This window comes from Primulina tabacum, chromosome 7, assembly GCF_025594145.1.
Source record: "Primulina tabacum isolate GXHZ01 chromosome 7, ASM2559414v2, whole genome shotgun sequence".
Taxonomy (NCBI): Eukaryota; Viridiplantae; Streptophyta; class Magnoliopsida; order Lamiales; family Gesneriaceae; genus Primulina; species Primulina tabacum.
This window is the reverse complement of record NC_134556.1, coordinates 32,345,537-32,417,625: the sequence shown is the minus strand read 5'-3', so window position 1 is coordinate 32,417,625 and position 72,089 is coordinate 32,345,537. Positions and strand designations below refer to the sequence as shown.

The 72,089-nt window shown below is 34.7% G+C and overlaps 6 protein-coding genes across 6 annotated transcripts in view; 4 read left to right on the top strand and 2 right to left on the bottom strand.

The window, feature by feature from the left end:
• LOC142550689 (putative late blight resistance protein homolog R1A-3) overlaps positions 1 to 536 on the bottom strand; it is a 4,066-nt gene extending 3,530 nt beyond the window's left edge. Inside the window, 1 exon segment of the mRNA XM_075659763.1 lies at positions 527 to 536. Coding sequence (XP_075515878.1) covers positions 527 to 536 — 10 coding nt within the window.
• Positions 537 to 19,719: 19,183 nt separating this feature from the next.
• On the top strand, positions 19,720 to 28,854 carry LOC142551296 (FCS-Like Zinc finger 15-like). The gene is made up of 4 exons (XM_075660450.1): positions 19,720 to 20,081; positions 21,447 to 21,553; positions 28,453 to 28,561; positions 28,702 to 28,854. The coding sequence occupies exons 1-4, from the start codon at positions 19,897 to 19,899 to the stop codon at positions 28,721 to 28,723; spliced, it is 423 nt and encodes a 140-aa protein (XP_075516565.1). The 5' UTR covers positions 19,720 to 19,896; the 3' UTR covers positions 28,724 to 28,854.
• Positions 28,855 to 29,008: 154 nt separating this feature from the next.
• Positions 29,009 to 32,570, top strand: LOC142551295 (protein FAR1-RELATED SEQUENCE 5-like). Its single transcript, XM_075660449.1, has 2 exons — positions 29,009 to 31,478; positions 31,571 to 32,570. The coding sequence occupies exon 1, from the start codon at positions 29,204 to 29,206 to the stop codon at positions 30,266 to 30,268; it is 1,065 nt and encodes a 354-aa protein (XP_075516564.1). The 5' UTR covers positions 29,009 to 29,203; the 3' UTR covers positions 30,269 to 31,478; positions 31,571 to 32,570.
• A 1,065-nt stretch (positions 32,571 to 33,635) lies between these two features.
• LOC142551294 (uncharacterized) lies at positions 33,636 to 36,736 on the bottom strand. Its single transcript, XM_075660448.1, has 3 exons — positions 36,458 to 36,736; positions 36,212 to 36,317; positions 33,636 to 33,924 (listed from the first exon to the last, which is right to left on the bottom strand). The coding sequence occupies exons 1-3, from the start codon at positions 36,638 to 36,640 to the stop codon at positions 33,842 to 33,844; spliced, it is 372 nt and encodes a 123-aa protein (XP_075516563.1). The 5' UTR covers positions 36,641 to 36,736; the 3' UTR covers positions 33,636 to 33,841.
• A 9,574-nt stretch (positions 36,737 to 46,310) lies between these two features.
• On the top strand, positions 46,311 to 47,513 carry LOC142550687 (uncharacterized). The gene has a single exon (XM_075659762.1). It carries the CDS (start codon positions 46,311 to 46,313, stop codon positions 47,511 to 47,513), a length of 1,203 nt encoding a protein of 400 aa, XP_075515877.1.
• A 10,532-nt stretch (positions 47,514 to 58,045) lies between these two features.
• On the top strand, positions 58,046 to 59,820 carry LOC142550686 (uncharacterized). Its single transcript, XM_075659761.1, has 4 exons — positions 58,046 to 58,194; positions 58,654 to 58,732; positions 58,834 to 59,011; positions 59,231 to 59,820. Exons 1-4 carry the CDS (start codon positions 58,046 to 58,048, stop codon positions 59,818 to 59,820), a joined length of 996 nt encoding a protein of 331 aa, XP_075515876.1.
• Positions 59,821 to 72,089: the final 12,269 nt, after the last annotated feature.

Genomic DNA, 72,089 nt, shown 5'->3' with positions numbered 1-72,089 from the left:
TGAATTCTGAAAATTTGAAACATGTCTCAAAAACTGTGCTCCGCTGAAATTATTTTATTAATTTAAAATTAATGACACATATATATAGATGTAAGGTTATTATAATTAAAAAAAATTCATCTATATTTTAGATGAAATAATATTTAATTTGATTTTATTTTTGAGATTTAATATATTTATTTCAATGATAGTATAAAATCGTTTTTCTCTTCAATATATTAACTTTAATCTTAGACAAAAAATTTTTGAATTATTATAGATGATTAAAAAATAATTGTATGTCAATTTAATATAAACTACCATTTTTATTATTTTTTTATTAATGCAAAATAATATAAACAAAGAAAAATTATTAATTAACATATTTAGAATTAAAATATATGTATGGAATTTGACATACTCAACATGCAAATTTTATTAGTTAAATTACTTCAAGGCCAAAATTAATTATGGAGTTTTTAGTAGGCTATTTGTAATAATCACTGTTAAATATTTATATCAAATACCAATTACTATTTTTTTATACTTGAATACATTTATCTTGTATGTTTCTTTTAGAATTAGTTCCATTTATTTTAATTATTTTTTGTTGTAAATATTTAAACAAAAAATATGGATTTGAGAGCCAGAGTAACTCAACAATTTAGTTCTCATGGTTCAGTCAAGATGTTGATTTTAACATCAGTATGTACGTTAAATGATATTACAAATGGTATGATTTCTTTTAATTAAATAAATTACTTTAGCTCCAATATAGATCATTCTCTTAGATTATGTAATGACACTAGATTGATCGTGACAAGGCTCGGAAACCATGTTTTGGAAGGAAAACTTCTTACTGGAAATAATGAAGGTCATAAAGTGTTTATTCCAATAATGTCATTGACGTCTTCTAATCTAAGGCTTCCTTTTAAATTTCAACAAAGACAGTTCAGTATTCTTTGATTGTATCATATGCAATGATAATCAACAAAAGTCAGGGGCAATCATTGTCTCATGTAGGACTTTGTTGGGGATCGATATGGAGTTTAGAGGGGGGGTGAATAAACTCTATTCCTTTGACGATAGTTTTTGCAAAGGGTGTTAGAATCCTGTTAGAGATTGTAGTTGTTCTTGTTCTAGTGTAAGTCCACCAGATCACAATAATGTGTGCGGAAATGATCTGATGGAGTAAGGTGAAAATGGTAATAACAGTAGGCAATAAAACAGTAGTTGTTTCTCGAAGTTCGAAAATAAAATCTTCTACGTCTCCCTTTCTTCTGTTTCCAGAAGATATCACTAAAAGACTTTGGATTTTACAATACACCCTTGTACACACCCACTTCAGCAGTGCTTATCTTTTGCCTACTGAAACTCTTAGTAACTCAACAAAAAAGATAAATACAATAAGGTTCTGGAAAAGACTATTTTTCAGTTTACAAACTCTTCTTTGAAATATAGTAATGTGTTTTGCTTGAAGAGATGAAGAAATAGCAGTACAAAATGATCTCCAAAGATCAGATATATAATATGAAGCGTGTACTGCTTTTCTGCAATTTTGAGCTTAGAAGATGATGATTGGTTCGCGGTTGCTCAATGTAGCGTTGGATAGATAAAATGATCAACGTTGTTCTCCAAGTGGTTTTGATCCATATATATAGATAACTCGAATCCAACGTCTATAATAAAAAAACGGCTCTTTTGATTTATGATAGAAACAGCTTTATTTCCTATAGAGGATCCTGCAAAAAGCTTTCAACATAGTCAGTCTGGTTTATACAACGAATTAAATGACTTCGTACAGCATTAATGGTGCAATTAATGCTTAGTATTAGGTAAAGCAACGTTAACATTTAAGACTTAAACAATCGAGTGGAATGCTGTCAAGTACTGATCTAGTAGGACTAAGTGCTGCTTCTGTTACACTAAGCCATTGAGTACTAACTAAAGTACTGCTTCTGGTAAAGCGAGTCAAAAGCTACTGCTTTGCATTATCTTCTGGTTGGTGTTATTCTTACTGGTTTTGATTCACATCACCACAATAAAATAAATCTAACAATTTCCCCCTTTGCTGTGATGCCAAAACCTGGAAGTTAGTAACAATGAATAATAAAGCAAGTAGCAACTAAAACCAGATGATTAATAAATAAATAAACAGTTTGAACAGAGTTTGTAAAACAGTAAGGAAATCCTAGTCATCTGTTCCAATATCTCGGAACAGAGTTTCTTCATCCTGAGGATCTTGATTTATGTTGGATGGTTCTGCTTGATTTTCTCCAATCCTTCCTTCTTCTGATCCTCTTCCTTGTGCTTCCATCATGCCTTCTGTTTCCCCTTTTTTGGCATCAGCGACGTGAAATCGAGTAAGTAAGAGATCAACTCGTCCAGTAAGTGTAATAATGCCGTTATGCAAAATCTCCAGAGTTGGTGTGTGACTCGAAACTTGATCATTCAGAGCCTGAATAGACTGAGATTGGGACGCAATCTGAGCATTGATAGTTTCGAGTCTGGAGTCCATAGTGTCAACTTTGGTAGAAACAGAATTATGAGCCGCATCATGAGTACAAAGGATACGACGAGCATCAGATTGTCCGAGTATAAAGTCAGCATGGCTTTTGAGTACATTTTTCCTGAAGAGTTTAGTGTCAACCTCTATTTTTCCAACGATTCTGCGGTATTGCTGACATACTTCATGACTCGTTCTCTGAAATTGGTGGTGGTGTAGACCTCACCAGCATGGGCATGAGATAAATACTTGACAGACTCTGAGAGGCTGTCAACAATCCTTTTAAGATGATCAATCTCAGATTCAAGATTGAATTGATCTTCCTCTGGGGATTGGCTTCTTTCACGCATTCGTTCTCTAATTTCAGCAATATGCGCAATGTGAGCAATGTGAGAGGGTGAGTCATCAGGAATGACAAATAGTGCAGTAAAAGGAACAAGAGCAGCAGTAACGATAGCAGTAGATGGTGCAGTAGAAAGTCCTTCATTAACAGTAGATTGCTCAGCAGCAACGGTTTCAACAGCAGCTGCTTCAATAACTTTAGAAGGTTCAAGAAGTGCGCTTTCTTCTGTTTGCACGACTTCGATGGCCTCCAACTGTTCGGCGGGCTGAATCGGATCATTCAAGATCGCGACCATCTCCTCTTGATGTTCAGTGGAGAAGATCTCCAAATTTGGCAATGAGGGAGATTGGGCGGCATGCGATTCTTCTTGGGGTTGATCTGCTGAAAGGACTGTTGGTTGGACTTATTCGTCAGTTTGAATTGTGTCCGGTGTCGCAGAAACATCTCGAGTGATAGACTGAATGACTGCATCTACTGAAGCCAGCTCGCGAACAGATATGAGAGAAGAAGACTGAGTAGGCAACTTGGGAGATGCAGGAGTACTGGAAACCTTAGCTTCTGCAGGAGCTATAGTTCGTTCCTCAGCTGGCTTAATTTGATCAAGATCTGGATTAAGGCCTACTGAATATGGTTCAGAATCTCTAAAAGTCTGTTCTTGAGCAAGAAGTTGCTCATCCATTATTCTCAAATGGTCAGTCAGTATAAGGATCACATTTTAATCTTGAGCAGCATTGGGAATCAATGCATCAAAATTAGACTGAAGAGTCTTTAATACTGATTCCAGCTTCTGACGTTTAAGCTGCTCAAAAATGAAGTTGCGGCGTTTAATCGCTTCAATCACATTTTCAGTCTTTGCAAAAGTCCTTTTTCTCATACTTCACCATTCTTCCAAAGACATCTTTGGTTTTGAAAAACGTGAGGGGATGGAAGACCCGAACCTTGTGCTATTAATCAAAGAAGGTCATTTCTTCATTGGCTGAATTTTCAATTTCTTCTAAATGAAGAGCAGTGCCAGTACAGACAGATGATTTGGCAGCTAGAAATTGCGGTTCGTCAAAAAGTTTTCTTTTGCCTTTTCCTGTCGATGAGGCAATCATCACGGGTCGAAAAGCAGAAGACCCGACAGATGATTCACGAATAATGACCCCAGACACGGGTCTGAAAGTTAAAACAGTAGATGTTGTGGAAGCAAAAACAGCAATTGGTTTTGAAACAGAGGTGGTTGGTGGTGCAATAAGAACGGCTTCTGGAAACACTTGTCTCAACGGAACATCGTCCAACTCAGAGATGGCTGCTGTCTTCTTGATTCGAAGAACAGTGCGAGCTTTCTTCTTGCTGGGAGTAGGTGGCAGAGATGGTTGAATAGGAGCAGCAGACTCCTCGAAAACTGTCTTATCAGAATCAGCTCATTTTCTTTTAATTTTCTTCTGAGGTCCTAGAGCCTCAGCTTGAGCATCTCCCACTTCCTTTTTCAAAGCAATAAACTCAGCCACGGTGGGCTTTGGCCTTAACGCAAGCACATTATCAGCATCTGCCATTGTGACGTACGAGGCGTCCAAATCAAAAGTAAGAGCAAAACCAGCATTCTTAAGCATTTGGCTGATCTGCACAGCGAAACCAGAACTCTTCCTTACCACCATTTCCTTCATTATTTTGAACAAAAAACGACTCCAATCCACTTTATATCCAGAAGTGATCGCAGCCATCACTTGAACTTTTTCTTTTGTTAGCCGATCGAACATTCCGGCTTTGACTAACAGCTCTTTGGCAACAATGTCAGCAAGTACTTGAAATTCCATCTTCAACAGCTTCTTAAAATAGGACGGAGACAGTTCTTCTCCAGAAGCTGAGAAATTCAGTAAAGCAGTAGACATTTCCTCCTTGGAAATTCCAGAAATTTCATTTATCCCTGAAAAAGAGAGAAAGAAAGTCGATCCAAGCAAAGCAGCATCGATAGAAATAGATGCATCACCCTGAGAATACATGATTTTCCCTTCTTCCACAATCGCCTTAGCATAAAATTCCAGAAGGGCAGATTTGTATATGACAGCAGGTGCTTCTAAGAATTTTCTGAGTCCTGATTTCCCAATAGCTTTGAACATCTTGAGAAGATTCTCATCCTTGATATTGAGGACAGATGCAAAGTTAATTTGGTAAGCATTCAAGGTGTAAGCTCTGGCTATTTCTGTAAGTAAAGACGATTCGAAGAAAATATGAGTGCAAGAGAAAGCAGTAGTCGATAATCAGAATACTGGAAGCGTAAAAAAGAAAAGATATGAGAGAGGCGGTCAAAATTCAAAAATGTACAGCCGTCAGTGAAACATAAGGACACGTGTCAATATGTTTACGGTTGAGTATTTGAAAAGTTAAACAGAGGATATGTCAGTAAAGTTAATGATTTTAAAAAGTTTTGAAAAGAGCGGGCTGTCCAATTGGTTACTGAAAATAATTAGAAGAAAATTTGTCTTTTTGTGATAACGTCTGCTGGAAGTTACAGGGTACTAAAATATTTTCAGCACTTTGATGAAACAAGCTGACACGTTGTTTTATCGAAAAGACAAAAATTCTATCTATTATTGATAAAGCACGAAAATCTTAGTCTGACTAAGATACTGTTCCCCCTAAATCAATGCAACTAATAAATGCGATGATACGATTTCTGAGGAAAAGATAGCCGAATCTTCGTATTTGTGTAGTCAGATAGCCGTCTCTTCAGCTTCTCGAGACTCTATAAAAATGCCTTCAAGTTCACAAACTAAGTCATTTAAACTTTTCATCAAATCAAAACAAATGAGTAGTTCAAGCGATCTCTCGGAGTCTTCTCCAGAGTCAGAATCAGCAGAGGAACTCCAAAGACAACGTCCAGCCTCTCGTAAGCAGATGTTTGAAGACATCTTTTTTCAAGATATGAAGGCTTGGAAGAAATTCCTTGGTTTATAATATGAACAATCAGTTAGATTGTTCATTTTTATTAGGACTAAGCTGCGGGATAATCCCTTTCACAAACCACGATCATGCAAAGAGAGGGATTCCAGCAGTTCTTAGATAGGTTCCTGCTTAAGTACTTTGCAACATATAAGTACTTCAAGCTGCTGATATCAACAAATGTAGTAGATAAACTCAATGTAATGCTTCTGGTTTTATGAATGAAAAATCTCATTTTGACATGTTTTGTTTATCTACTGCTTTCATTGAATGAATGATATATATGAAAAAAAATGAGTAAGAGAAACTCAGTCTGTGTAAATCAGTAGAACGGTTCGGTTGACTTGAGACTCTTCAACTTCTTCACCATTAAATGCAACATGTCTATAAATAAGATAATAACAATTGTTAAGGAAACAATAAGTCGATATGTCGGATTCAAGCAATTCGGATGCCTGTAGCAGCACTCATGTCCTGGTAACACCAGAGACACTTCCACATCTGGAAACTTTGAAGAGGACCATTGAGGAATATGTCTGGATAAAGGTGATGTCTGTATGATTCAAAGTGCAGGAGCTGCAGAATGTGTATCAGAATGGTTTGGCTTCTACTACTGCTCAAAGAGCAAGAGTAAGGAAGTACAAACAGGAGTTTGAAGTTGATCAGGTTTTTGAGCTTGCTACTGATAGAGTTCTGCTTCAGATGATGCTTTGGAAGGAATGGCATCTGCTTGAAAAGATTTCCAGTGCAGAATCTTTTAAAAGGATTAGGAGTCATGAGTTGAGTAACTGGATTTCCGAGTGGCAAGACTCCGTAGGAAATGAATTAGACAATGTAACCTGGTTTCGATTACATTCTAAATAAAATAACAATGGTTGTGACATGTTGTTTCTTTACCTTTCTGCAAATAAAACAATGTTAGTGCAATAAATTGATAATATTCAATCAAATGATAACATCAATAAAATCAAGTTAAATCAATTAAACCAAGTATATTACGAACATAAGAAAACTTATTCTTAGGCAGAGGTTTTGTAAAGATGTCTGCTGGTTGTAAATCAGTAGAAACGTATTCCAGACGAATGTCCTTCTTCTGCATATGATCTCTTATAAAATGATGTCTGATATCGATGTGCTTCGTTCTGGAATGAAGTACTGGATTTTGCGTAATTGCAATGGCACTGGTATTGTCACAGAAGATAGGTGATTTAGAGGCATGAACTCCATAGTCTTTAAGTTGTTGCTGCATCCATAATATTTGAGAACAGCAGCTTCCAGCAGCGAGGTATTCTGCTTCTGCAGTAGATGTAGCTATCGAAGTCTGCTTTTTACTAAACCAGGAGATCAGCCTATCACCAAAGAATTGACAAAAACCACTTGTGCTTTTCCTGTCTAGTTTGCAACCTGCGTAATCAGTATCTGAATATCCAATAAGATTGAAAGATGAATCATTGGGATACCATAAGCCGACATTTTGAGTTCCCTTTAAGTACTTCAGAATACGTTCAGCAGCAATATAATGAGATTGCTTGGGGTTAGATTGAAATCTTGCACAAATGCAAACAGAAAATAAGATATCAGGTCTACTGGCAGTAAGATACAATAGTGAGCCAATAAGACCACGATACTGAGTTACCTCTACTGAAATTCCACTTTCATCTTTATCAAGCTTGATAGATGAGCTCATTGGAGTGGAAGCAGCAGAGCATGCTTCCATACCAAACTTTTTCAGTAGCTCCTTGGTATACTTAGCTTGATTTATAAAAATTCCAGTATCAAGTTACTTGATCTGCAGTCCTAGGAAGAATGTTAATTCTCCCATCATGCTCATTTCAAACTGATCCTGCTCAATTTAGCAAACTTTGCACACAGTTTAGGGTTAGTTGACCCAAAAATAATGTCATCAACATAAATTTGTACCAATATAATATGTTTATTCTTGATTAAAGTGAACAAAGTCTTGTCTACTGTGCCAATTATAAAATCATGATTGACAAAAAATTGTGACAGAGTGTCATACCACGCTCTAGGTGCCTGTTTTAAACCGTACAGAGCTTTGTGTAATTTGAATACATGATGAGGTGAAATATTATCAATAAAACCTGGAGGTTGTTCGACGTAGACCTCTTCTTGTAGTAGACCATTTAGGAAGGCACTTTTCACATCCATTTGATAAACTTTGAAATTCTTAAAAGCAGCAAAGGCCAAAAATATTCTGATAGCTTCGAGCCTTGCTACTGGTGCATAAGTTTCATCGTAGTCGATTCCTTCTTCTTGTCTGAAACCTTGAGCCACCAGTCTTGCTTTATTTCTAATCACGGTGCCTTCTTCATTTAGTTTTTTTCTAAATACCCACCGGGTTCCAATAACAGCTTGGTGAAATGGTCTAGGTACTAGAAACCAAACTTCGTTCCTTTTGAATTGATTCAGTTCTTCTTGCATAGCTTCAATCCAACTTGGATCCAGAAGAGCTTCCTCAATTTTCTTTGGTTCATCCTGAGAAATCAAAGCAGCATGCATATATTCAATAATCATTTGCCTTATGGTTCTCAAAGGCGCTGCTGGATTTCCAATAACCAAAGATGGAAGATGTGATTTTCTCCAAATAAAAGGGTTTAAAGGGATTTCTTCCTGGTTTGATATAATTGGACTGATCTCAGCTGAACCCGTAGCAGGTTCTGGAGTGTCAGCTGCTGATACTGGTAAATCTGATATCTATACTTCTGTTTTCACTATTGGAATTTCTGGTTCTGGATTTTGAACGTCTTTGATACTTGGTTCTGTATCTTCTTCACTACCTGGTTCCAAATGAATCCTGTTTATCCTGTTACTCAAATTTGACATATTAGAAATTTCAGGAGCACTGCTGTCTTCATCGAAGACAACATGAACAGATTCTTCAACATTGAGAGTTCTATTATTGAAGATTCTGAAAGCTTTGCTTACTGCTGAATATCCAAGAAAAATTCCAGCATCTGATTTTGAATCAAATGCAGATAAGTAATTTTTACCGTTGTTGAGCACAAAGCATTTGCAACCAAACACATGGAAATAAGATACATTAGGCTTACTCCCTTTTCATATCTCATAAGGAGTCTGATTATGTCTTTTGTTGATCATTGTTCTGTTTTGTGTGTAACATGCGGTGTTGATTGCTTCTGCCCAGAAGCGCTGAGAGATATCTGCATCTGCTAGCATTGTTCTAGTAGCTTCTTTAAGAGTTCTGTTTCTTCTCTCAGCTACTCCATTTTGTTGAGGCGTTCTGGCAGCTGAATATTCATGATGAATGCCCTGTTCATCTAAGTACAACTCAAGAGTTTTGTTAGTGAACTCAGTACTCCGATTACTTCTGATTTTAATGATAGAAGAGGATTTTCCATTTTGAATCTTTTTCAGAAGCTTGATCAGGAGGCTACTGGTTTGATCTTTTTCAGCAAGAAATATTACCCAAGTGAATCTAGAAAAATCATCAATAACAACAAGGGTGTATTTCATTCCCCCTAAGCTCATGATAGTGATTGGACCAAATAAGTCCATATGCAGTAATTCCAAACACCTTGAAATTGATTTACTACCTTTGTTCTTGAAGCTGGATCTGATCTGTTTCCCAAGCTGACATGCAGAACAGACATGATTCTTAACGAAATTAATATCAGGCAAACCATCAACTATGTTCTGCTTCTTGAGATTATTGATTGACTTGAAATTCAGATGATTCAATCTCTTGTGCCAGAGCCCGTGTTTATCAGTAAGAGAGGCAACTAAACATGCAGGAACAGTAGCATGATCTAAGTTCCATGAGACTTTGTAGGTGTTGCCTTCCCTCTTTCCAGTTAATACAGTAGACTCAGCAGAATCTTTAACTGTGCATATGTGCTTCTGAAAAGCTACAAAATAACCATTATCATACAGTTGACTAATGCTAATCAAATTATAACAGAGATTCTCAACCAGTAGTACATCATTGATAGTTATGTTACCATGGATAATCTTACCCTTACCCACGATTTTACCTTTTGAGTTGTCCCCAAAAGTTATCTTTGGTCCAGTACAACTCATTACTTCTGATAGCAGATTTTTCTGTCCAGTCATGTGTCTGGAGCATCCACTGTCCAGATACCATGTGGAGCTGCTTACTTTAGCTTTCTTCACCTGTTCCTCTGTAGATGTCGAGGTTGATTCAGTGTCTGCCATTAAACATTTGATCTTTTCTGCATCGCTATCAGTAGAATGATTTTCTGAGTCAGAAGATTCAGAACTAGAATCCGCCCATTTTGATTTGCTTTCCTCAGCAATCATCGCCTTGCGGTCTCTTCTAGTCTTCTTGTCATTTTTTTTGTAATCTCTTTTCTTCTGATCATCTTTCTTTGGCTTTGGGCAGTCAGCAATGAAGTGCCCGAATTTTTCCACAATTAAAACATGCCATGTCACAAGATGGTGAATCCTTCTTGAAGTTTCGATTGGGACCTTGGTATGCTCGATGATTCTTCTCATGAATCTGGAGAATTTCTTCACAAACAAAGACATTGCGTCACTACTGATCTGTTCAGCAGTCTTTTCAGATGTGCTATCAATAATGACAGCAGGTAAAGTTTGTGGAACAACTGCAGCGGCAGTAGAAGTAGTAGCAGTAGTAGTGGCAGCAAAAGCTTTGGTCGGTAAATTTGATGAGGGCTCTTCTCCGCTTCTTACTTCTAGTTCGAACTCATAGGCTTTCAAGTCTGCAAACAAGTCATGCAGTTCTAACTTGTTCAAATATTTCGATACTCTCATAGCCATGGTTTTCACGTCCCATTCTCTGGGTAAGGCTCTCATTACTTTGTGTGCTATTTCTCGGTTGCCGTGCTCTTTACCCAGAGCTGCTAGCTCATTGACTAAGCTGCTGAATCGTTCATCAAACTCATTTAGAGTTTCATCAGCCTTCATATTTAGATTTTCAAACTTCTGCATGGCTTTAGACATTTTATTTTTTTTTGTATGCTCATTTCCTTCACATATCTGAATGATTTTTTCCCAGATTTCTTTCGCAATAGAACACATCTTGATTTTGCTGAAGGTGTTCTTATCAAGTGTTTTATAAAGAATGTCCTTCGCAACATTATCAAGATTGGCTTTCTTCTTATCTTCGCTAGTCCATTCGTTTCTTGGTTTTCAACCATTTGTGGTGCACCCTCAGTAACAGCAATAGCTATATTTGGATTTAAGATCTTTAATGGGCCGTCTGTGATGACATACCACATTTCATCATCTTGGGCTGCAAGATGGGCTTGCATCCGGATCTTCCAGTCATCAAAATCTTCCTTCGAGAACATGGGAACCTTGCTAAAATGTGCCATAACTGTTACAAATTTTCAGAACAAGAGAAATCTGCTCTGATACCACTTGTTGAGGATCGATATGGAGTTTAGAGGGGGGGGGGTGAATAAACTCTATTCCTTTGACGATAGTTTTTGCAAAGGGTGCTAGAATCCTGTTAGAGATTGTAGTTGTTCTTGTTCTAGTGTAAGTCCACCAGATCACAATAATGTGTGCGGAAACGATACGATGGAGTAAGGTGAAAACGGTAATAACAATAAGCAATAAAACAGTAGTTGTTTCTGGAAGTTCGAAGATAAAATCTTTTACGTCTCCCCTTCTTCTGTTTCCAGAAGGTATCACTAAAAGACTTTGGATTTTACAGTACACCCTTGTACACACCCACTTCAGCTGGGCTTATCTTTTGCCTACTGAAACTCCTAGTAACTCAACACAAAAGTTAAATACAATAAGGTTCTGGAAAATACTCTTTTCCAGTTTACAAACTCTTCTTTGAAATATAGTAAAGTGTTTTGCTTGAAGAGATGAAAAAATAGCAGTACAAAATGATCTCCAAAGATCAGATATATAATATGAAGCGTGTACTGCTTTTCTGCAATTTTGAGCTTAGAAGATGATGATTGGTTCGCGGTAGCTCAATGTAGCATTGGATAGATAAAATGATCAGCGTTGTTCTCCAAGTGGTTTTGATCCATATATATAGATAACTTGAATCCAACGTCTATAATCAAAAACGGCTCTTTTGATTTCTGATAGAAACAACTTTATTTTCTAAAGAGAATCCTGCAAAAAGCTTTCAACATAGTCAGTCTTGTTTTATACCAAAACTGGTAAAGCGAATTAAATGACTTCGTACAACATTAATTGTTCAATTAATGCTGAGTACTAGGTAAAGTAACGGTAATATTTAAGACTTAAACAATTGAGTGGAATGTTGTTAAGTACTGATCCAGTAGGACTAAGTGCTGCTTCTGTTACACTAAGTCATTGAGTACTAACTAAAGTACTGCTTCTGGTAAAACGAGTCAAAAGCTACTTCTTTGCATTATCTTCTGGTTGGTGTTATTCTTACTGGTTTTGATTCACATGACCACAATAAAATAGATCTAACAGACTTTTTTTTAAGAACCCTGTTTTTAGTCATGGTCAATTGTACGTTTCTGTATCCAGAGTTATGAATCCTAAGAGTCTAAAAATTTTGATATGTGATAGTGATAGCAACCCGAAAAATTCAACGACAAATGTTATATTTAAGGAAGTTTCAAAATTTGTAATTTCTTTTTGTTTTCTAATTGTATGATCTATAATCTATTTAGTTTATTTGTATTTTAATTTAAATTATTTATTGAAATTAAAATCACATTTAAAGTTTGTATCATGTTTATCATTTTATTTTGTTACAGTTATTATTTTCTACATAATATATAAATTTATATGTGAATACAATATAATTGATTAACATATTATGTCATTCATTGCCTAATACAAGCGTGATATTAATTTTCAGCCGAAATACAAAAATGACTCTTTTATTCAGTATTTCATTGTTAAGATCTATATGTATATGAAAACAATAAACATTTCACTTTAATAAAAAGTCACGTTATAGAGAAAGTAAACAAATTATCATACATACTAATTTTAATAATCAATTAGATAAAATAATTGTCTGTGCATCGCACGGGTGAAAAACTAGTTAAAATAAAAATGCACAAATTTATTGATGGATGTTTGGATATTAACAACTCATATATCACCCCTTATTCCATTTTCGGAAAGATTTCACTACAAAATTTTGGTTTTACAAATCTTTGTAATAACCTACTTCGACTAAAAACTTATCATTTACCTAATCAAAACACCTAACACTTTCTTGATTGTAGGTCGTAACCTCACAATCCAAATATGTTAATGTCTCTTATGTCAGTACTACAAACACAATCTTTTACGTTTTTGTATAAAGACTATTACTCAACTATTCTATGAAGTATATCTTTCTTTTGTGTGAGTTTACTCTCTTAAAATAATATATTTTTCAATATTTGAACACGAAGAGTGCTCTATAAACTTCATTTGGTGTAGAGTATTTATCTTTGAAAGCTTGTATCTCTTTATGTTCCCACACCTCACTTTCTTGGTCTTGTTCTCATTCTAGCTTTTTTTCTTGTATAATATGCCTATACTCTGAATCCTCATCAAAATCGCGTTGTTTGACTTTCAAATTGTTGTATTTATGACCTCCAAAAATGAAATGAATGCTGGAAATAAAAATATGATTGTTTAGAAAGTTTTTGTACGGTTGCTGACATTAAAATTGTCATTTTTGAGTTGCTGGATATTTTTTATTATTGGGCTGGTTTCAAGATGGTCCAGCTGGAGATGCCTGGCTGGTCCGTTTGGAGATGTCTAGCTGGACCAAGTCTAATTGTATCAAGTCGAGCTGGTCTCTTCTCTTAATTGTAACTCTTGATTCATCAATTTGTAGGCAAAGTGATAAACATGAAAATTATAGCTCTTTCTTAGTTTTCCGTATAATCAAGAATCACTTAATTTCATATCTGATTAGAGATCTATGATCGAAATACCATACTGTATACAAGCTGATGCAAGTCTGATTGTAGGGTTATCTTGATTATAACTATTGATTTGTCGATTTCTGTGCAAAATGGTGAACACAAAAGTTGTAGCTCTTTATTTTGATTTTCAAAGAATCGAAATTAACTCAATTTCAACATAAATTTCATTGCAGTTTTTAACCATCGTAAGATCCAGTTTGGGCTTTAACTTTTGAATGATTTGTAGATTATTCTGTTAGCTTTGTAACACATACCGTATCATTTCATTTCGATAATCGAACTAAGATATATGTCCAAAATACCAAAACTACTAATGTTTAGCCGACAATTGTATTCATGTCATCCAACTTGATTTTGCAACTTCCAGTTAGCATAAATAATGTCCGAACTAGTCAAGACGGTCTGAAATATGACTTGTAGAAAATTAAATTTTCTTTTCAACTATTTTGCTCACTGGTCATTGGATCACTGATGTGATTTATGAACTAAATACCAAAACTAATAATGTCAAGCTGGTTCCAGCTCAATACGTCCATCTGGACTTACGACCACGATGTACCTAGATAACATTCGAATTAGTCAAGCTGGTCTACATATGACTTGTAACTGTTTGAGTTGTATGTTAAACAATTTTGGTTGTTTGTCATTTTGATCACTGAGCTATGAGATATTATCGAAATACTTTAACTCGCCAGATTTTCAATTTGACTAAGTTCGAGTTCTAGCTTCTCAAATCTTGCAGTTTGACATATATCAACTGTACACTTAATAAAATATATTAACAACATAATAGTTAGTTTGTTATCGTTAAATTAAAACTATTAGCCCTTTTTTTATTTTTATCTTGTTTTATTGATCAATATTTATAATACTCAATTTAAATTTCAAAAGATGAAATCTATGGCACCATGTTTTGACCTTAAAAAATAGTCAAATTAACTCGTTATAATCCATTTATTTATTCTTTTCCTTTAACTTATATAATGTCCCGTCAAGGACCGGACCACCTCCAGTGGTGGTAAGCACTGGCATTTTTTTAATTTTTTTTAATTCGTCTCTTTTTTTCCCATTTTTTTCTCCTCTTTTTCTCTTTTGTTTTCCCTCCATTTTCCTCCATTTTTTTCCCTCTTCCACAAACATTATTCACACAGTTTTATATGAAATAATATAAATATTTTAATTCTTTTATGTTAAATTAATAATTTTGTAATTAAAATTTACTATATTAAATTTTTACATGTGAAAAACCGTAACAATATAAAAATATTAACATGTTAATGCTTAAATTAAAATTTAGACCATCAAGTAAGAGATGCATGTATGGCATTGATGATGAGACCAGATTCGAGGAGGCTTGGAGTGTTCTACTAATACAATATAATATTCAAGAAAACACATGACTGCAATCCACTTACAATATAAAGGAGAAATAGGCAGCTTGTTACATTAACAAGGCTTTCACACTTTGTATGAGGAGCACACAACTCAGTGAAAGTGTCAATTCTGATATTAAGAGTTGTATGAAACCCGACTTAGATATAATGCAATTTTTTAAGCACTTCAAACGGGTCTTGGAGGAAAAGCGGTACTATGAGCTAATATGTGAATTTGATACACGCCAAAAATTACCGAGATTAAAGCTAGAAAGTTCTTCTATGTTGCGTCAACTTTCTGAAATTTATACCATCACTATCTTTCATATATTTCAAGTGGAGTTTGTTTTGTTCGTAGCTGCTTACATAAAATTTAAAAATGAAACTCAACCATTATTTGAATATGTTGTCGGGTGAATTGATAAAGAAGGAGAATGGAGTGTGACATTTAATTCTAGCACAAAGATGATTTCATGTAGTTGCCGAAAATTTGAGATGACTGGATTATTGTGTTGTCATGCTGTGAAAGTATATGATGTGTAGGACGTAAAAAAACTGCCAGAGCATTATATCTTGAATAGATGAACGAGAAAAGCAAGGAGTGGAGTGGTACACGATTGTATGGGCAATGAATTCGAAGAAGATCCTAAACGAGAAAGTACATAACGATATAGAAAACTTTGTATGATGCTCGTAAGACTGGCAACCGAAGCCTCCGTCCACCCATCAACTTTCTCTTTGGTGCATAATTCGGTATGTGATCTAACCAAGCAAGTCATAGAAATGTGTTCGACTAAGGTGAGCCAAGACAACAATGGTGGTGTCAGGACATCATCGATAGGACCTTCTATGATACAAGCAAAACGATTCAAGAAAAGAAATTGTGTGAAAAAGTCAAGAAGGTTGAAGAGTTGGGTAGAACTTCAAGCAAAACGAAGAAAAACAAATTTGAGAGTCGAGGTAAATTAACTATTGTTAATACTTTTTTGAAATAAAAATTATCTAGATTTCTTATTTTTACAATCATTATAGGACATCAGAACACACGATGAATTACATGTATCTTGTTCAGCACCTCTGATACCTTATGCATGTCTTCAAACAACTGAAATTCAATTCAATTTCACTGAATTATTGATGGTATGAACTTTAATATTATCTAGAAATTTTTTAGTGGGTAAAATCTTAAGCCAAAAAAATATATTAATTCTTATATGGTAAATTGATTTTATAATATTTATTCTTATAATGTAGGCACAATTTGATCATCATCATCATTCTCTTGAAGCCATGGATTTCAATAGATATATATCCAATAATGCTCTTGAGTAGTTTTTTTATTTAAAAAATAGCCGATTAACATTGTTAGTTGAAATTCTGAAGTCTCAAAACGTATAAGTTATTTATTTTTGATGGAAATGTGGTGTTGAATTTTAGTTTTTGATATTGCATGATGGAAATGTTCTAAATTTTAATTTAAGCATTAACATGTTAATAGTTTTATATTGTTAAAAATTTTGTTCATTGAAAAAGAAAATTAATAATACTCATCAAATTCGGAAAAAAATGATACGGTTTTTCACATGTAAAAATTTAATATAGTAATTTTAATTTCAAAATTATTAATTTAACATAAAAAAATTAAAATGTTTATATTATTTCATATAAAACTGTGTGAATAATGTTTGTGGAAGAGGGAAAAAAATGGAGGAAAATAGAGGGAAAACAAAAGAGAAAAAGAGAGGGAAAAAAGTTGAAAAAAGAGAAGAATTAAAAATATTAATAAAAATGTCATGTGCTTACCACCACTGTAGGTGATCCGAGTCCTACTTTTTGGGTGACTAGAAGTGTGTATTTTCAATAATATCACTATTGAATATATTTGAAATTTATATTGATGTTAGATATTAAAATACTTTTAGTTTAATATAATAAGTTAATTAACTGTATTTAAAAACATATATTTTAAACTCATGATTTTAATGTCACTAGCATTCGGATGAAAATGACATAAACCTCTCATATTTGAAGTCCTGCTTAAAAGTGAAAAACTCCGAAAAATTTCAATTTTAGTTACGAGACATGACATGTTTTGAGTTTTAGCCTTGTAACTTGACAATGTTTTGTTTTGTTACAATAACTTTGGATTTTTTTTTTGTCTTTTTTCATCATAAGCTAATAAATCATCTAATATTATTTATTTGATACTAATGATCTCTGACATAACTTTTGTAGCGGGACTAAACTTATATTACACTTATTAAAATAAATCTAGACAAAAACTAAATGAAGAATAATAAATCAAAATGACACTCAATATTTCAAAATAAGAAAAAAAACAGGTTGTTTCTTTTTATTTTTGTTTAGATATATTTTAATTGTATACTATAGGCTTTGTTCCCTCCACATAAGTCATGTATGAGAACATTGATGTCAAATACATAATATTTATTAGTTTTTGGGCGAAAAAGGGATCAAAACAAAAAAAAAATCAATTTATTGGATGAAAATCAAACATCGACACTAAAATTCAAAACATACCACATTACAAAATTACATATTTTTTCGAAAAACTCCGTTATCCCTACCCGATTCGAATGTTGTAATAAATAAATAAAAAATCAGGATGGACCATTGAACTTTCTATCCTTATCCCCAAACATATTGCCCCAATAACTCGTAAACGCATCAAATCATCATCATATAAATTTGTTCTCAAGTAAGACCAAATACTTGTGTATTTTGACTAATACTAGTATAATATAATTCCTCCAATCTTTCATTAGATCCAACTCATTTGTGCTATTGAAATTATCATTTTGTATAATTTACATTGTTTTGTAAGAACAAAATACTTATGTAGGAACTACATACGTACTTAAAATTCGAAATTTTAAACTTGTAAAAAAAAATTATGAATAAAACTTAATAATTTTAATATTGTGATAAGATTGTGTGTTACAAACTATATTTTCAATCCATTACTTGCCACTAACATATGTCACACCCCACTTGTAGTAATGATTTCATTACTACTAATTGTGGGGAAAAAGATGAGAGAAACATGAATATGTAGGAATATTATTTAGTCTCCCATTTAAGTTTTATAAATAAAAGATATAAAAACATGAAAAGAAAAGTAGAAAGTGAGGCATCCCACAAAGCCCAAAACCACATCACAATGTCACCCACTTGCAAAGCAAGATAGAAAATGTCTATCGCATTAAAAAAAAAAGAACAAAAGTTTATACGTATATATAGATTTCATCTCAATTATATCACAAAAGTGTCTAGTGGATGTGTATCATATCAAAACTGGTAAAAAAATTGATTAGATTAAAGCCTCAGAAGATAATATATATATATACACACACGTCATCTCGGTGATATCACAAAAGTGTCTAGTGGATGTGCATCATATCAAGACTGATGAAGAATTTTGATTAGATTAAAGCCTCTAGAGATAATAAATGCAAAAATAATTTTTATAAAAAAAAAAATCCAACAAACACAGGTTATAAAACTCTAGAATTGGAACATAAATATGAGACCACCAGTCCTATGATCCTATATAACCTACAGAGACTATGAATATGAATAACAGAAAATCTAACCTCAACTCAAAATCTGCATTAATCGATGAATCTGTCACTGCGTTTTCCTTCTCGATATACAAGCGTAAGAAACTGTGGTCGAAGGACCGAAAATGGTGGAACTGTCCTGATAAAAATGACCAAAATGGAGACAAGCTAGAGAGTCATGTTCAAGCCACAAAAGATGTAAAAGATATTATTGACGAAGCTTAAAATTATAATTATAATTTTCCCCACAACTATTAGAAAAACAATGATTTGAAGATATTGATTTCAAATCCATAATAATAAATTCATTGGTTTGTTTGGGTAAATCGACTGAGCAATATATTTCAAATCTCCAATTAAATAATTCTTTCATGAATCATTGTGGTTGATTTCAAATTTATCGCGACATAGAGTCATATCAAATTCTCTCGTCAAATAATTTATCAAATTCAAATTCTTCTATCCAAACTTAAGCTTATATAGTTAGCATCGTTTCACAAAAATTTATCCAAATATATTTTTATTAATAGAATGTATGCAACACCTAGGTATGCTATATAATCAAGTTTGTTATTACAATCCATCATATATGGACAGAAAAACAATATGACTCCAAAGGAATTCAAAGAATTCAAATACAATTACATATTTTACCAAAAAAATTGAATAGTTGTTTGATCATAAGAGTGAGAGATAAGTTTTATAGTTATTAGGTTTGAAAATAGTGTTTACATAGGGATGGATTCTCGAAAAAATTGACAGTGTGCTTTTCACCCGGGCTTTAGCCTGGGTGGTCCAAAAATTTTTCAAAAAATTTATATGTAAATTTTTGTATAATTTTGGATAAATTTGATATTAGCCCGAGTAGATTATTTTAAAATATTATAGATTTTAGAGTTTAAAATTATAGCATGAGTAGAATCGAATTCCTGGCTCCGCCATTGTGACTAATAGTACCATCCTATCTTTGGTCCCAACTCCTACGGGCTCAGGTGTACGAGGACTCATATTTCAATATTACAGAGAAAATGACAAAACTAAATATCTTCATTAAAAAAACTATTCAAAATATATATAAAATTGAAAAATATCCAATGCAAATTCAAGGCTACAAGCACAACTCGTTGAAGATCCTCGCCAATGCTACAAATTATTAATTGGTCCAAACAGGCTCCCATCCACAACCAACCTCCCTCTCATTTCTTCTATTTATTCATTTTCCCCATCAACTCCGATCTCCACACCACCACCGCCTTCCTCCGCCGCCGCCACGGACGCAACTCTCCGGGGACATTAGATGGTGGGCTTAAGTGTAATATTAGAATCCTATAAGGATATTAGTTCAAAAAAGAGCCCACAAGTAATCAGCAAAGGGACAGTCATGATAAGGCCATTCTTTGGTTCGTCAACTTGTTGGTTTCTTGATCACTGTTTTCTCTGCAAACAGAAGCTCTTGCCTGCAAAGGACATTTACATGTATAAGTAAGTATATCTTTCGGTCAAAATTTTGTATGAAGAGAGGAATACGTGGCAGTCTGATTCTGGAATATTTATCGAAAGATATAGTCGATGATGATGACGACGATATAATTCAATTTTTTTAAATAATATATTTTTTAAACATCGTGTTTCGATCATTATATTTGTATACTTGCAAAATATGTATTTTGTAATAGCGTATTATAAGTGTGGCAAGAATCATGTGTTAGTAATTTTTAGCACTACTGTACCAATATTTATATTTTAATATAAAATATAATTTTATTTATTTTAAGAACCCCTTTGTGTAACCTTTTTTACTTTTCGAGTCCTATATCGATTATGATCAGTTCATTTAAAAACTTGATGAATTTATTCTGGATAAATAATGTGTACTATCTAATTTGTCTCTGAATACATATATACATATATGCATATATATATATATATATATATATATATATATATATATATTATACTAAGTCTAATATGGTCTATATAAATTAATTATATGAGATATATTTTAAAAATTGAAAAAATATCAAATTATGTAGTTATTTGTATATGGTATTTTAAAATGAATATATTATTAAAAAAAGCCAGAATTCTACTTGATAAAAATATTATAAAGATATTTTCAATATATATATATATATATATATATATAATTATGTAGTTATTTGTATATGGTATTTTAAAATGAATATATTATAAAAAAAAGCCACATTTCTCCTTGCTAAAAATACTATAAAGATATTTTCGTGTGTGTGTATAATAAAGATTATCGTTAAAATTTTAAAATAAATTTTCCCATGAAAAGTGAATAAATACTAAGCAAAAACTTGTGTGAGACGATCTCACGGGTCGTATTTTGTGAGACTGATATCTTATTTGGGTCATCCATGAAAAAAATATTACTTTTTATGCTAAGAATATTACATTTTATTGTGAATATCGGTAGGGTTGACACGTTTCACATATAAAAATTCGTGTGATTATCTCACAAGAGATCTACTCTAACATATATAGAATTGTTTATTTTTTCACATGGGTTAAAATCATCTGAAAAGCAAAGTTTAGAAAGAAACTTATATTTTATCATTATTTAATTCATTCATAAATGGTTGTAATTTTCCAAAACTTAATTAATAGTTGTATATTAGTTCAAAAATGTTACTGCATGTAAAAATTTAACTATTAATTTGAAACAATAAAATATAAATATAAATATAAATATAAATATATATATATAATTAATTAAGACGGATGACGTATTTAACGAGCTTGTTGTTGCTTAAATATATGTGATTATTATAATAAAATATTTATTTATGGTTTATAGTGAATAAAATAGATGGTTTGGTGCAGAGGGGACAGGGCATTCTGTAGCGTGGAGTGCAGGCACAGGCAAATTTTAATGGACGAAGTTGAGTGTGCAACGAATGCTTGTACCTCACAGTACAACTCCCGTCCCGGTACAGAGACTCTTAAAGTTCAGTTTCATAGTGTTAATTAATCTCTTTACCATGAAATTTTAACATTTTATGTACAAACTCGTGCTCGAATTCGAAAAACTCGAATATGGAATAAATATTCTTGGAATGCTTGTTACCCATAAAATATATTTCTATAAATTTATTATGATATTAGGTATTAAAATTACTTTTTAAAAGTTATTTATATAATCATTTAAATTTATTTAAATATTTAAACTATTTACTTTGTATTAATTAAATACTAGAAACAACTTCAATATTATTACATCATAAATAAAGGAAAAAAGATTTTAAAAAAATTAATAATATAGGATGATCTGTTTGCATGCATAAAGTTTTTATTATTCAATTCACAAACAAAAATAAAATCTAATCGCATCACAAATATAATACCATGCAAATAAAATCATGCACGATGAATCTAGATCAACTTAATCGAGGTCCTATAAATAAATTCCCAATTTTATCCGCTACAAATCATATAATTATAGCGGAAATACAGATATAGTATAATGTTTTTTTTTTTTTTATCGTTTTTCTTCAAAAATCGATATCTGTTGCTCTCATAAACTTAACTTCTTTGGGGTAATAGTTTATGAAATCAAATACTAAAATTGGGTTTATTGTTCATTGACTCTTCGAAGAGGCTTTCAATTGAAAATTTATAAAATGATATTTGAAATTAGGAGAATATATCGCCACTATTCCTGTATATTTTAACTGTCTTTAATCATTTATATGACTTAATCGAAGTTTGTCAATTTAGGAACAAAGAGAAAATGTGTGCTTTTCTTTATGTATATATTTAATTTTGAGATTAAATTTTATTGATCTGATGATCGAGGATGTGATCCGAATGGGAAAACATAATTAAGAGGCAAAAGGGGGCAAAAAAAAAAAAGAAGAAAAACGATTTTAATTGATTAGGATAAAAAAATATAGTTTTTGGGATGAATAATTTTTTAAAAATTTCTTTAATATCTAATTGATTGATAATCTTGAATTTGCTTATGTTATCTATTTCAAATTAATACCCATTTTAAAAATTCGAAAAAACAAAAAACTCCCTATATAAAACTAATTGTATTTAAAACTTTTGTGTTTATAAAAATCAGGCATAAAACTCCTTGAAAATTGGGTAAATATGTTTGATTTTAAAAAAAAGCATATGATTAAATATGCTCGATTTTTGTAAAAAATAGATGATATATTAACCTATTATTTTTAAGGAGTGTTATGTATTACAAACTTTTCATGGGGGATCTTGTGCAGCTAGCCCTAAATTTTTATTCTATTTGGCAAATTTTATTAATTTTTTTTTTTGCTAAATGAATAAATATCCCATGTCGAAAAAATAATTAAAAAATTGCGGGAGAATATCTGAAATTTCAAAAATAAAAAATAAAAAATAAATTCATCGGTATTAATTGAAGAAAACAATTATATGTTTGGTGAAACCTTTTTTGCTTCACCTAAAATAGTCAAATTACTTTGGGTTTTTTTAAAAAAAAAAATCAAATTATCTTACTTTTTTTACTTTTATCAAATTACCCTTATTTGTGATAATTTATCAAATGATTATTTTTTTTAAAAAAAAAAATCTCCATGCTTTTCTGCCCCTGCAGAGGTGGGGAAAATAAACATTGTTAAAATAGTGAATTTCTACTCTTCTGCCTTGAGCAGAGGCAAGGGAGTGAATTTCAAAGCATGAATTATTTTTTAATTTCACTCCCCCATTCTTCTAAGAAAAAAAATTATAATCTTACAGGATCTCAAGATCTCATTATATCTATTTCTAGGCAAAAATTTGTGTGAGACGGTCTCATGGATCGTATTTTGTGAGACATATATCTTATTTGGGTCATCGATAAAAAAAATATTACTTTTTATGTTAAGAATATTACTTTTTATTGTGAATATCGGTAGGGCTGACCCATCTCACAGATAAAGATTCGTGAGACCGTCTCACAAGATACCTACTCATGTTTCTATTTCAACAAGTTAACCAATATATTTTAATTTTTTTATAATTATGATCATATGATTTCTTATTTATTTTGGCATTTCCAATTCATAATTTCAGGTAACAATTATTCTCTCAATTTTTATTATGCTATCATTATTGGTTCGGTCGACCCTACCCCTGCGGGCACTGCCTGCAGGGGTCGATCCAACGGCTCGGATTTTTTCGAGCCAATTTTTTTTTTTTTTTTACATGGAGGTGGGCCCGGATCACTCATGTGGAGTGATCCGGGCCGTTCATTGCCCGTGCAGGCACTGCCTGCACGGGTAGGATGAAACAAACCATCATTATTCGTCATTGTGTTATATTTACGTGAACATACATATTTCAAAGATGTTTCATTGGTCTATTAATTGTTAAATTTGTAATATGTTGTAATAAGATTGAAGTGATTTTATTTATTATGTTTAAAATTGTCATTGATAATATATTAGTCATTATTTTATTTTTATAGTTGTATATTTGTTTTGAAGTAAAAATATTTCTTGTAGTTTATATTTATTTTATATGTTGTTGTAATTTATTTGTTATAAATTAATATGTTAAATTAATGAAGAATACCACCTCGTTCAGGAACAAAGGATATGGCAAAGAAGATTCAACCACATTAGATAGAAAAATGTTCCCAATCAATCCAGGTTCTCCATAAAGAGAAAAAAACTATAAAAAGTACTCATAGGCATTCCTTGGGATCAGAAAATATTATAGTATTTATTATTATTATTTTTCATTTTACTATCTTAATTATAGTATGTGAGGTTAAAAAATATCAATTTGGATATTACTTTTATTAGTCTTAACATTAATTAAAGTGTACATGTATTAAGATTTGGAAAATAAATTATTAAGTGTTTTTGTTAATGTTATTGTTATTATTATTAATTTTATTTAAAATTTTAATAATTGCATTTATACTAATTAAATCAAAGTTATAATATAAGCTTATTTATTTATTTCTCACTAGTTAATTCTTATATATGAAATACAAGATGAAATTTAACGCTGGACTAATAGGTGATATTGTTTAGATAGATAAGAAACACATATATCAAATGTGATCTCAACAAAACTTTAAGGATGTGCCGATGCGAAAATATTATATCAAAATTGTGTGAAAATAAGTAATACATTATCGTGTTCTTGTGTGTTTAAATGATATGAGATTCTATGACATTATTCATTGTGGATTTCTCAAATATGATACATTGATTACGACTCTCGTTGAAAAATGGTGTCGGGAGACCCAAACATTTCATCTTGATGTTGGTGAAACGACAATAATGTTGCAAGATGTTGAGCTGGTATTGAATCTATCGTAATGACTTTGTTATCACCTGTGTTGATGAGTATTTTAAGTCACGTGTGTGACAAATTTATTGGAATGAATGATTGTATTTTCTACCACATATAAATAATTTCAGAGGTAACAAATTGGTAATGTCATCTCTGGATCAACTATAATAGCTCAAATTTAGAAGTGGAGCGGCATACTCGGTGTGTGACATTGATGATTATCGGAAGATGTATGTTACCTGATTCAGATGGTTGTTCAGTAAATTTGATGTACTTAACGTCTTCTCCGAGACATTAATATCTTCTTAGCTCTGATCTCGATTCGGCTCATACTATGGTAGTTGGATCTGAAAACCATTTCTCATATTTACGAAACACATAATCAGACCAAGGTTGGTCGTTCTGGATCATATGTTGACATCTTGGAATGCGGTCAATAAAATATTCCGCACATCGTTGGAAAGTCATCTTAACTATTGTTGTAATCGGAAGTCGCCGAGCACCCTTGACAACACTGTTAAGATACTCAAACATATTTTTTTGTCACAATACCAAATTTCCAACCACCGTCATGGGCAAGAGTTCACTTCTGTTTATCAATTTCTGACAAATATGTGTATGCCCTTGGTTCCTAGTTCTTAATTTCGTTCATTATATTGTCAAAATTTTTAACCTGATGTTGTGATTCAGCTTGCCAACAAAGGTCTTTTGGATGAATGTTTTGAATTGTGAGTTGAAATTAGAACAAACATGTCTAAGGCAAAAATGGTGTGCACCGCATGGAGGATTGAACTGAGGTATTCCTTTTGCTTGTACTAATTATGGCCCGATGTCTATCAAAAATAAGGCAAACTACTGGTAGCCCATGAATAACATGCACACACAAAAGATCCAAAAATCATTTCCACAAATCATAATTCTCCTCATTCATAAGTGCAAACGCCAACTTATTACCTAATTGCTGGCATCTAAAGCTATGTAAATAAACATCTTGTGTTTGTACTTCATATATAAATTAGTGACATCAATGTTAATAATTTTACAACAATATCGGAACTCATTTATACATAGTCGGAAGGCCCGAAAAACATAGTTTAAAACTTTGTCGGAAGCCTATCCACAGATGGTCGGAAGGCCCAACCTGGCTAGAGACACATGTGTGGCATAGACACATGTGCAATCGTTCAACACTTCAATCAGTAATCACTCTTAAAATTCATATCGAGACAATTCGAAAAATGATAAAAGCAATCGAATTACACACTTTGAAATTTATATCCAGACGAACGGAGAATAATGAAATGAGGGCAAATGTTCAATTTAGATGTTTACCAATACTATGAACAAATTTTCAATATTCGGTCAAAAACACGCCATTTAGCAGTGCGTGGTAATATACGTCATTACGCAGGCATGATTTGTACTGATCGACGTGATATATCCCACCTCTCTGCCACACCAATTTTAATTAATTTTTTCACGTCGTTTCTATTTTTTTATTAAAAAAATTAAAAATCAAGTCATTTAATTTTTTTAAAAAAAAATTAGCAAATCGTATCGTCTAGGACGGCGTGTCTTTATATATATATATATATATATATATATATATATATATATATATATATATATATATATATACACACGAGGCTTGTGGTGCAGGGTATTCTTGCACTGGCGCTGTCACGCCCCGAGACCGGGGTTAGTCGACACCGGCATTATTCAACAACTACATAATTACTAAACAACAAGCCTCGTAGTACATTATAAACCAAAACCAGTTTATATCATAAATGCAATAAAAATAAAATCATCTTTATAATAGTAACTCTGAAAATGATAAAAATCTGCGGAAGCGTTACCACTTGAATTAAAACTCACAAGAACATATTCTTAATTAAAATTCTTCATGCGTCCACTATCAGTCCAAAAACTGGTGTCTGATTCTTCTTTCTCTATTTCTTCTTCTGATTTATCTGGGAGGGTAGAGTAAGGGGTGAATATTTTAGGAAATACTCAGCAAGTGGGTGCCGTTCGAGCACAACATAACAAAATGCATAAAAATTTGAAACATACACCTTTCATAACATGACTCATACCACGTGCACATCATTAACCAGGCACTGAGATTCATCTACTTTCAATGGTATATTGATATCAGTCCCTAATTTTTACTCATCTAAGGGGGCGAGGTCGTATAGCGGTTATGTCCCTCACCGCGTAAGGGTACGTCATGGTTGGGATTTCCACCCATATCGAGTTGAATTCTCATAGTATCAAAACATTTACTCATGCCAAAAATCGTAACCAGAATGAGGTAGAAGAAGAATTTGCACTCGACCGAATTTTCAAAAAAACGAAAATACATGCACCGAAAATTCAACAATTTAAAACAAGCCCAATTACCTCAATCCTTGAACAAAAACACGAAGAATTCGAAAATCATAGAAGAATCATGTAACCGACACTTTGAAAACGCAGCAGCACCATCGCCCGAAAAATCAGCAGTCTTGAAAAATTCATTGCGCATTCTTGAACCGTTGGATCGGGCTCAAAATTTCACAGTACGTTCAAAATTACGTCAAATATATTATGAACGGTGAAGATCGAGTTTGAAAGTCGTTTTGACCTGCTTATAGACGAAAAACCGTAGGTATACTGTTTCCCGCATAGAATCAGAGCAGTTTTATTGCGAAGGTTATAAACAAAAAACTAACCGTTGGATTTGGCCGAAATTTGGATATGTTATTCAAAACATATGAAAGAACATTCTGAACAGTGGAGATCGGATTATGAGTACCAGAGCGAGAGAAACGAATTTCTGAACATGGACAAAATTTTGATGACTCGTGCAGAATTTTTGGATAAAAATTTCGAAAATTGGAGAACAAAAACTCAAAAATTTGATGTGTAAATGAGATGTAAATTCTGAATGAAAGCTTTTCATATTTATATGGAGGTGGCTGCTATCCTGATCGTGTATTATCATCTCGTTTGAATTTTCGAATCAAACTTTAAATCTAGGATAATTATCATTCTTTTATCCGTGATCTTGGATAATATTTTGAAATCTAAATATCCATCCCTTGGATATTTCAAAATTTAGGGATCATATTATCCACTGTTTAATCTTTATCCAGGTATATCAAATATTAGATCTTTATCTGGTAAAAAATCTTTCCAACTTTGAATTTATATCTCCAACTTTACATGCTTATATCCAAATATTTCTTATTTAATTCCTTAGATTGTGATCTATTTATTATCCCAAGTTCAAATATATATGCACAATATTATCTTAAATCTTGAGCTCAAAAATATTGTACATGATATAATTATCCACCCAACTTTAGATAAACTTGCAAATCTTACATCTTAAATAAAATAATGAAATAGATACCCAAAAATTGAATAATCCTAGAACACTTAAATTACAAAAAATATTATTACGATTATGCAAAAATCTTGGATTTTACAGTCGCCCAGCTGTACTTTTTTTATTTATTTTTTTTAAAAAAATAAAACAAAATTAAAAAAGAAGACTCATTTCACGCTCAAACTTCAGAAGGAAATAGGGCAAATTTTGAAGACTCATTTCACGCTCAGAAGAGTGAAAAGCTTCTCGGCCGTGCTCTTTCCAGTGAAAAAGATCCACGATTCCTAAATCAGAAGAGGTATGTCATATGATTTTGTCTGTGCTTATGTGCAATAAGTAATACTGCAAAGGGCAACTCAATTCAATTCTTTGTATGTGCCTCTATGCAATAAGTAGTATATGTATCTATTTAAATTTTGTCATTTACATATTTTATAGAAATGAAAGAAAACAGCGGTGATGAACAGTCATACATTCCTCAAGTTGGAGACAATCAAAAGCCAAAAATAGGGATGAAATTCGAATCTTTAGAGGACGTGTTTTTTGTTCTATAACCAATATGCACGAGAATCCGGTTTTAGTTCAAGAATGAGCAATAGAAAAAACAAAGTAAGAAAACAAATGAAGTTATCTGGGAAAAATTTGTATGCTTTAAATAAGGACATATATATGAAATTAGATGGAGTAAACAGGCAAAAAGTGATGAACCAATAAAGAAAAGAGAACATGGTGATATTAAAACTGGATATAAGTCAAAGATTTTAGTTGTGAAGGAACAAACTGGTCTTGGTTGGGTTGTTAGTACCTTCATGGAAAGTCATAATCTTCCACTGTCAACTCCTTCAAAGGTGCATTTTTTACGCTCACGTCGTATTTTTCTGCATCAAAGAAAGCACTGAGTCAACAGTTTGCAGAAGCGAATGTACCCACTTGTCAACAAATGCGATTGTTTGAAATAGAGTCTAGAGGGCCTGAACATGTAGGTTGCACAGAAAGAGATATGAGAAACTATGAGAAAACTCTTAGGGATGACCATAAGAGTATCGATGCCGAAATATTGATTGATTTCTTTCAGTCTGAGAAAGACAAGAGTTCAACTTTCTTCTTTGATTACGAGACTGATTCAGACAATAGATTTAGTCGATGTTTTTGGGCGGATCTTGTATCAAGGTGGGCATACACTACATTTGGTGATGTAGTGGTGTTTGATACGATGTATAACACCAACAAATATGGGATGATTTCCGCACCATTTGTAGGAGTTAATCATCATCATCAGACCATTGTTTTTGGTTGTGGATTTTTAAGTGATGAGAAAATTGATACTTTTGTTTGGTTGCCTAATAAGTTTCTAGAAACCATGCCTAAAGATGCACCAAACTTGATCATTACTGACCAAGATCCTGCTATGATGAAAACCGTAGCTCAACTTTTCCTTAAAACAATACATCGATATTATTTGTGGCACCTTCTAAACAAATTCCTAGATAAATTGAACCTGGTGACTTTCCATGACCACTATCAAAGCATAAAGAACGCCATTGTACATTCTACATCTATTGAGTTTGAGAGATCATGGGAAGAGGTTATGAATTGTGCTAACTTGGTACAAAACTATTGGTTGTCATTGATGTATGATTTGCGACATAAATGGGTGCGGACTTATTTCAACCATGTATTTTCTGCAGGGATGTCAAGTAGTCAGAGATCTGAAAGTTCACATGCCTTTTTCAAGAGGTATGTCTCTAGCGAGAACTCATTGATGGATTTTATAATTCGTTTCAGTAAGGCACTTCGACACCAAAGACACGGTGAGTTAGTTTCGGATCATACTGATATGAACGAGCTACCAAAGATGAAATCGAACTGGCCAATGGAATTGCAAATTGTGAATGTGTACATGAAAAACAAATGGTTGGAGTTTCAAAATGAAATTAGTCAGAGTCATGGTTATTATGTGAAACAAACATCTTTGAGAATTGAGTTTGTAGTTTATAATGTTTAGAAGATACTTCTCCCCTTGTGTCATAAATACCTGGTTCATGTCCAACAAAGACGATAAATATTTTCCCCTGTAATGTACAAAAAATCACAAACTTTTTCAGCATGCATCAAGAAAAGATTAAAACTAAAAACAATTAAAAAAAACAACTCACCATAGTTAAAACTCAGCAACACAAGTATAGCACTTATGCAGGTCCTGGGCATTAATCAATGAGTTGGAACTACAACATTATAAGAAAAATAAATTGCACAGGAGAAAAGATTTCAGCAACTTACCTTTGGTAATTAATGTATCGGCTTTAGCATATTTCAGCATAGACGGTAGTAGATAATTAAGAAAAAAATGAACAAAGCTAGCTGCATAAGTATAAGAAAAGAAGAAACAAAACATTATTACAATTCAATTTTTCCACATGTATAATATTGCAATCCAAGCAACGGATTGCACACCTAACGAACGGTAAATATATGTAGTGACACAACAAATGCATCAAATATATATAGACCTAAATCGAATTTCACTAAAAACTGGAAGAAGTGCACGACAGATTAGCAGGTTTCACGCTTTAGAATTAGATAAACCTAAATTATTCAAAATCCACAATTTTTACATAGTTGGATGAAGAGAGATCTATCATACCAAAATTACCAAAATCGTCGGAAGACGGTCGTACGAAAAAAATTTCCAAGCGGTTTCCCTTCTGATTTTAGAATCATGTATTTTGTTTACCAGAATGAGCACGGCCGAGAATCTTGAATTTCCAAGCGGAAGGAGAAGTTCTCTTCTCTTCTGAGCGTGAAATTGGCGATCTTCTACATCCTATTCGCAATTTTGTCCTTCACTCTTTTGAGCGTGAAACGAGTCTTCAAAATTTTTGTTTTGTTTTTTTTTTAAAAAGTACAGCTGCTGGTAGGGAAGGGTTTGTCAAAGGCGGGAAGGGAAGTTTTGTGAAATCGATTGACCAAGCGATTCCTTCATACTGTATGAGTTCGTTTTTGCTTCTTTTTTCTTTCTTAGAAGAGCTTCAATGAATGCTTAATAGCTTTTTGGTGGGGATCGAGTAACAATAAAGGGATCAGTTGGATAGGCTGGTAATAGATGTGTGTGCGCAAGGATTCCGGTGGCTTGGGATTCGGTGCTTTAACCTGGCTCTTCTTGCCAAACATGGTTGGAACAGGGTATAAGATGGAAGATTGGAGATGGCACGCAGGTTAGGATATTGTCCGATTCATGGCTTCGCATCTCTGTGAACTTCGAAGTGGAAACTCCTGTAAATTATGAACTGCAAAATATTTGTGCAAGATTTTATGATTCTTGGGGCCGAGGAGTGGGATGTAGAGCTATTGAATGTATTATTTGTGCAACACGATGTGGAGGAAATCTCGAAAATTCCATTGAGAGGGTCTGTTATGCATGATTTTCGTATCTTGCATCACTCACGAAGCGGACTATACATAGTTCAATCTGGGTATAGAGCAGCAGGAGGACTGTTTGATCTCGAACCCACATTACCTGAGTTCTATTGGAAGAAGATTTGGACTTGAACTATCCCCTCAAAGGTTAAAATTTTCTTATAGAGGGCTACCAAGGACTGCCTTGCTACTAGGCGAAATTTACGGACAAGAGGTATGCGTGTATCTTATGTGTGTTTGAAAATGGTTGGCATCTCTTCACTGTGTGTGAGTTTGCAAGTTCTTGTTGGCGTGAAGTAAGGTTAACCGGAGCTGTGAATGCTTGTGTTGATCTTGCTGAATCGTTCACTGCGTGGTTTTTATGATGATCTTTAAGACTAGGGAGACTCAGGTGGGTAAATTTGCAGTATTCTTTTGTGGAACGTTGAAGCAATCAGAAGCAGACCTATGCAAATGATATGGCAACAGTGCACCATGCCCTCCATTTGCTCTATGAGTGGCTAGCTGTTAAAGTTCATGGGCGAAGATCTGGTGGGCATAATGCTAATCCATCTTCTTGTTTATTATGGCATATTCCTCAATTTTTTCAAATGTAACACAGATGCTGAATTTTGAGGAGCATGTTACCTCTATTGGAATGGTTCTTCGGGATGATGTTGGTGATTTTGTTGCTGGTAGAACTATTGTATCAATCATTGGCAAGTGTAGAATGTTGTTGCGTGTGGAACCTGGATTCTGCCTCAAGTTGGTGCCGTGACATGTTAATGTCGTTGCTCATAAGTTGGCTGAAGTTGCTTGCTTATTTTCCAGTCTTATGGTGTTGACTGAACCTCCGCTGTGTATTTTGCATCTTTTGAACTTTTATTGTAATGATCCCTCTCGTTAATGAAGTTTGTGTTTGGGCGTCAAAAAAAAATCATTAATTTAAATGCACATTTTCTTAATTAAAGTAAAAAATAAGGTAAAAGGAACCATCATTCATAGATTGTTCGGAATCAAATTTCACGTTGGAAGGTGATAAAAAATAGTCCATAAGACATAATAAATTGCACACATTTTTTACAATGTAGAGTTCAATCATATTTCTTTCTCATGAAATGCATGCATCTTAAAGATTTGAGAGTGTATTGTGTTTATGTCCACATATTTTCTTCTTTTTTCCCCTAAAAATTCGCTTATTTCAGTTACCAAACCAATATATATAACTGATTTTAATTCGATTATTAAAGAAAACTATAGTATGTTAGTTCGGAAAAAATAATAACAGTTTCGATTCTAGACTATTTGGTATGGTGGATTCTTTATTGACTGAATGTTCACCAGTAGTAGATAGCAGTGTTCCAAAAAGTCTGTTTAAGCTCCGTTTAAGCGCGCTTAAGCTTGAAGCTCGACAACAATGCCCCGCTTCGAAGAAAAACGAAAAAAACGGTTAAACGGTAGTTTGACCAAATTAAGCGTAATTAAAACGTTTAATTAAGTGTGCTTAACACAATTAATCACATCTATTTATTTTAAATTTTTATTTTGAAGGTATGTCTTTTAATTTTAAAATAATAAATTAAGTTTATAATTTAGATGTTTATTTTTTAATTTTAATTATGATTAAGCATGACTGATAATGACTTGACAAATATTTAACATTTTTTTAATGTGGTCTAATTGCAAAAACAAATAAAGATTGCAAATTTAAGATTTTTATGCTTTTATAAATATGAGAATTAATGCATCAGACTTAAATTTATCATATTTAGATATTATTTTATCTATTTATTGGTTTGAGATAATTACAATTACACTAAAAATAAAAAACGTTTTTTCACGCTTAAGCTTCCTAAATTTCTATGCTAACAAGTGATCCCGAGAGGTCTTACTATTTAAGTGGGCTCAAATAATACGCACACAGACGAAACATGTTCCGTTTTAGCCAAGAAGATTATGTTTCAACTCTTTAAAGATGAAACAAGCAAACACATACATGAAATCTTTAGAAATATGCTTGTTCGAGTATAGGTAGCATGCTAGGCTCACTCAAAATATACAAGAGTCTTCCACCAATAAAGGGTTTCGAATAATACATACAAATTGCATGGAGCAGTGTCACTCACTATCACCATTAGTTTCGTCGATCATAATCATCAGTCCGTCCATGTTGCTGCACAATTCAGCCAGATTTGAACAAGAGTACTGCTTTGGTATCCAAGTAGAAGTAGACAAAGTGATTTGTCTCATGAGTCACATACGAACCTGCATGCAGCAAAGACGGTATAATTAGTTAGTGACAGGTGATCTAAGGGCCCAAAGCCACAAGCAATGGTTCTAGAAGTAGCTCGTGCATTTACAGAAGGATTAAATCATAATGGGTTAAAAGCAATGAACATTTGTAGTTAGATTTTTAAAGTTGACAGTACAAAAAGCATGATAATGGTTTAAGTCCTTTCATTATGTCACAGCATCTCATAAGAGGATTCAAAACTGTCTATCAATAGAATGCATAGATACGACCCGTGCAAAAATGCTTAGGATGCAACGATACAAGAGAACATATATAGAATCCCATTTTGAAATATTGGGTGACATTTTACCTTACTTTTCTTCATTGTTTTATCTAGATTTAATTTAATGTGTGTAATATTGAAAACCCAAAACATGCCAACTTCCAAGACTAAAATTGCAATTTTCCCGACTTGTTTACTAGACCAACCTATTTAATATAAACAAATTGGGTGAGGAGAATATGTTCGATAAAAAAATAGTCGTCGCCAAAAATATTGGTGGTCTAAAAGAAATAAGCGACCAAACAAATTCCCAACTTCAAGATAAAAACTATCATAGTCATTCAAATGAAGAGCATCAGTCCTCACCGATCAACCCCAATATTATGAAATTTGTATCATATGAGTTTCTCCCGAACCCAAGATTCTTGATAGTTGATCCACCAGGAGAAAAGTCCACGTACTAGCAACACAGAATTTTTGCCAAGCTTTACATTTTTTTCAACCACAAACACTAAAAGTCCACAAGGTGTGCATCTAGGCTCTAGGTATAACGAAGCCCAATCTTTGCACTTACTTGCAAACCAAGGCTTAGCCCTTAAATAAGACGCGTACCTTGACCTTGTATCTCAAGTCATGGTATACTTTAGAGGTTAAAGTCAACTTTAAGAACACCGTGATGTACGAATGATGAATTCAAGATAAAATGCAAGTATCTGTTAACTCATTTTCGCTTATAAACTACTGATTATTTGTTTAATTATTGTTCAATAACTTGTAAAGTACATATTAGATGATATGTGATAAAAAGTTATTCTAATATTATGATAGGGTATAATGTCTTATGGTAGGTGTCTCTCCTTGAGTCATGTGTTCAGGCTCTATGGGCCGTAATGCGCTATGGCATGTAACACTAAGCCTAAGCCCAGTAACGTTGCTACATCATGTCATCAAAACCAAAGAAAATAAAGTCAGTTAAGTAAATCCAGTTTGTGGCCAAAAAACATGAAAACAATAGAACTCATAATGACCTGAATCATGATCATTAAAGACAATCTAAGTAGACACATTTAAGAAATTCAAGAATAACAAGCCAAACCCAATCATCTATACCGCCCATGTCTTTTAGTCATACATAGATTCTAAAAGTATTTAGTAAAGCAATGAAAAAATTATTTTAGATGTACATAAGCATGAAGTTCCTTTATGCGAAAAGGAAGTTAAATAAAATAACTATCAGTAGTTGAATTAGCCATATTGATCTCATGGGCTTGCCGATGCGATGTAACAGAGATGCCCAAAAGTTCAGTTGTAACACCTTTAAGATTTTATTTATCAATTAACTAGTTAAAATGCAGATATATCATGGAAAAAAATAACTGCTGCCAGCTCATTTAGGAAGTAACCAGTAAACTGCAAAATGTAAGCATTTCCCATGATCACTCAACTCCATTTTAACCTTTGGAACTAGGAGAATACACCGAATAAGAAATAAATTGACCCACAAACTAATTATAAGGGACATCCGATGACATTATATAATCTTACGATAGCGTTTCTCAGTACCATATGACAGAGTAATAACACATAATAACACAAACCGCCATTACAACATATGATAAATTACATATGCAACTCTTACATCCACATTCAAGCCCCACATCTAAAATTCATTTTGTACAACTAAAACGGGAATATGATCATGGCAATAAACCACAAAAAACCAAAAAAACAGTCGGATAGATTTGAACTTCCACATCATCAACTCTAAAACATAAATTTGGAGACACTTAAACTCAAAATTGACAAATACAATCACATAATATATATATAACTCAATTCTCATGAAAAAATTCTAATTAAATTACAAACTCAGCCTCTCGTATGTGAAAGAGAGCTAAAGCCACAGACATTAGCCACAAAACAATCGATAAATTACGGCTATCAGGCATCAAAAACAAAGTAGGAAGCATTCCGGAGCTAGCCATTCAGAAATATACATAACAAGGAATGATCAAAAAGTAGAATCGTTTGATTACCGAAATTCTTGCCAACAATGCAATGCCAGGTGGGGCCGTATTTTTTGTCAAACACCTTCTTTATGCTCTCGGCAACATCCTTCTCCACACCATGCTTCTCAAACGCCTACACAGCCACACACACATTCACAAAATCATTAAATCAAGACACCTCAAACACATAACTGAAACTTAGAGAAATGTAAAGGGTCCCTCGAGTTCGATGTTTTATCAAATCTTTTTTTGGGTGAAAAGGAGAAAAAATACAGCAATGGCAACGTCCACAGCTTCTTTCTGCATATCCTCCTTCATATCTGCGCTCTTGATGACAATCTTCTTACCGGAAGCTCCCACAGGAACCGACCCAGAAGAAGACAACCGTTCGTTGGAGGTCGTCATCGGCGACGCCACCAAAAACCGGCCGCCGCTCCTTTTGGACTCCTCGCTCATTTCCTCCTCCAATTGTGAACTTCTTTCCCCAAGAATTTGACCTCTTGAGAGGGGCTTAGCCTAGCGTCTGTGTGAATCAAACATATTTAGATCTCACTTGGCTGACTGGAAGGGGGTCAAAGTAGAGTCAAATATTCTTCACTGATTAATCAAATTATTTAATTAAATTAAATATAGTATTAAATTAAATTTGTATAAAATACATTCTAACTATATAAAAAAAATCAAAATATGGTAACCAAAAGTATATAATAAACCAAATAAATTTATAAATTCAACATATTGATCCTCTGTAGACCGTATTTCAACTGTTCATTCAATTAACTGAGTCTCTTTTGATTTGCCTTGCTTTACATTTGTGAAACAGAATCTTATGAGCCATTTTTTGATTTTCTACTAGATTATTTGATAAACACCGTTACATAACATCCGTATATCTCTGTTTTATTTTGAGAGACGCCATAAATCTTCTTGTAGTGATTATCAAGGTAGGTTTTCATAATATGTCTTAACTAGTTAATGCACCATTTCAGTATAACGGTTTTGTTCATGATACTCACATGAGTTATGTCATTATTCACTCAGTACATGACACGTGTGATGAGTAGATACATCATGGTCTCTCATTCAAACATTATATATGGATGAGTGATAATGATTCATCGACTCATCACACGTGTCATGTGCTGAGTGAATAAGGACATCACTCATGTGGGTATCATGAACAAAACCGTTATACTGAAATGGTGCATCAACTAGTTAAGACATATCATGAAAACTTACCTTGATAATCACTACAAGAAGATTTATGACGTCTATCGAAATAAAACAGAGATATACGAATCTTATTTAGCGGTGTTTATGAAATAATCTAGTAGAAAAGTCAAAAAATGGCTCATAAGATTCTGTTTCACAAATGTAAAGCAGGGTAACCCAGAAGAGACTCAGCTAGTTGAATGAACAGTTGAAATACGATCTACGAAGGATTAATTGTGTTGAATGGATGATGAAGCCCCATATAGATAGAATGTACCAAACCATACATAATATAGTTATTTTCCGATTTTCGGAGCCTTTCTGTAGAAATTCGGCATAAATTGATACCGACTCCTCAGAAATTTTGTATTATATTTACTATAAAATATGATATAAAAACCTCTTTCACGCTCATGTCGCGTTGAGATATTGTAGAACGACGCCAAAATTGTTTTTGTTTCTCCAATTTGGAAAAGATTACTTCAAACTTGATTTTCTTGTAAAGACATTGAACGAGAATATCATAACAATACTCATACAAACCTCTTAGCTAGCAAATCGTCAAGTCTCAAATGATAATTTATAAAATACTTATTTTGATGACAACACAATAACAAATTTTATTGTCAAAACAAACCATTTTTTCCCTGTTAATATGCTTTTTAGTCCATTGACTCCAATTGAATGATTTATTATTCTTAGTCAAATTATATATATATATATATATTGATACCTCGGAGATATATGGGTCATCAAAGAGATATAGGGGTCATCTTTAGTTCAGATTTTTGTAGTCAGGAAGCCAAGAAAGTTGAGCAAACCAACGCTCGAAAGGAGCCGGACTCTCAACTAAGCCCGGGTAGTGAGAGCTCGGGTAGTATAACTAGTAGACAGTGCTCAACATCACATTTATCCACTCAAGCACCCCGGTACAGGTGTCATCTCCGAGTTCACAGGAATGGGGCGTCATGTCTCAATAATCATTGGCAGATTTTTCAGCGCATGTAGGATAGATGTGACTATGTTGTAAGTAGTACGATTTGTATGATTTGACAGTGTCAGATAGCAGGGCATGGATACCCATCTCGCCATGAGTAGTAGGTGAGCACTGAAAACAAATTCATCATTGATTTTTCTCCTATAAACAACATGTTTGCTTGACATTATTTCATTCAGATATTTTTGCAATAAATACTCATATTCTTTATACATTCTCCTATGATAAAAAAATTTTGACTGACTTGAGCATCAGAGTGGCTACGATGAAGAATCTTCCAACACCCAACTAACGTTCTCTATTCTCTTAAGTTTGCAGATACTTCAAGCCCAGACACTTTTCACCTGAGTTCCTACATACATGGACAGAAACCAACCCGATTTGGTGTAATTTCCCACCAAACTAATGCCCAATTCATCCGAATATCATCATTGACGCCGTTTGTGGGAAACTAGATCTGAGACGAATATATGGTTTTCACTCGAAAATATGCTCGGAAGGACAATTCCAGAAGGGAGTCCTCATGGTCAGAGGTTCCCCAAAGAAATCTACCCCAACAAAAAATTTCATGATCAATCCCGAACAATTGACTCAGCAGCAGCCGAGCACCCCGTGAGGAAAGGTCCCGGGAGAATCTCATCTTTAGGACATAACAAAGGGGGAGAAGGAGGAAAGCTCCTGTGAATGTTCCAAAGTCTTTACCATGGTCGAGGAACTGGAAGAATTGAGACAGAAGGTGAAGAAGCTGGAAAGAAAAATCGGGTCCTCTAAAGCTCCCCTAATTCAACCAAGAGGTTGTCCTTTCTCCACCCATATAATCAATGAGCCCTTACCAGCCCACTATAAATCAGCAAACATCATGGAGTATGACAAAAATTCGGACCCTGAAAAGAATTTAGCCTGTTTTGAGAATATAACCATGTTGCATTACTATAGCGATGAGATCAAATGCAAGACTTTCTTAGCCACGTTGATGGATTCTGCCCAATGATGGCTTGATAAGCTATATTCCAGAAGTATACAAACTTTTGAGAACTTTAAAAGTGTCTTTTTACATCACTTCGGTAGCAGCAAAAGGCACAGGAAGATTGCTTTTAGTCTGTTCGAGATCAAGCAGAACATGGATGAAATTGTGTGAATACATCCGCAAATTCAATAAAGCAGCATTGGAAGTACCTTCTTGCGCTCTTGAGACCATGACTATGGCATTTACATACGGGCTCCAGGAAAGGGACTTCTTCTGATCTCTAGTGAAAAAATTACCAAAAGATTTTGAGGATTACCGTCTCGGGCAGAGAAATATATCAACATGAAAGAACCTTAGAAATAGAAGAGTGGCTGTCAGAAAAGAAAGAACCGATCAGCTAGGGAGGACGGAAGAGCAAACGCAGAAGGGGAATCCTTTGGGGTGTTTTTTTTTCTGATTATACCCCCTTAAAGAGTCCAAAGGACCAAGCAGTGAACCTTTGTGGGGAGAAGGAAACAAGCTCTCACTCTCACCACGAGGCCAATCTTAAAATTTTTTATATTCCACTGAGAATGTTATCACGACACCAGTGAGTGCAAGCAATTGAGAAAAAATCATCCCCGATCAGACCCTATCGGAGTTAATCCAGCAGTAAAGAAAGTAAGGGGAATCCCATGGGTACCCAGGAGTTCGGGGTCTGCATCATCCACCAGGGCCCCAAATTCTAAACCTATGCTGGAAAGTCGTGCCAGGCCCACTGCATCTTAAAGAGCCAAGGAAGATAAGGTTTGGAGGAAGTCCCCTACCTTGGGAGTAATTCAAATGATCTCCGAAGGATCCACTAATGGTGATTCCAATCGAGCTCGAAAAGCTTGGAGCCAGCGATAAGTCCTAGGTATGGGTAGCTCGAGAGGAGAAAAAGAGTCGACCATCAGTTTTGGACCCAAAGATTTACAAGGGGCATTGTGCCAGAGATTGTTCGAGCCATACACAGAGACATATACAGCTACAACAGTTTCCTTATGCCAGAGGTAGTTTTCCAGGTGGCTTATCTCAGCGAGCCTTTGCTCTTACACTATAATACCAGCATTCTGTTTACCAACAGGTCAGGGTTAATGTGCCACAGTTGTTTCAAGGTCTCCAACAACCCCTAGTTTATGCTTTCACTAAGGATTAGGCTAGAGAGGTTCTAGGTGAGGTGATCGCAGGTACTTGTCTTATTTAATCATATTGCATGAGTTTCATTTGATAATGGAGTATTTCATTCATTCATTTCATCTGATAATGTTGATGAATATGAACTTTGGACTACACCATTTCATGAAACCGTATCTGTGTCTACGCCATATGGTTGATTATTTCATCTGAGAAAATTATGTTAGATTGTGTGTTGCATTTTGATAGCATTATGATCACAAATTTGATTGTATCACCGATGCATGATTTTGATTGTATCATTGCTATGGACACACTATCTAGTTATCGAGCCATTGTAGATTGTTTTCATGGTATAGCACGATTTAGGGCATACCATGGTAGCAAATAAAATTTTTATGATCGAGGATCACATGCTAAGATATTGTTAGTCTCAGCGATGGAAATTTTTAGATTATTGTCCTTAGGAAATGAGGGATATATGGTTTACGATGTGGTTGCTACAAAGATAGAACGAAAATTGTTTGATATCTCAGTAGCGAAAGAATTCCATGGTGTCTTTTCTGAGGAGATACCGGGCTTTCCATCGCAGAGAGATATCGATTTCATCATCGACTTGATGACGAGTACTGCGCCGATCTCTCAAGCGCCTTATAAGATGGCTCCTACAAAACTGAAAGAATTGAAAGAGCAATTACAGGACTTACACGAAAAGGGTTATATATGCCCTAATTTGTCACTCGACGAGTACATGTACTGTTCGTAAAGAAGAAAGATGATTTCATCAAAATGTGCATTGATTAAAGGCAACTCAACCGAGTCACTGTTAAAAATAATTATCATCTGCCTAGAATTGATGACTTGTTCGATCAGCTTCAAGGAAATTCTGTTTATTCGAAAGATATCATCCCAAGCATCAAGTGCATCTCGAAATATATGAAGAACACCTACAAATAAAAATTTCAGAAGATCACATATTTGAACTAATGAAATTTTTAAATATTGTAATTGCTGGACACATGGAGAAAGATGTCACACTTTGACCAGTTGTCCATAAAATGATAGAAAGGGAATAAAATGCTTTGATCCGACCCCATATATTAAAGAAACAATTTATTACAAAGATCTTGTTCAAGTATACCAGTTTGAAGATATTGTCTTAGGCAGAAGTATATATGAAGAAGAAGAAGTCTTGAGTCAGGAAGAATCTGATGGAACAAAACCAGATGCTGACTGAAGATGAGATGTTGCGACACGAAACACATTAAGACTTATCTGGTTTTTTTAGCTAGAAAACAATATATCATAACATGGTTCAAAAGATAACGAGAGAAAATCAGAGCATATAGAGATATCAAGAATTCTCCGCAGAACAAGTAGAAAAGTTCTAAAGAAATATTGTCCTAAAAACAGAAAGCATCATCTAATCTTTAAAGTTTCTAGAAGGGAAATGGCAATCCAATTGATATTATGGAAAACCAGATAGAGATGCAATTAATTTCATCTAAAAAAATTAAGGAGAAATTACAAAAATTTGAGATAGAAATAGCACAAACCATGTCTTAGATTTATATCGGAGCAATCCAGATTATGATAAAAGCTACTTTTAAATAAAGAATGTATTCACTCATTGATATTGCTATATGCGATAAACGAATAGATGACCTTCAAGATTCAATACTGGAACGATCTCATGGAATCTCTATGTAAGAAAAATTATAGGAGTAATTTATCTAAGAATTGCATACAATATATCCAGAAAGAATCGAGTTTCATTTAATACAGGAAACAAATATCCAGATCTAAGACAAACTTGATTATACAAAAGAATATTCAAAGTCTTAAACTGAAACCAAGAAGATTGCCTTTTTCCGGGAAGGATGGATGAAAGTCGAAATAGTATTTGATATTATATGACAAAGGAATCAATTTTCTAATAATACGATATATTATTTGGAATAACCTATTTCAGGAACTTACCAATGAATGATCAATATCGGATAATTGAAAGTTTACATCAAAGGAGTCCCATGAAAAGAACTAGCTCAATTGTTTTTTGGCTAGAATTTCTCGAGGAACACAAATATTGAAAATCTTGAAAATGACTGGAGATTGAAATGAAATTCATGGCAAATGATAGAATTGGAAGATTCGATGACCACGAGCTCATTCTAGCTATATGTCCCGGTAGGGATGTTAAATGAACAATATAACACATAATATTTGCTACTTATATTTATTCATGGGCTAGAATCTGTACAATAAAAAAGGAATTTTTCCAAAATAATTGGAAGAATAATTGCCCCAGATTGATGGATGAGATTTCTCTAAATGAATCTTAGCTTATGTAAATGATTAAGATGTCAGAAATATTAATCGTAGGTGCTGGACAAACACTTTGGTACAAAGTAAAAACAACACCAATTTAATTTCTTGATATAAGAACAGATATTCTGTTAGGAAACAATTTTCTACAAATGTTTAAGTCATATACATAAGAAAATGAGATTAAAATATTAGTATTCATAACACCATGTGATTACGAAGTCATTGTTCAGAGACTAAGAGAAGTGTTCTATAGAAAATTCTCATTCGAGTTTCGCAGCAAGCATGATGTTGAAGGAAATCTTTTGAATCCAAAAATGAAATATTCTAGACTGTTTGGATAAACATACTCTAATTGAGAGAAAATAAGGACCTCCAACCAGAAGAAATATAATTCCTCGAAATAGCTCTGCACCAAAATGATGTAGAGTTTGAATCGAAAGTATCCCTAAAATATGTCAAGAAAAGAATTAAAAAAAATTACAATGAAGATCCCTTGGCATGGTGAGATAAAAATCAACTCAAAGTCAGCCTTAAATGGTATGAATTTGTTAGATACAAGCATATCCCGATGAACATAATTGATCAAAATAATATGAAGATAATTTTCAATGAACATCTCGACCTTGGTTTAATCAAAGCAGAAATTTTACCATATAGCAGTCCGTCCAGATTTTTTTGTAAGAAATAATGGTGAGATAAAAATAAATCAACCCAAATTAGTTATTAATTACCAAATAATTAATAAAATTCTGGAGTTTGATGGGTATTTTATACCTAGTAGAGAACATTTAATCAGTTGTATATGCAACACTAAAATATTCTTTAAATTTAATTGTAAGTCTGGTTTCTATCAGATCCGGATGCAGGAAAAAACAAGAATTCACAGCTTTTTCCATACCACAATGACAATATATTTGAGAAGTCTCCAATGAGATTGTCTAATTCGCCTCGTATATTTCAAAGAAAAACGGATAATCTATTTAAAAATTATTTCAAATTCATGTTTGTTTATGTTGATAATATTTTAATAGCATATAAGAACATATCAAACATTTATAGACTTTTTCTAAAGTTTGTAAGAAAGAAAGACTGTTTTTATCTGAAAAGAGAGTAATCTTTGCTACAAGAAATATTTAATTCCTCGGAATAGAAATTGATGAGTCCAGAATAGTTCTACAAGTACACACAGTGGAAAAAATATAAAAATTTTCAGATAAACTGAAAGAAAAGGAACAAATAAAAAGTTTCTTAGGAGTTGTTAATTTTGTTTGTATGTTTATTAAGAACCTAACAAAACACAGTAAAGTATTAAGTCAATTATTAAAAAGATGCAAAATTTATATGGAAAGAAGAACACTCAAAATGGCCTAGCCAACTAAAAAAACTATGTAAAAATCTTACAAAAATAGTTATTTCACAGGATGAAGATGATATGATATTATATACGGATGTTAGTGATCATTGTGGACCACATTTCTTACAAAGCTCACACCAGATGGAGAACAATCTTGTAGGTATTATAGTGGTTTATTATTAGAAACAGAAGCTATAAGATGACATATCAATGAAAAGAAATTTTATGCAGTAAAAGAGCTTTCGAAAAATGAACATTATTTTTAATAGAAAAAATTTTACTTTGAAGGTTGATAATACACATGTGAAAACTTTCTTAAAAAATAGAAGCCACTAACTAGATTATTAAGATGACTAACTAGTGGAAGATGGACCACTCAACCACCCATAAAAACAAACCACTAACTAATTGTTAAAAGAATCACCACTCACAAGATACTATCAGCCACAACTGCAAAATAATTCACAAGATTTGAAATCCAGATTTTAAATCTACCAAGAATTCTATATATACCAAGACAGAAGGAAGATGAATACATCATTTCACTTCTTCATTTTTTTTCTCAAAAATAAACTTGTGATAGTTCTCTTTTATTATATGTGTGTTGTAATTTCGGCTACTATAGGTAGCTAAAAAAGTTCTTCTTCCTCTACAATAAGTTACTATGTCTTAATAGATTATATGTTTGAATAAAACGACAAAGTCTTATTGTCACTCTCATGTATTATTTTCAAATTGAGCCATTTACTATACACAATGAAGTAGGAAACGAAACATGGTTGTGCTAGGTGCTGTCGAAGGAATTTACGTCAGGAACCATATGTTGCTAATGTGTGGTTGGACTGTGATGAGAAATCTATAAAACCAGGTGGATACAATCTTACAACACTCTGGTCAAAAAGATAAAATGTTCAATTTATTATACTGAATCATGATGCGCTATTTAAAAAAAATATATCAATCATCTGAAGCATGATGTATATTTTGGAAACCTTGTGTAGCTGAATGTCTTTGTGCTATATACCTTCAAAAAATAGGTTCGATTGATATAATAATGTCACGTAACAAAATTACAAAGATTGATGATATTTTTGAAAAATTTAAATGATTAGCGAGCTCAAACAAATGTTTAGAAAAATAGTGAGTGATGAGAAAATTATGTATGAAGATGAAGATTTATTAATAATTTGTCCCCGTTTCAATGTAGTATATTAAAAAATTATTAGAATATTATATAGACAATTTTTTAATTCTAACCTCTTGTACGATAGAACAAATATTGTTAATTATGGAATTTATTTATATACACAAACAAAAAAATAAAAAATAATATTAAATCCATGATAAGTATCGTTTGATGTGTACTTTGTAATAGGTTAATCATTTAATTCACCAACTGGGATGTCATTGGTTTGCATGATCATTTTGTCTAACCACATGAAACGCTATTATAAAATTCGACATAGAACGGCGGAGTAATCTGCGCAAAATCCGAATCCACCGTATTCAGCCTAAAAAAGCAGATCAGATCCTTCTGGTTTCTTCTTCAAATTGTCAAAATAATTCAAATCAGCTGTATTTATTATCTGTTAATGACACATTTAAGCCGAAGATACTTTCTTTCCGCTTCGTCTTCCCTAGTCTGTGAAAATGATAATGGGATTACAATATTTTCTTCAATGTGAGAAATGGGAAGCATGGTTCCACCTTTTTTGCTGTAATAAAAGCTGTTACTTTTACCAATTCCTCGATACCAAACGTGGTCTGTAGCCCTGCCACTAAAATACCAACTACGGTTTTGCTTGTCTTGTCTTGCTCCTTTGTCAGTTTAATAATTAATAATTATAAACTACTCTGGTTTGCACGTGCTTTCTGGCGACTCACTCATCAATCGCCGCTCCCCCAATAATATATTTTCTTTGACCAAATTCATACCACCATTCTCTCTCTCTCTCTCTCTCTGCGTGATATGATGTATTTCTATGTGTGATTTGGAGCATTGAAGCTTTGTTTTTCTTGAGTAGTATTCTGAAAGGGAGGAAAGAGTCAAATGCCCAGATAGTGAAATCAATTTCATTCGTCTGGGTTTTCAAGAATTTGTAGTGAAGAAAAAATGGTGATGGAGGTTTTGCATGAAGAGATGGGGGAAGGGAGCATGCAGTGTATGAATCATCTGTACAGAAACAGCACCCCAGGTGGGATCTGCGCCTTTTGCCTTCAAGAAAAGCTAGGAAAGCTTGTGTCTTCATCGTTTTCTGTGGGAGTTTTTCCTTCTTCTGCCTCGTCTTCGACTTCTTTCAGATCTGAATTTGGTGGCACTACCTCCACAACCAATGACCGAGCCACCGCCCCTCAAAGCCACCACTTCGTGTCTTCATCTACCAACACTGGGAGTGTCAAGTTCGATGACATTGGCTATTACAACAGGAGATCAAAATTGTCATTCATTCTGACTCAGAGGAGAAAGAAAAAGAAAGATGAAGCGATTACATGTTCAGATTCGAAAAGCGTTGTTTTCAAGAGAAGCAAGTCTACCTCGACTCTTAGAAATGGTGTGCAATTCTTGGATGATGAAAACTATTCTGAAGATTTTGACCGCCAGAAAAGAGGATTCTGGTCATTTCGTTTTTTATCAAAGCACTCAACCAACAAGAAAGCTGGAAAGAACTCCAAAGATATGAACTTTCCACCAGCCACTCATAGTACTGTGAGCAATAGCTCTGTGACAATTTCTTCATCTGTGAACAACTGCGGTGCTGCAGTATTATCAAGAAACAGGGAAGATTTGCTGGTAGTGGATGAAAATGGTAGCCCGGATGAGATCTCGTTTGAGGGAAAGGTGTCCAGATCTAGATCTGTTGGATGTGGCAGCAGGAGCTTCTCAGGTGATTTCTTCGAGAGGATTTCAACTGGTTTTGGTGATTGTACTCTCCGCAGAGTTGAGTCTCAAAGAGAAGGAAAGGCCAAAGTTACATCACTCCATAGAAATGGTGTCAATAACACCAGCAACGGGCAAGATTACATGAAGGAAAGAGTCAAATGTGGTGGAATTTTCAGTGGTTTAATCATCCCTTCATCATCTTCTTCTTCATCCTCTTCAAACGAGGATAGTAATCTTCATGGAAAACCAATCTCCGCAGCACATTCATCAGTGAGAAATCCATCTCATGTCAGAAGTAAAAGCTGGGGATGGGTATTTGCCAGTCCAATGAGAGCCTTTGGTAAGCCATCTACTGGGAAAAAGGTTACTGTTTCAAGTAAGAATGCTACTCCTAACTTGGCTGAGATCCCCACACTGTTAGCTGCCAGTGGCTAAGAAACAGGGCAAATCTCAGATTTCATGAGTAATTAAGCTAAAATTATAATAGATTTCACATTCATGGTATGATTTTGACTCTTATCAATCCACACTCTGGCTATGTTCAATGCTTGTTCGGGTGCTTATTTCTGTCATCCCTTGATGTGAATTATTTTTGTTGTTAATGTGATATGGCATGAGATACATGAAATGTTGGGGCCGGCAGACTTGTATCCATTTGGTCAATTTTCATGATGATTTGACCTCCAATGTGACATAAGAAAATCTTTAATTGTGTTTTTAAATGGGATTTTCTTATCTTAATGATAATGGTATGATTGTTCCCTTTATGAATGGAGTTTTTGCAGAAACTTTTCATGAGCTTGACCTTGTTGGTTTTGGGTCAAATTTTCTTGATGTCTCATTCTTTAATGCTTGCATTTTTGGATCAATGAAATTGGAATGATTTGCTTCAAATCCGAATCCCCAATACATTACATTTGTCTGGCCTAATATAAGAGGAAGGGAGTTGGAATTGGTTTGGTCCAAAAATTTTTGACCACCAAATAAGCATCTAATAACCATTAGAACTTGTACCTTTTGTCCCATGTATTTTGTTTACGGGTAAATTCGATGCTGGAGCTCGAGATCAATGGCAAGCATTTGTTCTTTCATGTGAGATTCACTTGAAAAATTATTTGCCCAATGTATGTCGTTAGATACAAAGTGAGGGCAGTGGTCTCATTGGGAGCATCGTCCAATTTTCTTTGGTCGATTGATAGATTTGATTTGGAAAGACTATTCGATGATTGAATTCCACATCTATAAAAATTACATGACTTGGTATATATCGATGTTTCGTTCTTCTCCATGGACGCATTTCATTCGAAAGTACGTTTCTTGTGAGACGGTCTCACGAATTTTTATCTGTGGGACGGGTCAATCATACCGACATTCACAATAAAAAGTAAAACTCTTGGCATAAGAAGTAATATTTTTTCATGGATGATCCAAATAAGAGATCCGTTACGACTCGTGAGATCGTCTCACACAAATTTTTGCCTTCATTCGACGGATCTCCTTGCCGAACTTTTTCATGCTATAATATGAGTAATACTCTACCACGATTGAAGTATTCTCATGGTAGCATCTCAGCAACCAAAAATATTGCCTCCATCTTATCATTGTAAGATAATCTAGGGAGTCAATTTTGTGAGAATAATATTTACCCCGACCTGGTCCTTGACAAATTATTATTTTTTATGTAAAAAAAATACTAATTTTATTACATATATAAATCGGGTAAACTCGTCTATTCTAAAATTTAACGAATGAGATCTTTAAGAATATAAGTTATTGGAATATAAAAGGATTAATAGATATATTAATAGTAGAAGAAGGATTATGTGTTAGAAAATAAAAATAAAAACACTGAAGAAATATTTGTGTTAATTAATTAATAAAGAGTAGGTATCTTGTAAGACGATCTCACGAATCATTATCTGTGAGACGGGTCAACCCTACCGATATTCACAATAAAAAGTAATACTCTTAGTATAAAAAGTAATATTCTTATCATAAAAAGTAATATTTTTTCATGGATGACCCAAATAAGAGATCCGTCTCACAAGATACGACCCGTGAGACCGTCTCATACAAGTTTTTGCCATTAATAAATAAGTTCACTAGCTACTTATAAAAATAGTATTTCATCAGCACGCGTAGCTTGCAATTTGTAATATTTTTTGTATAAAATTAATATATATACAAAGTAACTGTCTGCTTAAATTTATTATTTTTATTTCTGATAAAAGTTTTTTTAAATTTTTTTTATCAAGTTTATTTTGTTCAATTTGTGTTTTTTTATTTTTTGTGTTTTCATAGTTATGGTTTTTTTTAAAAAAAATATTTGGTATGAGTTTATTATGTTTATTTGTGAGCTATAGGTTTGTTTTGTGGTCGATTAATTTTTTGATTTGAGGGGGTTAGTTTTGAAAAGTAAAAACACTTAAGAACCTTATCAAAAGTTCATATTTAATAATAATTAGTGAAAGATACACACACATTGTGTGTTAGTATTTGATGTGATCACGCTGAAATGGATGAGCCGGGTAAGGAGCTCCAACGGGTCAAATCAATAATTTATAGTATTTGAGAATTTTGAGCGAGGATGATTGCGGGAATAACACCTGCAAACAATGAAAAGAACTCGTGAATGGGCGCCGGAGGGATGTCCGGCGTGGCCGGCGTGGCCACTCCGATGCTAAAGTCAACAGGTTTTTCAGACGAACACAAGCAAGCTGAGTTGAACCGGGCGGAGGCCCAGCAGGAAGAGGTGACCCGGGATTCATCCCAGGAAGACCCTGAAGACCACATAACCCTTACCCAGAGGAACAATTTTGGTCGAGGACAACCGGGAGGTGGGTCAAAGGACAACCGGCAAGCTGTCACAATCGGGCCTTTTGCCGGGCGGTCAAGGAAAATGCATTATTCCCAAGCCGGCAAGAAAAATATTAGTGAAGAACAAGGGGGTTGATAAGAAGATTATTCATTTTAAAGAGAATATAGGCCGAAGCCATGATACGAAAAGAATTGGGGTTGAATTGGTTGACATGCACACCAAAAAACTTTGCGACCTGGATGTAAAAGAGAGGGAGGGGAAAACGGAGACCATTCTGACTTGGTCCCGGAAGAAGGTAGTATAACCCGGGGGAGGACTGTCTGCCCTATCAGAAGCCCCGGGAATTATGATAGAGTAAGAGGAAGGAATAGACCCCAGAGTTCTGAGTTCCTCGTCCGCCCCCGAGCGCAAAGAGCTGCTCATTGAGGAAAACCAAGGAACACCCGGGGTCTCCGTAGAAGGGTGGCCAGAAACCGGGGCTTTGCCCTTACCCTTGTCCTTTTTAGAGACGCGGGAGGTGCCCGAAGAAGAGGGTTTAGTTTGAAGAATTTTTGATTTTTGAGAAGTTTGGGTAAGGAAGCGACGGCGAGGGGGAGATGAGGAGGAGTTGGAGCGCAGCGCGGTGGACTCATCGTTGGGAGAGCCTCGCGCATTGGCTCCAGAAGTAGAGGAAGTAGAATTAGACATGGTTAGGAAGAGAGAACTTACGGTTTTTTAAAAGAGAGAGAGTGGTGGTTGCAGCGACGGAAGTTCACCGGAGAAGGAGGAGTTTGCGCTGAGGAGTTTCGAGAAAAAATTTTGCAAGGGCTTCGCCGAGTTTGTGAATTTGAAAATGTTTTTTTCCAAAATAGGAGGCCTAGTATATATAGGCGATGGGAGAAGATCTCAGCCGTTGATCTAAGAACACGTGGACGATCGTGATGGACCTTGAAAATTGTACCGGGCATATGAAAGGACGTGCACGATTATCAATGTGTCAGACTTATCGGATTCTCGGAATGCGAAACGATTTTCAGCGAGAGTTTAATGCTAAAGCATGCGCCATTATGACACCACATTAATTGCCCGAGAATACAAAACGGCGCTCTATTTTAAGTCCGGAAGGTATGAGGCCCCGGCACTTTATTCTAAGCCTGGGAGGTATGAGGCCCCGGCACTTTATTCTAATCCCGGGAGATATGAGGCCCCGGCATTTTATTCTAATCCCGGGAGATATGAGGCCCCGGCATTTTATTTTAAGCTCGGGAGATATGAGGCCCCGGCATTTTATTTCAAACTCGGGGGATATTAAGTCCTGGCATTTCAGTTTGTCATTTATCAGTTATTGTCAGCTAGTCTTATGTCAGTTATTTTATTCAGTTCATGATATATATATATATATATATATATATATATATATATATATATATATATATATATATATATATCAACTGATGAAATTAAATTCTTGCAGCAAAGTAAAAGATAAACTAGAGAAACGTTTTATTCATTAAAAGAAATGAGCAGAGAGTACATTCAAATATTCTTCCTCAACAGCATCCCTCCATTTGTTTAACCAACTGGTTAAAACTCCGGTGGAAGCCTTGACAAAGCCATCTGAATCGGCTATATTCTTCAGGATCTTCCTTTTTTTTTAAGCATCAGCATGTAGACACCTTTGTGAGTGAAGATATCCACACTATCTGCAACATGGAGGCTCTGGCGATACTTCTTCATGAGAGCCACCTGCTCAAGAGTGGGACTTCCCTCTACATATTGAGAAGATTCAAGCTCGTACAGCTCTTCCCAGAATCGAAGCACTTTGTGGAAGACTTCATCCTCCAGTTCAATCTTTCGTTTCTCCAGAGCTGTTTTCATGAACCCCTCCGCCATATCGGGAGTCTTCGAACTACTTGAACTTGCCATTATACTTCGTGGATAATAATTTGCTAATATGATTGAAAAATAGGTGGGTTACTATATATAAAAGAAGGAATCAATCTCCGTCATTTATCTTAATCAAATCAGACGAGCAAGATGAATCTAGGAAATTACGCAGACAGATGAAAGGGCGTATACGGATATCGAGGAAACATGCTCATTATTGCCTCGAAATATGAAATGATTTTCGGCGGTGTAAATACTAAAGCACGCGTCATTATGACACCTCTTGGACTGACCGAGAATACTAAACGACAAGAATTGCAAAGCCCGGGAGAGAAGAGGCCCCGGCATCTTACTCAAAACCCGGGTTGTATCAGATCCCGGTATCCCATTTCATCTGTGAAATATCTGAAGACCCGATGCTCTTATTCACTCTGAGTTATGTTTCAACAAAATTACAAGTATGACTGATCGGGACAACGAGTCAAGCTCTAGCCCGACTATTTTAGGGATGGGTGGTGATACCCCCATAAGGATCCGGGTCATTTCAGTGATGACCCGGGCACCATCAAGAGCCCGGGCACTTTCTCCTCTTCCCGGGCAGTCATCACAGCCCGGGCTCTCATCCAAATACCCGGGTAATCGACTACCCGGGCTACCTCGAGAAATGAACCACACTCGAGTATGATTGATACAGGCCATCTAATCTGTCAGTACAACTTGGGCTTTGAGTGTCCTAGGAGCCATCAGAAGCTAGAGTATGGGCAACCGACTTACCATACTTAGTAGGTGCCACTGGAATCGAGGTACCTACCTTATTTTCTTACTATAAATAGCAGATATTAATGTCATTTATTGGGCCTGAAATCTTTTAACTCTCAAGCATTATACATATTTTCTCTAAAATATTGCTTGTGTTCGCCTGAAAAACCTGCTGACTTTAGCATCGGAGTGGCCACGCCGGACACCCCTCCGGCGCCCATTCACGAGTTTTTTTCATTGTTTGCAGGTGTTATTCCAGCCATCATCCTCGCTCAAAATTCCCAAACACTATAAATTGTTGATTTGATCCGTTGGAGCTCCTTACCCGGCTCATCCATTTCAGCGTGATCACATCAGTATTTTTTTAGGTTGATCAAATAATACTAAACAATTAACACAAAATTATTTTTAATTTAGAAAAGTCGCTCAATTTAAAAGGGACGTTTTGTTTAGAAAGTTTTATTTTATGTAAAATATGGAGTGACTTGAATATGTTTTTAATGAGGTAATAGGTCAGAAGAATAATTATAGAATTAAATATTTTGGTTTATAATTACTATGATGGCCTATTATAATATATATACAAATAATAACATACTAGTGGTAAAAAAAAAAATACACATTGTACGTATAAAAATCATCTACAAATCCGAATCATAGAGATTTGATGTGGTTATTATTTTTATTTGGACTTGAGATCGTAAAAAGGTATGACAATTTAATTTTGATAAAAAAGTGAATTAAAAAAGGGGGAAATTTTAATTAAATTTACAGTATATTTTGCATTTAAAAAAATATATGATATATATTTGTGGATTTTTTAAAAAGTTTTACCAACACACTATTTTTGGAAGATAATTTGAAAAAGAGCTCAATCAAATAATTTTTTGAATTATGACATTTCTTTTAAAAAATGTTTTTCAAACATTAAAAAAATCACCAAACAAAGTTAAAAATTAATAAGGATAGATTCGAATTCATGGTTTCAAACGACTTTGGTCAAATATTAATTTTGAACTGTGACATTTCTTCAGGGGCGTACAATATTTAACTCAGTTGATGGACCAACAATGATAAACCTACTTGATGGTCTAATCATGTCATTCTCCCATCCTAATGATAACTGATGCGAATAAGGAAAATGTGTATTGAAATTTTGTTGGACATTATATTGTTCGGAAAATATATGATATGGATATGGCCGAAAACCAACACCATGCACTGTAAGAGATATAAAGCGGACAATTTTTCACTCATACCATTTGGAAATAGTCATCATCAGTTTGTCTCGATCTCTCGTGTCGTTCTCATTGGAAAACATATCTCAACTTTCTATTTCATCAGTTGCATGTTGATGATATTCTTTCCTATCAATGTTGCGATTACCAATTATCGTGATATTGTAAAGTTCATCGTTGTCAATAGCAGACACTGGAATAGATTTTCGTATTTTAAATTGTCTCGTCATTCGATTGGGACGATGTATCTCCATAATTTCAAAGCAAATGAGAGGGCAAACGCATCGTCACATTTTGTTGTCTTATTATGAATAATTGTCTTTATAACTATGTGATTTTTTTTGTAAATGGTCCAGTTAAACTACACAAAAAAAGTTAAATTTTAAAATTCATATAATTATACAAAATTTAAATGATTCAAAAATACCTCATTATAGTTCATATGATCAAGACATTCTCTTATAATTCTTACATCATGAGTCGGTTGTGTGTAACTGAACACATTTTTCAACCTATAATTTAACAAATATGATTACATGTTGAAAATTTTTAAAATAGTTATAGATTATATTAGGACAACAAATTTAAATATTACTGTGCACCATTTGGAGTAACTGGAAAAATATCATCGGGTTGACTTGGAGGCGCAATAGCTGTTACCCCATCTCGGTCGGGGTTAACCAATTTAATCATGCTTCATGTCCATATCTATTAATAATAATAAAAACAGTTAAAAAGACACATGTATTTATACATGGAGGATATATAAAGGTCCGACGATTGTACGGTTTAAACCCGAAGACGCCGTCGCTAAATTAGAACCGACGGTTTACAATCCGTCGCTAAATTAGCAACGATATTTAAATATAGCGACGGTTACAAAACCGTCACTATATTTCGCGACAGTCCAAAAACCGTTACTAAATTTTGCGCAAAAATAAAAAATTACTTTTATAATTTAATAAATTTTAAAAAAAACTACAATACAACTATGATAAATTAACTTATGATCTTAACTAACACTTAAAAAATTAACCAAAAATTGAAACAAAAAAACGTACCTAAATCGAAATTAGAATCGTATAAGAGAGAAAAATTTTTAGTATTGTGAAAATTACCATATCATCGATCACGGTGAGAGTAGCTTTAGGATCCCGCATAATAAGATGAGCATCAATAAGTAGAGTATATGTCGTCATATTTGGTTCCATGCCTAATCCAACAAAGTGCTCAAATACTTTTACAGCTTCATCCCTCTGTATTATCAAAAAGGCCTTAGTATTGATTCAATAGAAGCGTGTAACAGTATTTAGGGCTGGATCAAAGGAAGCATTACGTGTTGCATTGCACAGCTTGGGATATATGAATGTTACACATGTACTTTCTCAACTATTGATTTTACACGATTAATATCATGCAACTGTTGCAAAAACACGAGTCTATCCGACTCTCCTTGATGATCTGGGAACAGTAATCCTCCAATAATGCAATGATTGTGTAGCGCAGTCATAAACAAATGACCATTTTTAAAATGTGATGATGATGACGCAAATCCCAAGAAGTCAAGACATATATGTCACCATTGACCAACTGTATGTGAACATCTATTCCAATCATCGGGTCACCACAAATTGTTAGACCCCAAATTATCGAAACGTATTGTAACGTCACAGTTGCTTCATCACATCTAAAATGAAATGTATGTGACGTTCAACAAGAGCAGTAATCAAATGATTCTCAAACACTCGAAAGTCACATTGTAAAATTTCATAAAATCTCATATGATTTAAGTATGCGAGGACATAATTGTGTAAATAATTTTGAACATATAATATCCAAACCAGATTGTTTAATCACTTAACTCTTACAATATCATCAATAGAACATTTTCGGAAGAAATTGTTGATGACATATGTGATGCTTGTAAGTAGATGATACTAAGATCTTCTGGATCTCGATTTTCTATCATTCTGAAATAAGTTATCAAAACAATAAGTTAATACAAAATATTCTAATAAGAAATAACACATGTAAAATTAAACTTTAAAAGTTATTAAGCATAAATTTAAAAAATAATATAATATTTAAATGTACAAAATAAAAATTCAATCTTCATTTCTCATATAAACAAATACTTGATCTTATATGAACAAATACTAGTTCTTTTTTTTTTTTTTTTTATTATTATTTTACTCATTGTTCTCTCTTTTTTATAGCAGAGTTTTGAGAAAGTTCCGGAGAATTATTACTGAAATGTTCGCTTACACCAACAAGCTGCTGCAACACATCTTCAGCTGCTTCTTGCAGCAAGAAGCGGACGCTGCAGACCCTGCATTTGGTGGCATTTTGATTACACATTATTTTAAAATTATTAATAAAAATTTCCATTATTTTGGTGAAGACAAAAACTTGTGTGAGATGGTCTCACAGGTCGTATTTTGTGAGACGGATATCTTATTTGGGTCATCCATTAAAAATTATTACTTTTTATGCTAAGAGTATTACTTTTTATTGTGAATATCAGTAGGGTTGACCCGTCTCACATGTAAAGATTCGTGAGACCATCTCACAAAAGACCTACTCTTTGGTGAAAACACACAAAAATTGAAAAAAAAAATGTAAATTAATGTTGTGGAATCATGATCGAAACGTACCAAAAATAGAAACATATATTTATATTATCAAAAATATAATTCAAGTTTTTAAATATGAAAAAGTTGGGCTATATGATGCATATATAAAGTGTACAAAAATGTCATTTTAAAATAAATTAAATATTTGATGATAACATTAAATTATTTGTGATTGATTTAATTTAATTTATTTTTTGATTATGCTCTGTAGAATTATATGAATGTAACCTATTAAAAAATCGAGGAAATATCAATTTGATGAATACTTTGTGTTTATAAATTTTGCATTTTAATATTTTAATTGTGCAAGATTGAAATGTCGAAAACAAGTTTTTTTTAAAAAAAAAATTGAACACAGATAAAATAGACTTTTTATCCATATTTTTAAACTTGTTGGATAATTTGTATGTTTAATGAATGAAAATTAAGCAAATTAATCAATGTGTTTGATTGGAAAAATTCGAAACGAAGAACGAAACTTAATGAACGAATATTAAGTTCGGTGGTTCTGAATTAAACTCGAAACGAGTTCATCATCATGGCATGAAGAATTTGTTTTCTTCTTATTTTTCCAGTCAAATTTGAATCCCTAAACAATAATCTTAAGAAGAATTTGTGGATTTTTAATTATTTGCAAGAAGAATCTCCATGGCATCATCATCTACAACACAACATGCAACCGTTGCACCAGGAGAGAAACCAGAAAAGTTTTCCGGTTAAAATTTCAAAAGATGGCAACAAAAGATGCTCTTCTATCTCACAACCTTGAGTTTGTCAGAGTTCTTGAAGGAGGATCCTCCCACCATTGCTGAAGACGAGACAGACACCAACAAGAGGGCCGCTTTGGATGCATGGAACCAAAGTGATTTCTTGTGCAAGAACTACATCCTCAATGGACTTGACAATGCATTGTACAATGTGTATTGTCAAGTCAAGATCGCCAAAGAACTTTGAGATATGCTTGATAAGAAATACAGGGCGGAGGATGCAGGTTTGAAGAAGTTTATTGTTGGGAGATTTTTGGACTACAAGATGGTGGATTCAAAGTCCGTGATGAGTCAAGTGCAAGAATTACAAGTTCTCTTGCACGAGATTCACGCAGAATAAATGAGTCTAAGCGAGTCCTTCCAAGTTGCTGCTTTGATCGAGAAACTCCCTCCATTGTGGAAAGATTTCAAGAATTATTTGAAGCACAAAAGGAAGGAGATGTGATTGGAGGATCTCATTGTGAGATTGAGGATAGAAGAGGACAACAAGAGCACCGAGGCCAAGGCAAGTAAAATGGCAGCAAGGGTGAACATTGTTGAATCGAGTTTCAAAGGGAAGAAAAGGAAGTTTGAGAAACAACCACAACAAGGCCAACAACCACCAAATAAGAAGAAGTTCAAAGACACTTGTTATAACTGCGGAAAACCGAATGACATTGCTAAGGATTGTAGGAAGCCTTAGAAGGGAAATCATCAAGCCAACTTAGTTCAAGAAAGGTCGGTACCATTTGATTTTTCTGAACTTGATTTGTCTGCAGTTATTTTGGAAGCAAATTTGGTAGAAAACCCCAACGAGTGGTGGGTTGATACTGGAGCAACTCGACACATATGCTTCAACAAGGGGATGTTCTCCACATACACTCCATAGACCGGGAGAAAACTATACATGGGGAACTCCGCTACATCTGAGGTTGTGGGCACCGAAAATGTAGTACTGAAGATGACATCGGGTTTGGGAATAAGACTTGTTGATGCACTTCATGTACCTGACATAAAAAAGAACCTCGTGTCGGGGTCTCTGTTGGTCAAACACAGGTTTAGACTAGTATTTGAGTCTAACAAGGTTGTATTGACCAATACTGATCATTTTATTGGAAAAGGATATCTCGATGAGAACCTTTTGAAGTTGAATGTAATGGCTATACGCCAAAATATTGTTGAAAGTAATAAGGACAAAAGTTCTATTTACTTGCTTGAGTGTTCTCATTTATGACATGTTCGTTTAAGACACATAAACTTCAATACCTTTCAACGTTTAATGAAACTGGAATTATTGTCTAAACACAACGTCGATCCAACACACAAATGCGAGATATGTGTTGAAGCAAAAATGACCAAAGCGTCTTACTACTCGATTGAAAGATATACAACTTCTCTAGAACTAATACACACCGATCTTGGTTATTTAAAGTTTTTACCAACTAGAGGAGGGAAAAGATACTACGTGACATTCATTGATCATCATACAAGGTACTGTTACGTATATCTTTATAGGTCGGAGGATGAAGCTCTTGAAGTATTCAAAGGTTATAATACCGAAGTTGAGAATCAACTCGTCAAACAAATAAAGAGGGTTTGAAGAGATAGAGGGGCGAATACGGAGCACCGTTTGATGAATTATGCACATATGTGGGCATAATTCATGAAATGACTGCTCCTTATTCACCCTAATAGAATGGCATTGACGAAAGGAAGAATCGAACTCCGAAAGATATGATGAATGCTATGTTAATAAGTTCAAGACTACGCCAAAACTTGTGGGGGGAAGCAATATTATCGGCTAATCACATCCTGAACAAGATACCTCACAAGAAAAATGACAAGTCACCTTACGAATTGTGGAAACCTACAAGTACCTCAAAGTGTGAGGGTGTCTAGCTAAGGTTGAAATACCAAAGACTAAACAAAAGCGAATTGGACCAAAGACGGCCGACTGCATATTCATCGTATATGCACATAATAGTAGTGCCTATAGGTTTATAATGCACAAATCTGAAAATGCAGAAATGAATACGGGCATGACAATTGAGTCAAGAAATGCAGTATTTTTGAAAATATATTTCCTTGTAAGGAAAGGAAAAAAATGGTTCTAGCAAGCGTAAACTTGAGACGGAGCATGCAAGTCAAGTACCTACACATGAGCCAATTCTAAATGAAAATGCTATACCATTGGAAGGCCTTTCAAAGGAGCAAGAGCCAAGAAGAAGAAAAAGGGCAAGAATCTCAAAGTCCTTTGGTCAAGACTTCCATACTTTTATGTTGCAGAATGAACCAAAGGACATACAAGATGCTCCGGCTAGGCCTGAACCTCCTTATTGGAAAGAAGCCATCAACGCTGAAATGAATTCTATTTTGCAAAACCATACTTGGGAACTAGTGGATCTTCCACTATGTACCAAGCCATTGGGATACAAATGGATATTGAAAAAGAAAACTAGAGTTGATGGAAGTATTGAAAAATACAAAGCCAGGCTTGTGGCCAAATGCTATAGACAAAGAGAAGTTCATGATTTCTTTGAAACGTATTCACCAGTTTCAAGAATAACATCCATTCGTGTGCTCATTTCCATTGCAGCTTTGCATAACCTTGAGATACATCAAATGGATGTCAAAACGCCATTCTTAAATGGTGAACTTGAAGAAGAAATATATATGGAGTAACATGAAGGCTTCATTGTTAAAGGACAAGAAAGAAAGGTCTGTCGTTTAATTAAGTCACTATACGGACTTAAACAAGCACCCAAGCAGTGGCACTGAAAATTTGACAAGGTAGTATTGTCAAATGGATTTAAGATTAATGAGTGTGACAAATGTGTTTACATTAAATACACTCGAGAAACTTATGTGATAATATGTCTATATGTGGATGTGTAATGCCCGAGATTTTGAATTATTGTAATCTGAAATGATTTATTGATATTTGATGTGATTATAGACGAAAAGGATCAGACCGGGAAAGACGAAAGAAGACTGAATTATGTGCGAGGACTGAGCCCCTCGCGCATATGCGCGACCCAGCCGGGCACATATGCGCGAGGTAGGCAGAGAACCTCGCGCATATGCGCGACAGGCAGAGAACCTCGCGCATATGAGCCGGAAGGAGACGCGCATATGCGCGAGCAGAGGAAAGCTTGAATGCCGAGACATAGTGTCTCGCGCATATGCGCCGAGAGAGGTCGCGCATATGCGCGAGACGTGTTGCACAAAGATGAAGCTATTTGCCCCTTACCATGCAAGATATATATAATTTGTCTTCATTTCTTCAAATGTTCAGCAAGAAAACGAAAGAATCTTAGGGAAAGCTTCAGGTTCCTTCACGTATTAGAATTGAAGATTACGTAAAATCCGTCCGTCTGATTTTCAATCCGACTTCAGTAACATATTCCTCTCGACAAGGAATTCAACTGGATGTAAGTTTTCTTATGTTCTGATATGATTTGAAAATATGATAGGGAAGAAATCCTGATATGACTGATATTATCTGTTCATGAGATTGTTGTCATTGTATAATTGAAATCGGATCGAAGAACGGATACCGTATGAATTTGTTATCATTTTCAGATTGAATTTGATTGAGATTATACAGATTTGATATCAAATTATGTTTATTGATTGATTATGAGTTGAGATTGATATCTGTTGAATTGTATTGCTGGGTATATTGAGATTGTGCAGTTATGCCATCGAAACAGAATTAGATTGAGTTCTGATTATATCCAGTATTGATTTGAATGATATATTGATATTGTACTCCTCAAAATTGTCATTGCCAGATTGAGTATTGACAGATTCGAATTCGAGACTTTGACTTCGTCAGATCGACAAGAGAAATGTATAAATCAATGTTGAACACGGAAGATACGACTCGAGTTTGATTTTACTTGAGTTTCCCAAAACCACATACTTTACTTTATTGCATTGATATTTTCAATTCATGAGATTGATATGCTTAGTCCATTGATTTATAGCAAAGCATGTATTGAGTCATGGGCGGATGTGCCTAGTCATTGGCGGAGGTGCCAAGTCTTTGGCGGAGGTGCCAAGACACTGGATGTTTGGTTTATATTGATGGTGCATAGGAGCAGATCGGCTTCTATTGCGGAGATTCGATATATTGTGCCAATGTCCAGGAATCGGGATCCATAGATTAGAGATGAGTCGAGTCTGATATGATGAGTCACGAGTTTGATTTATAGTTTTATATCAATTCATGTCTTTCAGATTATGATACATGTTATTGATATCTGTTTCATGTGTTTATATTTGTTTATATGATTGCATGTATACATGGTTTATACTGGGAATTATATTCTCACCGAAGTTATCCGGATGTTGTTGTGTTTGTATGTGTGCATGACAACATGTGGGACATGATCAGGGTCAAGAAGAGGATGATAGATTCAAGATTAGCGTGGAGATCCGGACTAGAAGTAGATGTGGTTTTCAGCACTTGATGTAGTTGTTGAACCTTAGTTGAGATAAATGTATTTTGTACAAGACTTGTTCTTTATTGTTGATATGTATATCAGATTGATTATTTTATGTTCCGCACTTGTGTATTTTTAAAAAAAAATTTAGACTCAGATTAATTAATTGATCATAATGATGATTAAGAAGACGAATTAGGTTTGGGTCCCCACAGCAGATGGTATCAGAGCAGTAGGTTCCTTAGACTGAGATAGAAGCTAGTGAGCGGGGTAGATTGAGTTTTCTTTCCTGCTTTTGCTATGCTTGCATGTTTTACTGCTTTGAAATGCATGTTTACCTGGTTATATGATGTGATTGGAAACATGCATTGTGGAGAATGAATCAGAACCGATTCTTGACCAGCAGTAAGATGATCAGAGGAGGACTGAAACAGATTTGTTGTATTTGGTTACTAATCCTTTTGATAATCAGATATGCCTCCTCGAAGAGTCCCAGAACAGGGTAGTACCTCGACTAATCCGATGGATGTTACAGCAACACCGATGGAAACCCTACTGAAGAGATTTCAGTCGCTCAAACCACCGACTCTGAAGGGCACAGAAAATTCTGTTGAGTGTGAGAGTTGGCTCGATGACATTGAGATGCTGTTTGATTCATTGGATTATACAGACGAGCGTAGAGTCCGACTGAATTTTACTTGGAAAATTTTTAAGACTGAATTTTATCAAAGATTTTTCCCAGTATCGTACAGGAAAGATAAGGGGGCAGAGTTTGCCAATCTGAGACAGGGTCAGTTAAACATAGAAGAATATGTGGCCAAGTTCTCTACTTTGTTACGATTTGCTCCACATGTTGCTGAGAACGATAAAGCTGTTGCTGACCAGTTTATCAATGGACTGAATCCTGAGATTTTTACATTGGTAAACACCGGAAGACCGAATAATTTTGCTGATGCCCTGAATAGAGCAAAAGGAGCTGAAGCTGGCCTGATTAGGCAGAAAGGAGCTTCGTATGTTCCTCCATATTTGAAGGTGGCAGTAGTAGCAGCGGAAAGAAAGATTTTTTGAAAGCCCGAGGAAAACAGTTCAAGAGACCTAGTAGTAGTTCATCTAGCTCCAGTGGTTCCCGACAGAGCCAGAGTAGTACAGGGGTCTATTGCAGAACTTGTGGAGGGAGACATCCCACGGAGCAATGCCAAGGAGTACTTGGTAGTTGCCGTATCTGCAGACAGCAGGGACACTTTGCCAGAGTCTGTCCACAGCAAGGTTCCCAAAGATCCTAGGGAGCAGAGTCATCGGGATCAGTGGCTCAGACTGATAGACAATCAACTGCTGTTCACTCCTTCCAGCCACCGACTGCTACTCAGTCATAGCAGAGGCCAGGAAGAAGCCAAACCGTTAGCCAACCTCCGAGACAGCAGGCCAGAGTGTTTGCTTTGACTGAAGAACAGGCACAGGAAGCACTAGATGATGTTGTTGCAGGTAACTGTTCTTTATGTGGTTATCCTTCTTACGTATTGATTGATACGGGTGCATCCCACACATTTATCTCTGAGCGATTTGCATTGATTCATGCATTGCCTGTTGAGTCATTATCATCTGTAGTATCTGTCTCTTCACCTTTGGGGATATATCTTGTATCAGTGACGTCTGTTAGACATTGTATGCTACAGTATGACGGGCACGAGATTGAGTTAGATTGTATTGTACTTAGGTTGTCTGATTTTGACTGCATTATTGGTATCGATATGCTGACCAAGTACAGAGTTACCGTAGATTGTTTCCAGAAGATTGTGAGATTTAGACCTGAAATGGTTGATGAATGGAAATTTTACGGTAAGGGTTCTAGATCTATAATTCCTTTGATATCTGCATTATCTATGACTCGATTATTACAGAAAAGAGCGGAGGGATTTCTTGTGTATGCAGTTGACGTACTGAAATCGAGCCCATCATTGGCTGACTTTCCAGTGGTATGTGATTTTGTTGATGTCTTCCCAGATGAGATTCCGGGTTTGCCTCCAGTTAGAGAGATAGACTTCAGCATTGAATTGGTACCAGGTACAGTTCCGATTTCTAGAGCTCCGTACAGAATGTCATCGATTGAACTGAAAGAACAGTTAGAAGATTTACTGGCCAAGGGTTACATTAGACCAAGTGTTTCTCCTTGGGGTGCTCCAGTACTGTTTGTGAGAAAGAAGGATGGTTCAATGAGACTCTTTTTTGACTATCGACAACTGAACAAGGCTACGGTGAAGAGCAAATACCATTTGCCTCGTATTGATGATTTATTTGATCAGTTGTAGGGTTCTTCTATATATTCCAAGATCGATCTGAGATCTGGATATCATCAACTGAGAGTCAGAGATTCTGATATTTCGAAAACAGCTTTCAGAACTAGGTATGGCCATTATGAGTTTATTGTCATGCCGTTTGGTTTAACGAATGCTCCAGCTGTATTTATGGGTCTGATGAATCGTGTATTTCAGAAATATCTCGATGATTTCGTGATTATTTTTATTGATGATATTCTGATATATTCGAAGAATATGATTGATCATGCTGAGCATTTGAGAACTGTGTTGAGAATTCTGAGAAAAGAGAAATTATATGCAAAGCTGTCTAAATGTGAAATCTGGCTGAAGCAAGTGGTATTTCTGGGACATATTATATCTGGAAATGGTATATCTGTTGATCCTAGCAAGGTTGAGGCAGTGATTAACTGGCCTAGACCGACATTTGTACCAGAGATACAAAGTTTTATGGGTTTAGCAGGTTATTACCGTCGATTCAATAAAGATTTCTCGAGTATTGCTAAACCTATTACTCAATTGACTCAGAAGAATGCACCATTTTTATGGTCTGAAGAGTGTGAATCCAGTTTTCTAGAATTGAAGAATAGATTGACCAGTGCTCCAGTGTTGACTATCCCATCAGGTACTGGTGATTTTATTGCTTATTGTGATGCTTCTCACAGAGGATTGGGTTGTGTTTTGATGCAGCGGGGACATGTGATTGCCTATGCCTCGATACAATTGAAGCCACATGAATCTCGCTACCCAATTCATGATCTTGAATTGACAGCCATTGTATTTGCATTGAAGATATGGCGACACTATCTATACGGTGAGAAGTTTGAAATCTATTCTGATCACAAGAGTCTGAAATATCTATTTTCATAGTCAGAATTGAATATGAGACAACGAAGATGGCTTGAATTACTGAAAGACTTTGATTGTGAAATCAAATACTATCCGGGAAAGTCGAATGCAGCAGCTGATGCACTGAGTCGAAAGGTATGTTCTTTATCCTTATCGACGATTGGTGTTTCAAATTTGATTGAAGATTGCTGTTTGTCTGGATTAGCATTTGAGACAGATTGTAAACCGTTGAGATTATATACTGTTCAAGTCGAACCAGAGCTAATTTTGAGAATTAAAGAAGCTCAGAAAGTTGATCAGAATGTGCAGAACTCGATTGCGATGGTCAGAGCAGGACATCGATCAGAATATCAGGTACGTGATCATGTACTGTATGTGAATAATCGTCTTGTTGTGCCAGATATTTCAGATTTGAAACGACAGATATTGTCAGAAGCGCACAGTAGTCGATTTAGTATTCATCCTGATGGCAGAAAGATGTATAATGATTTGAAAAGACAGTTTTGGTGGAAACAGATGAAGGCAGATATTGCAGAGATTGTATCAAAATGTCTGAATTGCCAACAAGTGAAGGCCGAAAGAAAGAAACCAGGAGGTTTGTTGCACAGCTTGTCTATTCCTGAATGGAAATGAGATCACATTTCTATGGATTTTGTGACGAAGCTACCGCGATCCTCCCGAGGTTGTGATGCGATTTGGGTCGTGATTGACAGATTAACCAAATCAGCATGTTTTATCTCGTAAAAGATGACGTACAGACATGACCAGATGACAGAGATTTATGTCAGAGAAGTGGTCAGATTGCATGGAGTGCCGAAGTCGATTGTTTCAGACCGTGATCCTCGGTTTACTTCGCACTTTTGGCACAGTTTGCAGCAAGCTCTAGGTACGAAGTTACATCTGAGTACCGCATATCATCCAGAGACTGACGGATAGTCAGAGCGGAGTATCCAGACATTGGATGATATGCTTAGAGCTGTAGTGCTAGATTTTGGCATTAGTTGGCAAGATTCTTTGCCACTTTGTGAGTTTTCGTACAACAACAACTATCAGACGAGTATAGAGATGGCTCCATTCGAAGCGTTGTACGGCAAGAAGTGCATATCCCCTCTTTATTGGGATGATATCTCCGAGGTACCTGAGATTGGGCCTGATATGATTAGAGATATGATAGAGAAAGTGAAGCTGATTCAGAAGAGAATGAAGATAGCTCAAGACAGACAGGCCAAATATGCCAATGTTTGTCGTCGACCGTTGGTATTTGAGGCAGGAGACAGAGTATTTTTGAAGATTTCTCCTTTCAGAGGTGTTGTCAGATTTGGCAAGAAAAGGAAGTTATCTCCACGATATATCGGTCCTTATGAGATTCTCGAGAAGATAGGAGATCGTGCCTATTGACTCGCTTTACCGCCTTCTCTATCTGGAATACATGATGTCTTTCATGTATCTTTATTGCGGAAGTATCTTCCTGATGCATCTCATATTATGCAGCCAGACGAGGCAGAACTTGATGAGACTCTGAGTTATTTTGAGAAGCCGATCCAGATTCTCGATCGTAAAGAAAAGCAGCCCAAAACGAAGACTATTCCGCTTGTGAAAGTTCAGTGGAGTCGTCATGGCATTGAAGATGATACATGGGAAACTAAATCAGACATGAAACAGAAATTCCCAGAGTTATTTCATTGATGTGAGTCTCTTTATTTAGCTTTTGTATATCTCCTTTTTGTATCTGATTCACTATCTGATTTGATTGCCTGTGATTTTGGGGACGAAATCAGATCTTAGAGGGGGAGATATGTAATGCCCGAGATTTTGAATTATTGTAATCTGAAATGATTTATTGATATTTGATGTGATTATAGACGAAAAAGATCAGACCGGGAAAGACGAAAGAAGACTGAATTATGTGCGAGGACTGAGCCCCTCGCGCATATGCGTGAGGTAGGCAGAGAACCTCATGGCAGAGAACCTCGCGCATATGCGCCGGAAGGAGACGCGCATATGCGCGAGCAGAGGAAAGCTTGAATGCCGAGACAGAGTGTCTCGCGCATATGCGCCGAGAGAGGTCGCGCATATGCGCGAGACGTGTTGCACAAATATGAAGCCATTTGCCCCTTACCATGCAAGATATATATAATTTGTCTTCATTTCTTCAAATGTTCAGCAAGAAAACGAAAGAATCTTAGGGAAAGCTTCAGGTTCCTTCACGTATTAGAATTGAAGATTACGTAAAATCCGCCCGTCTGATTTTCAATCTGAATTCAGTACTGTATTCCTCTCGACAAGGACTTCAACTGGATGTAAGTTTTCTTATGTTCTGATATGATTTGAAAATATGATAGGGAAGAAATCCTGATATGACTGATATTATCTGTTCCTGAGATTGTTGTCATTGTATAATTGAAACCGGATCGAAGAACGGATACCGTATGAATTTGTTATCATTTTCAGATTGAATTTGATTGAGATTATACAGATTTGATATCAGATTATGTTTATTGATTGATTATGAGTTGAGATTGATATATGTTGAATTGTATTGCTGGGTATATTGAGATTGTGCAGTTATGCTGTCGAAACAGAAATAGATTGAGTTCTGATTATATCCAGTATTGATTTGAGTGATATATTGATATTGTACTCCTCAAAATTTTCGTTGCCAGATTGAGTATTGACAGATTCGAATTCGAGACTTCGACTTCGTCAGATCGACAAGAGAAAGGTATAAATCAATGTTGAACCGGGAAGATACGACTCGAGTTTGATTTGACTTGAGTTTCCCAAAACCACATACTTTACTTTATTGCATTGATATTTGCAATTCATGAGATTGATATGCTTAGTCTATTGATTTATAGCAAAACATGTATTGAGTCATGGGCGGATGTGCCTAGTCATTGGCGGAGGTGCCAAGTCTTTGGCGGAGGTGCCAAGACACTGGATGTTTGGTTTATATTGATGTTGCGTAGGAGCAGATCGACTTCTATTGCAGAGATTCAATATATTTTTCCAATGTCCAGGAACCGGGATCCCTAGATTAGAGATGAGTCGAGTCTGAGATGATGAGTCACGAGTTTGATTTACAGTTTTATATCAATTCATGTCTTTCAGATTATGATACATGTTATTGATATCTGTTTCTTGCGTTTATATATTTTTATATGATTGCATGTATATATGGTTTATACTGAGAATTATATTCTCACCGGAGTTATCCGGCTGTTGTTGTGTTTGTATGTCTGAATGACAACAGGTGGGACAAGATCGGGGTCAAGAAGAGGATGAGAGATTCAAGATTAGCGTGGAGATCCGGACTAGAAGTAGATGTGGTTTTCTGCACTTGATGTATTTGTTGAACCTTAGTTGAGATAAATGTATTTTGTACAAGACTTGTACTTTATTGTTGATATGTATATCAGATTGATTATTTTATGTTCCGCACTTGTGTATTTTTAAAAATAATTTAGACCCAGATTAATTAATTGATCCTAATGATGATTAAGAAGACGAATTAGGTTCGGGTCCCCACAGGATGACATGCTAATAATGAGGAATAACCAAGAGTTGATTAAGGGTACAAAGAAAATATTGACAAAACATTTTGATATGAAAGATATGGATATTGCTGATGTAATTCTAGGGATTAAAATCTTTAGAACTCGAGAAGCAATAGTCCTATCTCAGTCTCATTATGTAGAAATAGTGTTGAAAAAGTTTAACGCTTATGACTCTACCCAGTAAAAACGCCTTTAGACGTGAATGTCCATTTGGCGAAGAATCGTGGAGAACCAGTTTCCTAACTGGAATACTCCAGAATTATTGGAAGCCTTATGTACATCACTAACTGTACTAGACCTGACATCGCTTGTGCGGTTAACAAGTTAAGTCAGTTTACAAGTAACCCTAGTGATGCACACTGGAAGGCGTTGACAAGGGTGCTTAGATATTTAAAGCACATATCATAATATGGACTAAATTACACAAGATATCATGCAGTACTTGAAGGATACTGTGATGCAAACTAGATTTCTGACACCAAGGACTCCAAATCCACCAGGGCTATGTATTTAGCATTGGTGGAGGAGCAGTCTCTTGGAGGTCATCAAAACAAACTTGCATTGCTAGATCTACTATGACATCGGAGTTCATAGCGCTAGATAAAGCTGCAGAAGAAGATGAATTGCTTTGAAACTTTCTAGAGGACATTCCATGTTGGACAAGTCCAGTGACAGCAATCTCGATACATTGCGGCAGTCAATCGGCAATTGCAAGGGCACAAAAGAATATAGACAATGGCAAGTCTCGACACATTCGTCGAAGACATAATACTGTTCGACAGTTGATCTCTAATGGAGTTATATCCGTTGATTATATTAAATCAAAGGATAACTTAGCGGATCCACTTACAAAAGCATTAAATAGAGATCAAATGTACTGTCTGTCAAGAGGGATGAGTTTAAAACCTAGCAAATAAAATTTTCATAGTGGCAACCCAGCCTTGTTGATTGGAGATCCCAAGATCTTTGTTCAATGGACAACTAAGTTATGAGAACTTGAGGAATCACACCTCATTCCTAAGACGATGAATGAAGTTGTCTACAAAGGTAGTGAGGTTGAGTATTGTACTTTTAATGATTCCGGGGCTTGCAAAAGCGGGGTAAGTAGGATACCATTTTACAAGGAGATCACCTATGTACGTGTGAGGACGGGCCGCCTCGATGAAACACATATGAATCCAAGATGTGTTCCATGGTCAAAAGGAACACAACCGATAAAACAAAATAGAAATGTAAGGAAGGTTATCATGTGGGTACAGTTGTCTGAGTTTACATGAACCACCAAGAAGTTCAAGGCATCAAGTTCATTTCGTGGCCTAGTAAATCCGATTGTATTCCACTAGGAAAGGGTCAAAGCCAAAAACCACTTCTCTTGATGCGATAATTTTTCGTATATACTTTCTCTTATATATCACGAGCATTCATACGTTAATTTCATTCATGTGGAGGATTGTTGGATAATTTTGATGCTTAATGAATGAAAATTAAGCAAATTAATCAATGTGTTTGATTTAAAAAATTCAAAACAAAGAACGAAGCTTAATGAAAGAATATTAAGTTCGGTGGTTCTGAATTAAACTCGAAACGAGTTCATCGAATTTTGAAAGAAATTCAAACGAGTAGTCGAAACATGTAAGGGATCGAAACCGGATGAAAAAAAAATATTCGGTGAATAGTAGCAGGCGCGCGCGCCTGCCGAAAGCTGCCAAGAGCGCTCGGCAGCACGGGCGCCTGCGCGTAAGCCCGCGCGGGCGCGCGCTCGGAGCGCCCGAGTGCCTCCCCTTCGGGTTTTCGTGCCCCTTCGGGTTTTCGTTTCCCTTCGGATTTTTCTGGTATTTTTTCATTTTCTTGGCATTGTTTGATGCTTGTGGTCAGTTACAATGGCCAAGGAACACTCCTATGAATGAAAGATCATGTCTTTTCGCAAGAAAAACATTAAATGCTTGATTTATTGAAAATCAAACATACATATTTTTTCTAAAAAGGTTGAAAATCAATTTTTGGATATTGTTCTTCTTCCTTTCTTCAACAAGAGAGAGTTCCATTCATTTCCTTGTTATAGAATTTAGATATTTGAGTGCTCATTTTCCAAGAGTTGTACTTGTATCTTGGGAGAAGATTGCCACAAACCTCTAGCACATTGTGAGGGGGAAGTTCTTCTTAAGAAAAAAAGTGTTCAACAATTGTCTCTACAAGTTAATTTCTTTGTTTTCTTCTTATTTTTCCTTTCAAATTTGAATCCCTAAACAACAAAACTTCCTATTATTGATAGTGATATTATTTATAACTTAAATGGTTCGATATTAATAATTTTTTTCAATTCAAACAACTACTTGAACATCAAATAAATAACACAACGACCATGAAAAAGATGGAATTATAGTTCATTAATAGCATATGTATATAATCAACAAGATGGAAAAATATGTCAAGTGCACATCTAAGGATAATGACTACGTGCGAGTTTCATCTTCATATATAAAAAAATAAATATTTAGAACCAATCGTCAAGTGACCATATAATTTTTTTAAAGATTTTAAACTTTAACACTAAGTACCCAATAGATACTCACTGAAAATTTAGGGTCTTATTCCAGCAAGTGACACTAGTCCAGACGCAGAATTCAAATTTGCTCTGAGTCTGAAATAACAAAAAAGACCGTTAGAAGGAGGCCGGGAGGGTGTCCCGACGTAGCCCCTCTGACATTCAAGTCAGAGACTGAGCATATAATAGAACAGTTAAAGATGCTCCTGAAAAATAATATAGTGAATATTCAATTAGACACTCAAACCTGATATTTATAGGATTGTCATGGACATTCCATCTGGGCTGGGATGTACCGAGGATTTGGGTCTGATCTTGAAGAGCTCATTTATGAGATAGCACCAAATAAAATGACAGCAATGAAATAGTGTCAATATTTCGACCCCATATTTCAAGGTTAATTCAAATATTAATATATTTAATTATAACAATTTTTGATCGGACCACCTCTTGCTGGCAAAGTTTTAAAACCCATGAAACGTAACAAAGCGGAGGGTTACACTAATTTAGTACAAGATTAAACGTGAAAAATGTTTAGTTTTTTTTTTAATCTTAATTGTAATTATATTAAGTCAATAAATAGATAAAGAATATATAATTATAAAAATTTAAGAAAAAACTAACAAAAGTAACTATAGAAGAATATTTAATATTAAAAATTTAAAAGTTAAATTTTCGAAAAAAATAACTTAAAATAAAAAATTAACTTACAAAGTAATTTAAAAATATGAGGTTATTTCGTACTTAATGTGATCATCAAACTTTAGATTAACCTAAGATAAATTGATATGACTCATGTTTAGAGTCAAAAATAAAATTTTAAACATAAAAAATAGGTAAAAATTTGTGTGAGATGGTCTTACGGGTCGTATTTTGTGACGGATCTTTTATTTGGATCATCAATTAAAAAGTATTACTTTTTATCCTAAGAATATTACTTTTTATTGTGAATATTGATAAGATTGACCCGTCACACAGATAAAAATTCGTAAGACCGTCTCACTAAAAAGCCTACTCTAAAAAATAATATAGTTTCATAGATAAAGTAAAAAAAGATCTATATCATAAATTTTTTTTTGTGTAATTTGAGAGATATTTCCTTATTTTCTATGGCTAAATAACACGACAATCCCAGCTCGATCGAGAGTACAGTGACTCTAGGAAATGACTGCGAAAACTTATATTTTAAGGGGAAAAAACAATTAGAAAATATTTTTGAAAATGATCATTTGTGGGGCCC

Excerpts from the sequence above, each read along its gene's own strand:
- LOC142551296 (XM_075660450.1), top strand. The coding sequence starts at position 19,897 with ATGGTGGGCTTAAGTGTAATATTAGAATCCTATAAGGATATTAGTTCA. Across the intron at positions 20,082-21,446 it reads AAGGACATTTACATGTATAA|AGGGGACAGGGCATTCTGTA; the intron begins GTAAGTATATCT and ends GGTTTGGTGCAG. Across the intron at positions 21,554-28,452 it reads ACAGTACAACTCCCGTCCCG|AAGGAAATAGGGCAAATTTT; the intron begins GTACAGAGACTC and ends CTCAAACTTCAG.
- LOC142551295 (XM_075660449.1), top strand. The coding sequence starts at position 29,204 with ATGCGATTGTTTGAAATAGAGTCTAGAGGGCCTGAACATGTAGGTTGC.
- LOC142551294 (XM_075660448.1), bottom strand. The coding sequence starts at position 36,640 with ATGAGCGAGGAGTCCAAAAGGAGCGGCGGCCGGTTTTTGGTGGCGTCG. Across the intron at positions 36,318-36,457 it reads CTGTGGACGTTGCCATTGCT|GCGTTTGAGAAGCATGGTGT; the intron begins GTATTTTTTCTC and ends GTGGCTGTGTAG. Across the intron at positions 33,925-36,211 it reads CATTGTTGGCAAGAATTTCG|GTTCGTATGTGACTCATGAG; the intron begins GTAATCAAACGA and ends TGCTGCATGCAG.
- LOC142550687 (XM_075659762.1), top strand. The coding sequence starts at position 46,311 with ATGGTGATGGAGGTTTTGCATGAAGAGATGGGGGAAGGGAGCATGCAG.
- LOC142550686 (XM_075659761.1), top strand. The coding sequence starts at position 58,046 with ATGGGGAACTCCGCTACATCTGAGGTTGTGGGCACCGAAAATGTAGTA. Across the intron at positions 58,733-58,833 it reads TCGTCAAACAAATAAAGAGG|AATGGCATTGACGAAAGGAA; the intron begins GTTTGAAGAGAT and ends TCACCCTAATAG. Across the intron at positions 59,012-59,230 it reads CGAATTGTGGAAACCTACAA|GAAAGGAAAAAAATGGTTCT; the intron begins GTACCTCAAAGT and ends TTTCCTTGTAAG.